Consider the following 71,893-nt stretch of genomic DNA (forward strand, 5'->3'; position numbering starts at 1 on the left):
ATCCTTTGTGTACCTCGGCAGTTGTCGTACTCTTAATTCCTTAACGTATTTTCTGCATGTAGCGTCATCTAGCGGCTGCCACAGCAATTAACATAAAACATTCAGGTTAGCCCGAAAATATGGCGCTACACATACTCATCAAGTAAAGTCACTTGATAATTAAGGGGCTTTAGCACCAACATTTGCTTTGGGGAATCATTTCTAGAGAAGAAAATAAATCAGTCTCGGAACTTTACGGACAAAAGTTGTATAAGTGGACCATCGTAGCGACCGACTAACTGACCCGCTACGCCGAGGCAAAAGCGCTACCGAACGGAGTAGCAGCAGAAGTCGCCAAATTTTTGTGGAATGCATCCTTCGACACGGCGTCCCCGTAGTGCTCAGCACAGACGTCGGAATTCACAGCGGGGCAGTCCCAGACCATCCTGCGCTACAGTCAAACAAGCCATCGGAGGACAACTGTGTACCATCCGCAGGCTAACGACCGTATACAGAGAGCTAGAACAAGACCATAACAGAAATGGTTGTCTTGTATGTGGAGGCCGAATAGAACACTTGGGGCGTCATTCTGCCTTATGTCGTCTTCTCCTTCACCACCGCAGTGCAAAAGACCACCCAGATGACGCCTTCGCGGGACTCGTCCGCGGGAAGGAGGTCATGATCATGCTCAGCGCCATGCTGCCCAATGTTACTGAACAAGGTAACCTCGATCGACGCCACCGTCTACATACGCAGTGCACAGAAGCATGACGCCTAACGTGGCTGCGCAATAAAGATTGACATCGCATCGTCGCCCGACGCTACAACCTACGCCGACGCCACGCGGAATGCAAACCGTGAATGGTGCGGACACCCATTCGCCGCCGCGGTCTGAATGAAAAGATTTTGCGCCATTATTTCGGCCCGTGCAAGATCGTTCGTCGACTTGAACAGCTTGACTGTGCAGTGGCCCCTGTGCCCTCGCAGCGGAGCCACGCGCACCTAGAAGTTGTACATGTTCTGCGCCTAAAACCTTATGCACGCTAATAGACACTGTGTACGCATTCTCAGCGTTTATTTTTGTCCTCCTTACCTTAAAGCATCGGATTGGTGCTTCTTTAAGAGCGGGGCAATGCCGCAAAACTTTGTAACGTAATTCGTTTAGCGTAATGCCACAGCCACGCGGCTTTATCACTTTGCGACGCGAGATGCGACCAGATTTATCTCGAATGATTACACCCATGCGCTACCGATTGTAAGCTGTTCGAGACTGCTGTCATTGCCTTGCACGCTGTATCTTTAAAGTTCTTTGTCCGCTTTATATTGAACACGACTGAGAGCGGCGGGCATTCCTCTTCGAAGATCATTGAGCACGCTTGTTGATATCGCCGCCGCCAATTAAATTCGCTGTGGGCGTGAGTCATTCCCATAAAGATTTTTTTGGGAGCCTTTTCGCTGTCTTCCTGACTGCCGAAGTATACCGTCACCACTGCGCCACAATATCTTTTGAACATCACCCGAGCATACACTTGATCTAATTCAGCACGATTCACACCTCAGAATTAGATAGGTCCGAGCCTGCCACTACTGGGTAGCGTCGACGTCAATGTTCTTTGCAACAGAAACAACGGCCAGGTGGTGGTGGCGAAACTTTATTACCAGCGGATACAGAGGAGTGACCCGAAGCCTCGCCCCACTTATACGACGGCCGCTATTCATCGGGCAACGACGGCGTTTTCAGCCAGCTGGAGGAGCTCGATCTGTGTCCCCGGGTCGGGGCTGAGCATTTCTAGAGCCTCCCAATGATCAGAGTCTGTAATGAAGTGACTCGCGGGTAGGAACTGCGGGCAGTTCTAAATCATATACGATTTAGATCGGCTTTGCTATCACAGTTTTTGCATTTTTCTGGGTACAGTCCTTCCGAGTAGAAGCTACACAACTGGGGATTTGGATAGGCGTTAGTTTGAAGTTTACGCCAGGCTTTGGCCTGTCGTCCGGAGAGCGTTTTATCTGCTGGGAGAAATCTGAGCCTTGAAAGCCTGTCCTCGCCGGAGTATAGGATGGGCGGGCTGCACGACCCAGCTTAGCTGGACAGTTATCGAGTTAGGTTAACAGCCGCCTCATTACTAGCAAGGGAGGCATGAACAGGCAACCAGATTAGGCGAATGCGCCATGTGGGCGGAGAATTTTGAAGAATCCTTGCTGTTTGTGGGAAGATTCTCCCCAACGTGTAGTTACGCATAGCCAATTTTGAGTCGCGACGATGGTTTCTGTCGAGGATCCCGAAATGGATAGAGCAATGGCTGTTTCTTCTCCAACATGTGTGTGCTGAGTGCGTATAGTGGCCCCCATGTATGAGTGTAAAATGTTCTGTCGCGACCGCAGCCATCATCTTGTCAGCCAAGGAGTTTGCTGCATCTGCATATCGTACAGAGGTATCATTAAGAAAACGTTTGCCCAATGATTTGGCTCTCTCTGCACGACGTTCTGCGTGGAAATCTGGGTGCATGTTACGAGGTATGGGTGGGATGACCATAAGCTTTCGTATATGTTTGGGAAGGTCAGTTGTTGGTCCGCCTTGTCATTTTTATGTTATACCTAGTGTGGACAGAATGTGTTAACGGCCAGGTTCCACTTTCAATCGTTAAAGGCAGTCTGTTGGGAAGAAGTAGCTTTTAAGCCCTGAGCAGCACGGTTTGCGGCGTTCACCTGACCGTAACCGTGACGACCGTAGGACAGCTTCAAGAAAAGTACGTAATTTACGAGAGTCTTAATAATAATAATTGGTTTTGGGGGAAAGGAAATGGCGCAGTATCTGTCTCATATATCTTTCGACACCTGAACCGCGCCGTAAGGGAAGGGATAAAGGAGGGAGTGAAAGAAGAAAGGAAGAAGAGGTACCGTAGTGGAGGGCTCCGGAATAATTTCGACCACCTGGGGATCTTTAACGTGCACTGACATCGCACAGCACACGGGCGCCTTAGCGTTTTTCCTCCATAAAAACGCAGCCGCCGCGGTCGGGTTCGAACCCGGGAACTCCGGATCAGTAGTCGAGCGCCCTAACCACTGAGCCACCGCGGCGGGTCACGAGAGTCTTCTTGGAAGACATTCAAAGGTACAACGGGCCTCCCGCCGGCCTGAAGCTGCTGGACGATGACAGCTCCAAGTTCTTCAAGGCAAGGCCGGTGCCTTCGCTCTGCGATCTGTAGTGGCAGCAGAATTTGACAAATTGGAAGACTAGAACACCATCGATCCAACGCAGCATTTCGACTGGGGGACACTCTTCGTCGTTGCTGGCAAGAAAAATTGCACCTTACAACTCCACATTTTACTACAGGAGCACCGTAAGCTTGTTCACCAAGATATCCTGTCCGCTACCGAGGAGGTCTTGAGCAGGCTTCGCGGAGGGGGAACATCTCGCCATTTTGACACCCCTAAATGGGGTCACAATTTCATATGCGGGGGTCCACGCAGAGTGAGAAGAAAAGAGACAGGCGGCGACAACATTAAGACAAGTTTAATTAATGAATTAATTAGTTAGACTGCTGGTGCCGGTGCGGCTCACCCAATAGTGCTGGAGTTCTGACGGTGCCCAGCTGCCGTGACCCCTACAAGAAAGGAGGCAGTTACCGGACTGCGCTCTCCCCCTCTTCCTACCAACTTCCCCTCACCATTTCCCTCGGGTGATGATTCCCACACCGGAAGCTGAGATGTACCACTGCAGTAATGGCCGATGAAGAGTATGAATCACTTGCTCGGTGGAGCGGGCAGGTTGGCCAGTCTTCGTACGGGTCTCGATCGTACTCGGCTTCGCGGTGTAAGGTTGTTCGACTGCTCTCGGATCTCTCCTACGGCGAGTCTTTCCTTCACTTCGAAGCGGTCCCGTGCCCGCTTCGAAGCGGGAAGCGGGCACGGGACTCATGCTTGCTCCTTTTTATCCCCTCGTCGTCGTCCTTCTAGCTCTCTCCACCACCGGCCAGCGTGGATCTGGCAAGCTAACCTCATTCTCCTATTTTCTTTTCACTCATAAGAAAAACAACAAACGAACGGTATTTTTTTAGATTCCGAAGTACTGTACTGCGCCACTCGCAAGGACGCTGACTGAAAACTGAAAATTGGTTTCTGGGGAAAGGAAATGGCGCAATATCTGTCTTGTCGGCGGACACTTGAACAGCGCCGTAAGGGAAGGGGTAAAGGATGGAGTAAGAGAAGAAAGGAAGAAAGAGGTTCCGTAGTGAAGGGCTCCAGAATAATTTCGACCACATGGGAATCTTTAACGTGCACTGACATCGCACAGAAGGAATGCCTTCCGATGTGGTCAGTTGGGCAAAGCCCTGAACTCGCACCTCGGCATTTCTACTGCCGAGAACATTCTGAACATCGTCCCCGCCTGGAAGCAGAATCTGCTCGTTGTGGGCGCACGGAATCCGCACCTCGCCGATCGCCTGCTCGGCGAATTCAAATTGTCCACAAGCAAAGGCACCCTGCCCGTACACGGGCATTTGAAACAAGCCGGGGACGTGTGCCGCGGCGTCATCGGAAGCATCGCCGACGAGGAAACCAGCGCAACGCTCACCGCCCAAATTGCCGGGCGAGGCAACCAGATTGCCAGCATTCGCCGCCTCGGAAAATCATCCATCGCGGTGATCACCTTTGTGGGAGAAGTTGGCCCGCGGTACGTCCACTACAACGGGGAACTCACACCCGTCCGGGAATACGAACGAACCGTGCCGGCCTGTGTGAAGTGTGGTACTGTGGGACACCGCGCGGACACTTGCCCCACGCCGAACTCGCCGAAGTGTGGCCTCTGCGGGCAAACTGTGAGTGTGACGCAGGACGGCCGTGCGCCACACGAGTGCAACCCAACCTGTGCAAACTGTGGACTAGCCCACCCCACGGGCTCGAAAGAGTGCACGGCAAAATTCCGCCGACTTCATTTTGCCGGAGCCAAGCCCTCCCAACACGGAGTATCCGAGAAGCCAGCGCCTAGAAACAGGCAAGGTCCCCCTGCCGATGGAGCCAATGGCGGCGCGGTGCGCGGTCATCACGCCACCGGCTCGCGCGAGGGAGACGTCAACCTGGCCTCCTCATCTTCCGGACTAAAGTCAATGGGAGAGAAGCGAAAGAAGAAAAACAAGAATAAGCAGACGACGCCAAACACTTCCCCGCCCTTAAATCAAGTGGCGCTGCCGGATCCCGGCGTAGCAACAACACACTCAGGCGAGCAGCTGGGCAGGAGTCGCCTCCTCCCCTCCCTCCTCCTCACCCACTTCCCCCACCTCGGCTTACGGCGTAGATGTCGAAAGCCGCAGACAAAATGAGCAGCTTAGAGCCCAGATCGAGCAGTTGCTCACCAAAATTCAAAATTTAGAAGAAAAGCTAGCTGCTGGGACGGCCAGGTATCCCGAGTTCCGATGCCATGGAGAGTGAGCCCGAATTCCCGACCGCGTTCGCGTCGACAATGGCCGCGATGGAGGCGCGTCTCACCTCCATCTCCAGAAAATGGCAGAAGCGGCAATGAACTGCTTGGAGACCAAATGCTCGGCATCGGTCCCTGCAGTTATCAGCCGATGCATGAAATCGAAAACCACTCGAACGAGCCGGCGGTTCGAGGAGATCCGAGCCTTCAACAGGCACAAGAAAATTATCGGCAATCCCAGAGACGCGGAATCGGAAGACTCCAACACCGCACCCCACCCGGTGCTGGCTCTGGGCCGGAGTTCCATCAGCCACCATCTCTCACCTCCAATTCTAATGATGGCAGGACGGCCTAACAAGCGTTCCCCTCCTCCGAAAACACACAAACTGGTAACCGTAACGCAATAGAATTGTAGATCGAGGCTTCAAGGCTCGGCAGAAACGCGCGAACCTGCGCCTCTACCTAGAAACTTTCGAGGCTTTGCCCGCCGTGGTCGCCCTCCAGGAGCCAGGAGCAGCGGCCAAGTTGACTAACTACGCGACGTTCCAGCGAGACCCCTCGTCGTGTTTCCTCGTACACAAGTCGTACACAGCCACCGAAATTGACCTCGATCTCAATATACCGTACTCGTACGCCATGGTAAGGATCCTTCCCCTTCGCCAATCGGATCCTCCCCTGCACGTACTGAACGTATACTGCTCCCCGAAACTGAAGCGAGTGACCTTCGCGGACCTCTTTAGCCGTGCACTTAAAAAGGAGGGTCGCGACCCCCTGCTGATTGTGGGCGACTTCAACGCCCCTAGCCAGCTATGGGGCTATCGTAAGGAGGAATTACGCGGACGCATGCTGGCGGAGTTGGCGTCCACACTGGGGCTCACCCTCCACACCGACCCGGCATTTCCTACCCGTGCAGGCAACTCGGTGAGCCGTGACACATGCCCGGACCTCACCTTCACTCGCAACAAAAGAAACGCAGACTGCATCAAAACCGAGGATACCCTCGGCAGCGACCACTGCATCCTCAACACCACTGTTTATACACGCTCCCTAAAGCGCCCCACCACACAAGCACGCATCCCCAATTGGACCACCTTTCACCAAAATTTCCCATCCGACGCCAACACATACATCACAGAGCAGGGCTACAAGAACTGGTCCCGGTCAGTCATATCGCACCTTCGCTCCCACGAGAAGCAGATACAGCTCACAGAGGTGATCACGGAAGTGGACAACCAACTCCTCCACCTCTGGAAGCGCGCCGCGGCCTTACGCGCCGCTGGAAGCGCCAGAAACACAAGAAGCTCAAATCGCGCAATGCGGACCTCACCCGGCAGGCAGCAGAGTACGCGGCCCAACTCGCTGACTCCAACTGGGTGGACCGCTGCAACACGGCGGCAAGGCAGATGTCGAGCCGCCACACGTGGAGGCTCTTCCTAGCCCTCATCAACCCAACACAGACCCGCACAGAAACGCAGAAGCAACTACACAAAGCCATGCACTCATTCAAAGGAAATACAACGCAGTTGGCACAGGCGCTCCGGGATCGCTATGTGATGACCCCCATAATGCGCAGGCCCACACGGGACGGAGAGGCAAAGAGACACCGTATGGCTCAGTTTAAACAAACAGGTATATTCAATAATTACACATGATTAAGGTTATACATCAGAGGCTGGGGCGTCCGAGCTTACGTGCCGACGACTTCATGGGGGCGATGGAGTGGCTCCGGAGTTGGGCTCGAGCGGTTGCTGGCAGAAGCTGCACGCCGTCGGGCTTCGGCGCTGAAGGCCCTCTTGGCGAACGATGTCGTCCTCAGCTCAGACTGGACTGCATCCGTTTACATGTGCTTTTAAGCACTTGATTAACAAAGGACTAAGGGCGGTCATTTCCAGTGGCCCGCCCAAAGCATCAATTCTCCAATCCAAAATAACATGCGAGATGGGGACAACCCCTTGGGTTGGGCTTAGCCTCGAACCCAGAGTCTGTTAACAATACAAACTAAATAAACAACAAAAACGCCACCACTCTCTCTCAAGTGAGAGTATACACAGGCTCTCTCTTCGGAGCTAATTCACTAGCGCCTGTCTTTCCACATTCTTGGCGAGTACTGCCTGTCCGCCATGACAGGTGTCCGTCACGGCCCTTCTGGGAATGCGCTTTTGTTCACGAGGCACGGCGGGAAGCTGTGGGTGCCTTCCCGGCGATAGCCCACGTCGAAAGGGGAAGGAGGGAAAGAATGTTGTCTTCGCGGTAGCGCATAGCGTCGGCTGTGGTACGGCGCGCTCTGGCCCGCTGACAGCTCCCTTGTCCTGGAATGTGCCCGGGAGGGCCGCACCTGGAACGGCCACGCAAATTGGGGAGGATAAAGCCTGTTTCCCCGCGGCGGCGGCGGCGGGTCCGGTTGTTCTGGTCGTCACTCAAAGAGCATGGCTGGGTAATTGATGATGCCGCTGTCACGGCGGCGGGTCCCTTCGTTCTGGTCGTCACTCAAAGTGCATGGCTGGGTAATTGATGATGCCGCTGTCATCTGGGTCTCCGTCTACGCCGCGCCGTGGAACGCGGAACCTCGCAGCACAGAAGGAATGTCACACTCGCTCACCCTCCAGAAGAATGTTCTCCGAACATTTGAGTCCCTGCAGCTCCCCTTGTCTTTCTGAATCGCCTCGCACAGTGCGTCCGACAAAACACTTTTCGCTGCACTCAACACCACTGCACAACACCAATGCCTCCGCTGTCATAACTGGCGTCTCCAGGGGCAGCACTGATCTTCTTTTACAGATAAACATGAAACTCAGCACCCAAGCCTCTCCTTTCTAGTCCAAACTGGACGAAATAAATTTACCACAGTTACAAAGGAGCTCCCACTTCTAGCACGATCACGGCACCAACTGCGAACTTTGACGCATCTGTGGCCATAACGAAGGGCAAACTAAAATCCGGGCGGCGCAACAGCGGTGCACTCATTAGCTTCCTTTTCAGGGCCCCAAAAGCATTCTCCGCGTTTTCGTCCCAGCGAAAGGCGACATTTTTGGCTGTTAAGCCGGTGAGCGGCTTAGCGAGCTTGGCGAACTCCTCTATGTGCCTTCGGTAGTAACCGATCAGGCCGAGAAACTGCCGGACCTGGCGGACGCTAGTCGGGGATGGAAAATCCGAGACACACCTTAGTTTCTCAGGGTCCGGTCGCACGCCGTCAGCTGAAACAACGTGCCCGAGGTATTTCACCTCGTTTTTGAGGAATTGGCACTTAGAGGGCTTCAGCTTGAGACCCGCTGCTCTTAGTCGCACCAAAACCTGCTCAATATCGCGCAAATGGTTATCAAAACTGTCACTGTATATGATAATGTCATCCATATACACGAAGCACAGCCTCCCCAGAAGACCTGCCAGGATAACATCAGCGGTTCTCTGCCAGACAGCAGGGCTGTTGGCCAGACCCATCGGCATTCTTTTCCATTCATAGTGCCCTGAGGGCGTGTTGAATGCCGTTTTCTCGGCATCTGCCGGATCCATTGCTATCTGCCAGAATCCCGCCGCCATGTCCACTACCGTGAAGTACCTGGCAGAGCCCAGCTGAGAAAGCGTCTCCTGTATATTGGGGATGGGGTATGGATCGATGCGAGTTACGGCATTTAGTTTGCGGTAGTCCACTACCAATCGATACGAGCCATCTGGCTTTTCCACCAATAGTGCTGGTGCTCCCCAGGGTGACTTTGAGTGTTCGACAATGCCGCGATCAATCAGGTCCTGCACCTGCCGCTCCATCTCCTCACGTTGGGAGTAAGGAATCCTGTACGCACGCTGGTAAACGGGCGATGAAGTGCCGGTTTCTATCCTGTGCTTTATAACGCCACAGCAGCCCAAATCCAGGTTGGACGCGGCGAATACCTCCGAGTAGTCGTTCAGCAAACCAGCCAGAGCCTCCCTCTCCCTGGTTTTTACGTGAGAAAGATCGAACGACACCTTTGGAGCAGCCGAAGGACTAGCATGCTCTACAGTTGCGAGTACCGTATCGGTGGGCTCACGTTGCTCTATCGCAGAGGTGAAGAAAGCCAATGTTTTGTTCTTGGGAAGGCTCAGTGGCTGCTGGCTACAGTTAACCACCCGTAGGGGCACTCTGTGGGCGTCATTAACTGTCACGAGGCACGCGGCTGCCTTCAGGCCATTGCTGAGAGAGTCGACCGGCTCAAGCACTCCCACGGCGCCGCTCTCTACATCTGAAGGCACAAACGCGTACAAAATGTGCTCCGACCAAGGAAGGACGACCGCCTCCTCGACCAGCCGGACGGCAACCCGCGAATATACCTTCTCCAATGATCCCACTGTTTGACGGGTGTCAATATCGGTAATGCGAATCTCAGCCCCTCTCCTGTTCAAAAACGGAACTTTTGAGCCGCCCGCATTAACCTCTTCCTCAGAGAATGAGACTACTACCTTCCCTTTTCTCAAAAAATCCTGCCCTAATATACCTGACACTCCGTTTGGAAGAGACACCGTGTCCGGGCATACGTAGCAGGGGTGCTCCAATGCAATTCCGCCGAGAGAGAAGTGTAACCGGTAGAGTCCACTTATGCCAAGAGGATCCCCCGTTATGCCTACAAATTTGGTTGCCATACCACCAGACGCTTCCAACACCTCGCGGTCCCCCTTCCTTCGAAGCGTGTTAAAACTGCTCTCCTTAAGCAATGTCACCTTTGACCCCGTATCTATCAACAATTCCATGCAACAACCATTTAACTTGCAACGCACAACAGGGCATGCCTCGTCGGCCACACAAACTACCACCACCTCATCATCCACTGCTCCCTCCCCACGCTCCTCAGGCTGGGGAGGACTAACTAGTTTTTTGTCTCGGTATCTGGAGCCCCGCTGTAGGCTTGCTTAGGGCGTGTCTCGCCTGCTTCTCTTTGTGGCTCCCCACGGCGCACGTTTTGGCAGAACCTGGCGATGTGTCCGCGACCCTGGCAAGCGAAGCATACGATTTCTTCAAAATCTCGCATACCGCGCCTGTAGCTTTGTGGCGGTCTCCGGTTTCCAGCGAATGAGCGCTGTTGAGCGCGCGCTTCAACCTGGCGTTCTACCTGCTGAGATAGCAGCTGTTCTAAGCGATCTAATCGCTCTGTCAAGAGAGCAACCTCAGGGTTGAGCACCGCTCTCTCTATGACGCGCACTCTCGCTGCGGCTGTCGTTAACGCCTCATTTCGTTCCTCATCCAATGCGGCCTCCACGGCTTGGTCGAAATTGCTCGGCTTGCGCGAGAGCACGAACCGGCGCACGGGGTCTTGCAGACCAGCCACGAACAAAGCGGTCATTTCCTCTTTAAGTATATCCTCCGCGTATTTCTTCTTAAGCTGGTCTCCTTCCTCCTCCCTGCTTAACGTATCGCGCGCTAAGCGCTGAAGCCGCGACGCAAACGTTCGCACGTCCTCCCCTACCATCTGTCCGGCGTCACGGAACCTCTGTACTCGCACGTGACGTGGTTCAGTGTCAAAATGCTCAAACGCGAGCTTCTTAAATTCCGCAAATGATTTTGTGGATTTTACTTTTTCGTCTCGCCATGCAAAATCATGAGCAGCTCCTGCCATCTTACACCTCGCCATTCCCAGCATTTGAGCATCGGACCATCCCCCCATTTTCCCAATCTCTTCTAGCATGGAAAAGAAATCGCAGATTGGAACCCCTGTCTTATCTCCCGTAAACGTCGGAATGACGCTTCCTAATGCCAGCATGCTTGCTCCGAGCGACGGCTGTGGAGTGGGAGCTCCCTCAGATAAAGACATTTTTTTTTTCAAGCCCTCCGGTGCCTCAAGCCTCTCAAATGGGGGTAAAAGTCCCACAATCAGTCCCGTGATTCCCTTTTGATTACAATTTTGAAGTCATGAATGTCGCAGCATTCAGAGGACATTTGCTTTTGAGACCCCACTTCTGACACCAGTGTGATGACCCCCATAATGCGCAGGCCCACACGGGACGGAGAGGCAAAGAGACACCGTATGGCTCAGTTTAAACAAACAGGTATATTCAATAATTACACATGATTAAGGTTATACATCAGAGGCTGGGGCGTCCGAGCTTACGTGCCGACGACTTCATGGGGGCGATGGAGTGGCTCCGGAGTTGGGCTCGAGCGGTTGCTGGCAGAAGCTGCACGCCGTCGGGCTTCGGCGCTGAAGGCCCTCTTGGCGAACGATGTCGTCCTCAGCTCAGACTGGACTGCATCCGTTTACATGTGCTTTTAAGCACTTGATTAACAAAGGACTAAGGGCGGTCATTTCCAGTGGCCCGCCCAAAGCATCAATTCTCCAATCCAAAATAACATGCGAGATGGGGACAACCCCTTGGGTTGGGCTTAGCCTCGAACCCAGAGTCTGTTAACAATACAAACTAAATAAACAACAAAAACGCCACCACTCTCTCTCAAGTGAGAGTATACACAGGCTCTCTCTTCGGAGCTAATTCACTAGCGCCTGTCTTTCCACATTCTTGGCGAGTACTGCCTGTCCGCCATGACAGGTGTCCGTCACGGCCCTTCTGGGAATGCGCTTTTGTTCACGAGGCACGGCGGGAAGCTGTGGGTGCCTTCCCGGCGATAGCCCACGTCGAAAGGGGAAGGAGGGAAAGAATGTTGTCTTCGCGGTAGCGCATAGCGTCGGCTGTGGTACGGCGCGCTCTGGCCCGCTGACAGCTCCCTTGTCCTGGAATGTGCCCGGGAGGGCCGCACCTGGAACGGCCACGCAAATTGGGGAGGATAAAGCCTGTTTCCCCGCGGCGGCGGCGGCGGGTCCGGTTGTTCTGGTCGTCACTCAAAGAGCATGGCTGGGTAATTGATGATGCCGCTGTCACGGCGGCGGGTCCCTTCGTTCTGGTCGTCACTCAAAGTGCATGGCTGGGTAATTGATGATGCCGCTGTCATCTGGGTCTCCGTCTACGCCGCGCCGTGGAACGCGGAACCTCGCAGCACACAAGGAATGTCACAGCTACCTGTGCACAACTCAGGACGCCAGCAGATCGGCCTACTCCTACGCAGGCAGGGATAACTCGGAGTTGTACAAGCCTTTCCAGCTTCACGATCTGCGGGCTATTCTGGCCAAAATGGAGAGGGGCACCGCGCCGGGCCAAGGTCACCGTCAAACTTTTGACGAGCCTTCCTGATTCAGCGTACCAGTGCCTTCTAGATTACATCAATGTGATCTGGACGGGGGAAACCCCCTCCCCATTGACTAGAAGACGGCCCTTGTCACCTTCATCCCGAAGGCCGGGAAACCGATCGACACGGACAACATCCGTCCCATCTCTCTCATATTGTGTGGGGGCAAATTGATGGAGACGATGGTGCGGATCGGCTGACCGAATACCGTGGATCGGCGCGGATCAGCTGTGTTCGAATACCTCGAACAACACAACACCTTCGCGGACACCATGTTCGGATTTCGCCCACACAGATCCGCACAGGATGTCCTGTTCCAACTCGACCGTGAAATCTTGAACCCCATCACACACCCCCAAAACGACAAAATCGCCCTCGCGCTCGACCTGAAGGGAGCGTTCGACAACGTAACCCACGAGGTGATACTCTCACACTTGATCCAAACTCACTGCGGCGCCAATACCTTCAATTACGTGAAATAATTTCTCATGGACAGACACCTACATCTGAATACAGGACCAAGAGCATGGAACTTTGCTGCTCGGAACGACGGGGACTCCACAAGGCGCGGTGCTGTCCCCTCTGCTATTAAACATAGCCATGATGCGCCTACCTGCCCTGCTGGGTGCGGTCGAAGGGGTCCAGCACGCGTTTTACACCGACGACATCACCCTCTGGGCTACGCAAGGACGCCTAGGGGACATGGAGACCAGCCTGCAAACGGCCGCCAGCATAGTGGGCCGCTATGCCCGAGACCGTGGTCTGCAATGCTCCCCGCAGAAATCGGAATTCGTGCATCTGCGTCCCTCGCGCACATGCTCAACACCAATCCATCTCTCCTTGCAAAGCGGCCCCATTCATGAATCCAAGGAAATCAGAGTCCTCGGATTTTTCATACACAACCAGCGACGCTGTGACACAACACTCGCCAAGCTCCGGCAGGTGGGGGACCAGGTGGGCCGCATGATCCGCCGGGTTTCCAACAAGCGCGGTGGGTTACGATGCAAAGACGCCTTGCGGCTGGCGAACGCATTCGTTACCAGTCGAATCCTGTATTCGACTCCCTACCTCCACCTGCGGAAACAGGAAGAGGATGCCCTTGAGGTCATCCTCCGCAAAATCATGAAACGAGCGTTGGACCTCCCGGTCTCTACGTCTACCAGCCACCTCATGGCACTGGGATGGTGAGCACTTTCAGGGAGCTTCAGGAGGTTCACCTCAACAACCAATACACTCGTCTCACAAAGACAGGGTCGTGTCGCCGCCTTCTAGCCCGTCTTCACATCCAGCACACCCACTTCACAAAGAAGAGATGCCTCCTTCTCGTACACTGGAGACGCGCCCTCCACGTGCGGCCTCTCCCCACCAACATGTCCAAAGAGGACCATAATGTCAGGCGCCTGGCGCGGCCGGAAGCCTTGCACCGCCATTTTGGGCGCAAACCAGGAGTCTTCTACGTGGACGCCTCCGGCCCGGACCACAGGGGATGGTACACGGCCGCGGTCGTCCACGAGGGCAAAAAAGTAAACGGCCTTACTTTCAAGGCCCTGTCAGCAATTCACGCAGAAGAGGTTGCCATCGCCCTGGCAGCCTCCGACTCCTCCTCCAAATACATAACTCGTGAGGGGCTTGTCGAAACGTCCAGCAAGGGTGGACTACTCCCCTGGGTTATCGCATATACCAAAATTTTAGCCCAGACTCGGATCCTACGCACCGATCTCTCGTTTGGGCTCCAGGTCACCAAGGCCTCCGCGGAAACGAAGCAGCCGACGCCGCCGCCCACGCGCTCTCTCTCCGGACATTTCCCACGGGACCCGACGCTGACCAGGACTCCGATTTCAACCCGGCTTACACTTTTAAGGAAATATGCGATTATTACAAATCCACGCACCAAACTCTTCCCACCCCGTGCAAAGGGCTGGGGAAGGCGAACGAGCGGGTACTCCTGCGACTGCTGACTAACACGATGCTGTGCCTGGCAACTGTAAAGCATTTCGATCCTCAATTCGACGGGCGGTGCTCGCACTGTGGGGAGGTGTCTGACACCTACCACATGGTGTGGGCCTTCCAACAGAACCCCTCTCTACCCTCTATCCCAAACCCCACCCGAGAGGACTGGGAGACGACCCTGTCCGGCTGCTGCACCCTGGAGGCCCAAAGGGCCTTAACGCAGCTCGCCCGGGCTGTGGCAACCGCCAGTAGGGTGCCCTCAGCACCTGTCTTTATGATTAATGAATGTTTTCAGCACCACCACCACCACTCACGGGCGCCTTTGCGTATCGCCTCCATCGAAACGCGACCACCGCGGTCGGGTTCGAACCTAGGTACTCCGGATCAGCAGCCAAGCGCCCTATCCGCTGAGCCACCGCGACGGGTAGGGTCAAATTCAGCAAATCTCATTTCAAGGGCAAATTTAGGTTGGTCCATGCCATATTTGAGCATGTACCACGTCGGGAACGTGCCATAGTACCTCTTAGAAATCCACCATTCAATTTTTATCGAGTTCAGCCAAGGTCACTTTAAGGTCAAATTTCTGGTGGCCCTTGCCATATTGGGAATGGACCATGTCAGTGTATGCCATAATCACATCCCCAACCTTCACGGCCATTGCTTAATCTCTTCAGAGCTGTTTTTGAAGTCGCTGAAAATTGAGTCACGTTACACGCCAGGGCTATATATTCACTGATCCCACGGATTTCGCCGAGAATGCAGTTTTCCTTCTTCCGTGACCTGCTCGGTTTAAGCTTACTACGAATACATGAGCCTAGTAAACCGAAGGATTGCTATATATATTCTACACCGTCATGTTTGCTGCCAGGAAAGATTTGTTGGTCCGTTTTAGCCCGGTTGAACGTGGCAACCTTCAAATCGCGCTAGACTGTGCGGCTAGAGGAGTAGATGGCACAGAAAATGCGGCCGTGCCGGGCACATCTCGCAAAGTTAGCAGTGTCAGTGGGCCGGCCTTTCGCAAAATATAAGATGCGCTACGGCCATAGATTCCTACCCATGATTTTGCGACTGCTATGACCACAAGATTACGCTTGTCGCCTGTAGCCAAAAGGTAGACTGTTAATGTAGACGCTATCAGAAGAAAGTGTGTGTCAAAACGAATGTCTTAATTGTACTTGCTTTCTCGTCGCGTTTTAGCGCTGTTTCCAAGAGCGTTCTTTATTTGGTATCCGCCTGGTTACGCAGTTGCTTAAATCACAAATCTCTACGTTTACGAATCGCAAGAAAATTTCTGAAACCGCTAAGAAAAAAATTTAGTACGCACATTTTCTTCCAGCTGTCAAATATAGGAACGAAACTGAAACGGCTCTAGCCGTTTGCCAGAATAGGTAAAGGCAACACTGTGTGAGCGTATTCCCGCGGAAACACGGTGCGCTGAACGCTGAAATTGGAAGTAAAATGCTGAAAGCTTGAGCAGGTTTGAGTCTACTGGCGAGGTTGGAGTCCGCAGAGTCTATTGCCATTTTCTTGTTTATTATCCCAGCACCTTGTTACTGCTGGGACGTGCTCCTGGTTGCATTTTCTGGATAGTAATTGCACCCTTCAACCTTCAGTGATGGCTCCTCAGCGCAACGGCGACGTATCTTTGTGCGAAGGTTCCAAGGAGCCGCTTAGAGTTTTCGTGCTGCCAGGTGCGTTGACATGGGTTGCGCTTTCATACTGTCTATTACTGGTTGTGCTTACGAACCAAAATAAAGTCCGTTGGCTACGCTTACGTAGCCTAGAATAAACATAGAGCGGTTGCGATGCTTGCTTCTGCGTCATGATGTTGTGCCGTTGTCGTAGCGTGGGCAGAGTTCTTAAAACAAATAAACACATCAATAACTCTTAAATGCACTTCGCTTCATAAATGCAACAATGTTTACTTCAAAGTTAGGCGTTCTTCTGTCATAGTCTGAGCAAGACCTTGTTCAAGTGGCCTGTTGTGAAATTGTTATGTGGTTTCCACTGATCGCCATTGGGACCAACTGTAAGTTCCTTGACAAACAGTTCTATACTATTTCATCTGGAAACTAACGTGTTTATTTTTTCGCCTTCGGTGTCAAGCGGAAGTAGCAAATACACAAAATTTGCCTTGACATTTCCGTTTAGTATGCATGCTGTGTAACTTTTCAAAGCAAGCAGCGAAGTTTGCTTGAGGTGTCGCGTCCAAATGTTTGCTGGCAATGTATTGCTGTTACTGTTCGATTGTCGCTTCAGAGGCGGATTCAGAAAAAAAAACGGGGGGGGGGGGGGGGGGGGGGATCGTCCCCATCAATAACGAATTTTATTGGAACACTAGTGAAAAAAAAAAAAAAAGGATCAGCCTGGTGTTCCCATCAAATTTCTTGCTTTGTGCTGGGGGTGTTCAAATGCATGGTTCAAATGGGGCTGGCCCCTCCAATGGTGACCCATAGATCCGCTCCTGCAGTGCAATTTGCCTTTAATTAAGGCTGCAATTTGGGCAAGCTGGTTTAACAATGAATCAATTGGCCTTCTTCTGTTGAGGAGCAGAAGGAAGGTTGTTCTTGAAACGTTTGATAAGAGATACAAGAGAGGCCTCGGTCATTAGCGGACTGATCTTCCCTCCGCACCCATGTTGAAGTGATTACCTTGTAGAGTTAGCGAATAGATTGTCACCATTTGCGCTACAGTTATGTTAAAACGGTCCTTTTGGCTTCTTTTAATTTTTCAGATAAACTTGCTACAACGGATGGACAAGTGCACAGTTTTGTCCGGCTGCCACATCCAAAAACTGGTGACGTTTTTTCATTTGGCAGTAGTGTGCATGCTTTGTTATGCCATAGGTGTATATTTTCAGTTTGCAAAAAATCAGGCCACTTTATCACGTAAATTAATCATTACAGTGTGCTGCATTTGTAATGGTTAATTTGCCTGCACACTTGATCTCTTAATATTTCTGGATTCCGTTGTTTCTTTTTCAGGACCTTTGAACTTCCTTTCATATAATTGTCACTATTACTCTCATGCTTTCCCTTTGTCTTGAAAGCTTCCTTTATGTATGCGTGGCATTTTTTTTCTTCCTTATCTAATCAAGCTCACTTTGGTAATTACATAAACAGGGCCTGTTAGTTCCTTACAAAGTTAGAAGGGATGATTTCTTACATCTTCCACTTATCTGGAATGCAATTTTAGACGCCTCATCACTGTACATCAAGGCTGACTCTGGCGAATACCTGGAGCTGGTCAAATTCAAGGAGAAATATGGATCCTGGATTGTCAACAACTTTGTGGAACCAGGTAGTCACAAACTGCTTGCTGCTGGACCTGTACACATCCAACTTTTGCACAGTGCTTTTTTTTTAATGCAGAAATGCATTTTAGGCATCCACTTTGTATATTTTCAGTTTGCAAAAAATCAGGCCATTTTATCTTGAGCTGTTGATTGGTGTGATAAACACTGCCTCTGGTTAATAACAGAATGTGTCGTAAATCAAATGACATGAAAGGTTCCTAATAAGTTCTAAAATAGTGCGGATACTGAATTTCGGTAATGCATCCTTTCTGTGTAACTGTGTGCAAAAAAATGACAAACATGCATCGCCGTGTGGAACCCACTTACGCCTGGTAAATAATCTTCACCTAAGTTACTTCGGTCCGGGTGTTTCAATTTCATTTCTATTGACCGAACAGTGGCTAAGACATCAAAGTCCAGTTAAGTTGGGAGACGTACACAAACTGTGGTATAATAACTGCTTCTTCATTCATTGTCATTCTAACCCTTGGGGCAGAAATGACCCTTGAGGCCAGTGTGTTGTGTATTTGTCTGCAAATTTATTTCCATTTTCTTTTATTGTGGTGTGAACAAAGTGCTGACAAGTAGTTACAAACTGTACTTTCATCTTTAGTTTTTACTGACTAACATTGCAGCCATGAGAAACTTAATGGTGCCCCAAAACACCTTTCATTGAAATTGAAAACCTTATTGCCTTCAAAGGGGCACCACTTTTGGAATTACATGCAACAAAAATTTTTCAACAGATGCACACATGAAGTTATCAGCAATCAAGAATTGCTTCTCAGCACCTGTGGGTTCTTCCCTATCCTCTTGTCATTCCTATTGTTCTAGAGACTGTATTGGCAAATGCACTGCCCCATGATTGCACTTGGTAATTTTTCTCTTAGCATGTAAACTAATTACTCTCAATTTAGGTCAGGCATCTAGTGCACTTGCCTAACATATGCTTGTGCTGCTGCTCTGCTCCCATTGATACCTGCCATTGGTGACTATGATGGTGTCTGGCTAACAGCTGTATTTGCCTGCTGTGACGTAATAGATGCAGAAAAGACTTCATAAGCATACAAATTAGGAGAAGCATAGCCTTAATACAGGTGCAGGAAATGGAATGTAGTTTTTTGAAACAGGACGGTAGGCTGCCCACCGGACATGGCCTATTTGTACAACCGGCGGCAAAATAAGTCGGGGCATACGACAGGTGGCCAGAATCAGATAAAATTGCACCGCCGCGCCATCTGACATTGCAGTTCTGGTGCCGTGACATCGCAGTGTGCGTGTGTTTCCTTTCATGCTCGCAGCCATATCTTTTCTTGCCCGCAGCAGACTAGTTGATTGCAAGCAGCATTTGGCGGTAGGAGTTGCTTTCTTTGTTTACTAAGCCGCGCTCGCACCTCAGTGGGCACCCGCCAAACTGCGAGCGTCACGCTCTGAATGAAGAAAGCAACGCCTTACGCCAAAATGTGGGTGTAATCAGCTAGTCCATTGCAGACGAACAAAAAAGCAGGGCTGCTAGCATGAACGGAAACGCACGCGCACTGCGATGTCTCGACACCAGAACTGAAACGTCAGACGGCGCGGTGGTGCAATTTTATCTGATTCTGGCCACCTGTCACATGCCCTGGCTTATTTTGCCGCCAGTTGTACATTTCACTGATATGTACAGTGGCGGACAAAAGTTTATGGGATGCAGTTGTGCAGAAAAAGTAAGTACTGCATCCTCTCACTACCCAGTCAGCTGGTGTTCATTGTAGATGATTGAGCCTGCCTGTCCTCATGTATCAACGCATGGGAAATTTCTTTCTCTAGAAATCAGCATCTCGTTTACTTTTGTCCATGTCACTACATTAGCACATGACCTAACGATTGGGTGGCTTTATTTTCTCTCTTTAAAAAAAACTGTTTTTCAGAGAAGCACTATTGGATTTGCTTCATGTGTTGAGCTTGTTTGTGGCAGCTGCTCCATTTTTCATTGCGTATCAGACCCACAGAACTCAATTTTAATGGTAGCTTTTACCAGTTGGTACCATGCTTCTGAGGACAAGCTTTGACCAGTTGAAAGTACTGTTCGGTGATGTCAGCAGGACGGCCGGGCAGATGCTGCGAGTGACAAGCACTCTGTGCGCATGCTCGTAATCTCGGCTGTTTTGTCACTGTGGTCTTTCATTGAATGCTCCCAATAACTGGTGGGCTGTGCATTTTACCAGACTGAGAAGACTGCCTCTGCAGTTGTGTAACATCTTTGAGACAGCACCTTGCTGTTATGTCTTAGTGGTTTAAGCACAAACCAAAGTAGGCGTGCATGGTGTATGCGTTTCGATTTTTCCAGCCTTTATTGGAAAAATCTATCAATTGATATTTCTAGTTTCTATTCATTTCATTTTGCAGTGTAAGGCAGTCTTTTGCGGATTTGTGTGGCATTTTACTCCCATGTGGCATTAAATTCGGTTTGCTCATCACACTTGATTTGACTTCAAGTCTAATGCGTATTGGACGCATGTTGTTTCCTTCTGTGAACAGATGGGTCACTCTGCGTTGCCACTCCGATGGATCCAATGTTCTTCGCTTTGGCCCTGCTCCACAAGGTACTACAGTCCCATTCTAGGCATTGGTTTCGCAACAGCTTTCTGCTAGCTTCATGTTATCGGCTGCTGACTAACTCGCAGACTCATCTAGCTTATGAATGAGAAAAGAAATTATCTGCATGCAACATATGATACATGGAAACACCATGTTTTCTGTGTAGATGTTGGAGGAGGTAGCGATGTTGTAAGCCAGTGTTCGGTGTATGCGCTATCCTCCTCGTTAATAATGCGCAGCAAATCACCCATGAAATTATCAAAGCTGAGAACATTGTCAAATTAGGGGATGATTGCGTCAGCATTCGGTTCATTGCTTTAACGAAATGTGAATTGAAATATCTGACTAACAAGTGAATGAAGTGATATGAGGCATTTACCTTTCTTATTCTTTCTGTCCTTAATCACTTTTAACCATCGAATATTCATGCTTTGTTTTTGGATGCTTCTTACTTTTATTGCATTTTAAGTCCTTGCCCCATTTGGCCTTGTATATGTTTTACTGCTTTTATCTTCTGTTTTTCTTGTTTTAATTTATTCTTGTTTTTATCTTCTGTTTTTCTTGTTTTCATTTATTCTTGTCATTGTTCATCGCATCAGCTGCACCTTTTGTGTTTGCCCTCTTGTCTTATTAACCCCTTAACAGACACTTTCTTTTTTCTTTTTTTGAAAATGGTACCAATATAGTTATTTAGTACTCGTACTGCCAGCTGTTGCATAGCCAGAACATGCTTTGGACGCGGTCAACATGCCTTAAAGGGTAAAGAGACTATGCAATAAATTAATTGAGGTTGCGTAAAACAGACGAGAGATAGGCATTCGATCACTCGTCACCCCAGTGCAAGAATTTTTGAGCTAGCATCAATAACAGCGAAGATATAGACTATTAAAAATTACGCTCCTCCTCTCCCCCCTCAACTCGTGCACGAGGAGCACCAGAAAAAAATAAAGAGAACAGCTCTGGGACTGGGCACCGCCCATGAATACGTCATCCGCTGACGTTTATGTTGAAACTTCCGGTTGTCGCTCCTAGCACCCCAGCAGCAGCGTCGGCGGCGTGGCGGCATCTCTCCGGTTTCTTCTCCTTCCTGGATTGCGGCGCGCGTCGGGTTTCTTTGCTTGTCATCTGTGGTAATTAGCAGTAATAAACCTGGACCTCGAGGTGCGACTTCTCGCTTTTACGGCCGTGATGGGCATCGAGCCCTATGCGTGCCCACGAAGAGCTGTGCTAGTGGCTCTGGAACTCCCGACAGAAGGAGGGGGCAGAGGAAAATTGATACCATATGCGCGAAGGCAATGCCCTGGCTCGCGCTTGCCCGAGAGGGTCGCGCGGCGGCACGAGCAGACGATTTTCACGGCTACTGGAAGTGTGCCCGTGACGTCGTGGCTGCCGTGGCTCCAGCGAATGACAGCTTGTGGTGGCCTGGCGACGTCATGGTACAGTGACGTCTTTGTTCCACGATTTTAGTTCCAAAATCGGTCACAACGAGTACACGAATCGGCCCGTGAATTTTGAAAAACACGGTTTTTAAAAGTTCATAATAAATTGCCGGCTCAGTTCTGAAGACTCATACTTGGTGTGAATGCTTCTTAGCATCATTTCTAAGCATTGAAAACATTTACAAGTGACTTTTTATTCGTTGCATAGTCCCTTTAAAGGGGCTCTGAAATGCCTTCCAAGGAGAGCAGATTAACTCATTTAATCACTGCACTGTGTTGCCATGAAAACCAGAGCCAAATAATACTCTTCTATACGCAGCAGACCGACCCACAATCATTCGTCAAAGTTGACGAGCCCTTCCCGGCGACTTTTTCATGCTCGCACCCTCCTCCGTCCCCCGCATCTGCGTAGACAAGGTGAGAGGTGGCCATTGGTTGGATTCTTTCAGTCGTCAGGCGGCCAATAAGCCCGGGAAGCTCCGCTCCCAGAGGGGGGTCGGCGAAGGAAAAAGGGGCGAGCATGAAAAAAGTGACGAAAGGAGAGGGAAAGGCTTGAAGATGCTGATATTCACAATTTAACTACAGATAACTCAGCTTCTACAAAGCGCATTTAAAAAATCCTTGCTGGACACTATTCGTGAAGCGGGGTGCTTCAATATCCCAAGCATGCCACAACTTTATTAGAGCCCCCTTCACAGCCCCTTTAAGGAAAGGCACCAGTCTTGAAATGCTCAAAAATGAAAAAAAAAAAAGTTTTTTGAGGAAAGGGTATGGAGCAATTATTGTCTCACATCTGGGTGGTCACTGGGGTGCTGTAAAGGAAAGGGAGGAAGGTGGGAGTGAAAGAAGAAGAGGTGCCATAGTGGAGGCCTCTGGAATGATTTCAACAACCTGGGGATCTTTAACTAACATTCATCGCTGAGCGCACTTGTGCTTTTTGGGTTTTGTTTGCCTCCATTGAAATGCTGCCACCGTGGTCGGAATGGCAATTTTGGAGGGAAATGCAGCAGGACTTCAGGCTCCTCACTTTCCAGGACTGCGTCCTCAATGGCTGCCATGTTGGTTTTTTTCGACAGCTGGGCCCCTTCCCCACTACCTGGTATTACAGCTGTAAAATATTTTTGGAATGTCCGCATTCCGCTGCTTTTTGAGGCCTCTACAGTGACCTCCGAACGGCTGGTGTGTGCATTTCAAGTGTGATTTTCTCAGCTTCGTGTTTTTTGCCAACATGTCTAGCCTTACGGAAGTTTTTGTTATGTTACTATGGTGCAATTTGAGTTAATCTTATGCTGTTCAATTCAGAAAGAACCAAACTGTGGAGCTATGCTGTTTTCGTTCTGACTGAGTGAGACATTTTAAATTTTGTGAACCATAATGTCACCTAACTACACTTCATAATTATGGTGCTTGGACAAAAGTTAACATTTTTACATGATGATGTACTTCAACAATATAATTAGTAGCTTAGCTCTGGACAGCGTGTCTTTGGCTACAGCCCCACTTCAGTCCAAACCAAAAAAATGTGGTAAGAAAGCGTCCTAATGATCCATAAAAATTTAAATAATTAGGCTTGTTATTTTTTATATTATGGAAACTAATTAAGATAAAGTGAAACTGATTATATTTTTAAATACAGGATGAAGAAACGTATATGCACACCTAATTTCGTTACAATGTCTTTAATAATAAAAACCCACGTCTCCCCTTTGAGGACCGTTGACACCAAATTTTTGCTCGCGCATTTTCTTATTTCAAATGATGCATTGGACATTAATTTCACCATGTGATATTCACCTACGGCCACTTAATAATTTGTCATTGAATTTCTTCTTGATGCTGTTTCAGTTTCCGTTTCATCAACTGAACAATGGCTGTGAGCAAGGAAAAAAACGGCATATAACTGCTGATACGTCATTTGTTGTCATTTCGAGTCTTAGAGCAGTCTGGTTTAAGTGTTGTAGCAAATTAAAACTAGATATTTTTGTGCCTCACAAACCTAAAGGTAAACTGCATGTCACAGGTCATAGCCATTGTTCAGTTGATGAAACCGAAACATCATGAGAGAAAAAATTCAATTATAAATTATTTAGCAGTCCTAGGCAAATATGATGCGGTGATCCATGTATTCTATTGTCTAACGGCCATCATTTGAATAAAGAAAACACAACTAAAATTAGATATATGAAATCCATTAAACCAAGTACAGGGGGCCAGAAAACACGCAACAAGCTGGAACTTGTTATGAGCCCAGAAATTACAGTTTGCTTATGACAAGCGTGGCCTGTCCAAGTTCTCCAGGAGGTTAAGCAAATGCAGCCTCCCGTTTCATTTTTCCTTTTTCTTACATGATAGCGTTAAGGGTCCCGTTCAGCAGGAAACATGGCAGCAGCATTCTAATTACAGAAGTAGTAATTAAGCAAGTAGCAAATTGCATTTTGGCATTTCGTATCTTCCTTGTTTTCCACATCTGATAGTGGTGCCGGCTAGCGGCGGCCACTTGAAAACCGCTCGATCTGATGTACGCCGCTCCCCTAACAGATGGCATGCGAACAGTGAAAAGTCTGCGAAGTGATATGCAAAGAGGACCACAGGCGCAGGAAGGGACCTATTAACGCATTATTTTATGCCCTTATGCCCATGCCCTTAATTTTTGTTCAGGCCCTCTCTGCTGCCTCCTCAGAATAAAATGATCATCTGAAGTCAGTGCAGTGTTGTTGGTCTCTTGTGTGTCCCTGTCTTGTTGAACTGTTTTTATGGTTTTGTTTTTATGCTTTTATGGTTTTGTATTCACTGTCAGACATGTTTTGCATTGACAGAGTGACGCAAAGTTCAGGCCACTCGACGATTTTGTGGAGGACAACTCGTTTCCACATCTGATCGCTGTCGTCCGCTCGTGCAGTAGCCGTGTGCAGCACATTGCAGATGTCAAAGGTATATCTTTCTCTTGTCACTCTGGCTCACTGCGTTGCATCCTGCAGGGAAGTGCATTGGCTGTTAGTGTGAGATCATGCACGGCCATGCTTTGGGCTTGCCCGGTCTTTGACAGTGAAACCTTGAATTAGAATCATGTGACAGGCCTACGACTGGTTTGTTGTTTATGCTGGCACGGCAATGTCTTACATAATCAGATTGCTAAGTTTGCTGTCTTCACTGTATTCAGAGTACACTTTGGCTTGCAGATATCTTGACTGAAATTTTGTGCAAGTATTCCTTTAAGATCGGTGCATGTTTGCGCACTGCTTTAATTCTTGGCAGTTTTCCGTGATCATCACGTAGAGAGAACAAAACGGTTGCCGTAATTTATTAATTACAGTCACAAGGAGGGTAGGCTTAGGAGCTGTGCACCGTTCCTGTTCGTAAAGAACACTGAGGAAGTTGTCCTGTATTAACAGATTACCACATCCTAATGACAAAGATGCTACTTTTACTGAAAATTCAGCCTTTATAACCTAGAAATGACCAAGAAGTTATGTACAGGTTTCACCACTAGCAGCTGTTTTCTCAAGCAAACTGCGATGACGTCAGTGATTTTTCTTTGTTGCGGTTTCTGAGACTAGGGAACAGTGCCCTTCACTTCATAGGTGATCATGGCCGTTTTCATCATTGATTTCACTTCAATAGGATACAACTGTAAAAAAAACAGCAGGTGATAACACTCTCTGCTGTCCACGCCGTCCTGTGTTATTTCGCTAGCCAATCGCTACAGTAAACGTAATCAGCTTTGTAATGTTTGACTTTGAACAAGCCAGATATCAAAATTTTAGAGCTTATAATTTTTTTCTTGTGAATTTCTGGTTTTGGCAATAACGGACTACTTTTTTGTTGTGGAGGAGTTCTTTGCATTGGTCCTGAATGTAAGCGAAGCTTCACTGCAGGTTTAAGTTGTATTCGATGTTTGAAACGAGTGGTGGAAAAACAAATGCTCCATTTTTAAATACAATTTAGTTAGCAATAAACGTGCCTTCTGCTGCTGACACAGAAGGCCAGTTAGTCAGCTTTTACTAAGAACAAAATTGGATTGAGTTGCCCTCAGTGTCATTTTAAACCTGTTTTACTTGTTCAGAGCTTGGTGAGGATCGAGTGTACCGCTACAACGAGTCCAAGTGCCTCGAGTGGCTCACCAAGAAAGTGAAAATCGGGGCAGCTGCGCTGGAGTCGGCCAACATTCAGGTGGCTGCTGCATGCATGAGTGCTGCCCTGGTGAGAAGCAAGCACGACAGCCAGCCCACAAATGGTGAGGCTCTCATTTCTTACTTCCTCTCTCTCCTTTACTGCTATGAAGCCCTTATCGGGGAGAACTCCGCCGTTTTGCTGGACAGAGCTGTATGCGTTTGAATGCAGCACTTGTCTGTTAGCTGCAGAGAGCTTCACAGCTGCATGAATCTGTGAATAACACGAAGGGCCCTTGCTTTTAAAAAACAGCGCATAGCAAGCCACAGATATACTGTGCAAACAGTTAAAGAGGAAATAAATGATTTATGGCATTGCTATAGCCTGTTGTGATAATTCTTGGGATTCACTTCTGAATTCTGCACCTCTGTAATCTCATTGGCTGAAATCTCTTCCATTATGTCGATGCTCAACCCTCAAGGCATCGATCTTCAAAAAGATGAAAATTGACTTGTGTGCGCTTGCATCATAGCATACGAGTGGGCAAATGTACTCCGCTAACCACGATTGTTGGTCCATATGACACTGGAATGTGCCGGGTAGCTTGTTGCTTGGAAACATAGTCATAGAAGCCGGATTTTGGAACAGTGACTCCTTAGTGCAGAGTGCCTGCTAAATGTTGCTTGTGCCATGCAGACACTGTGTTCAGCAGATAGTGCTGTGGTCAATGCACTGCTACATGTACATGCATAGAAGCCACACTACTCTGGCTTTCACTTTCGTGATGCAGTTGGATGTCACTAATACTAGGCATGTGTGAATGTCCGATAATTTCGAATATTCAGTCGAATAGTAAAGTACTTGATTTGATTCAGATGTTTGGTATTCGTGACTTTGAAGTATTCTTCTCGAGCGAGTAATGTTCTGGAACTTTTGCTGCATGTGGTTTCGGTTTGGAAAACCTCCTCTGGAATGACACTACAGCATGTGCACAACCGAAGCCCCGACTCCGCGCCGCGTGCCTGTGCTCGCAGGCTTATGCCAGGGCAGGTCTGCGCATGCTCGCAGCACCGGATGCGTGCTGGCGGAATCTGGCGGCCGGATCTGTACCTGCCAAGTATCTGCAGTCGCACTGCCAGTGGGGCACTTGCACCGTAACCGGCACAGCGGTGTGCATTGATAGAGATTTAGAATAGCGCGATCCGCTTCCGCATGCCGCCAGTGTCCACGCGTAGATCGGTCCCGAAGAGGCAGGCGTATAAACAGCTAGCCGGTGCGTGGCACCACCTTGTGGCGTCCTCAAGGCAATCTGTGCATGCACAGTGGCTTCCCATGGAAGCAGATTGTGCTATGCTAAAGCTCTCTAATCGGAGGACACACGGCTCCCTTGACTTCCACGGAACGAGTCTGAGCTGACCGCGAGTGCCGCAGATGCTCTTCTTTGCATGAAATTTTCTAAACTAGTGCAACAGTGCAAGCACCAAGTGTAGCAAGCATGAGACACATGGAAATGAGGGCCCTTTTCAGACGCCTGCCGCGAGGTGGCACTGGACTAGCGGTGCGTACACATAGCATGGAGTCACTGCTTAAAAGTAGCAGCTGCACGATGATGAAATCGCAATTAAGAGCAGCCCCACATATAGGTCCTACACCCCACAGATACGTCGGCACTGCATGTATAGCTCAGCTCCGCCAATTTTTGATGGCCAATCTTGAAGAAAGTTGGCAAAGCTTCACGAGTGTGACAAAGCTTTTCAATGCATTCTTTTTTTTTTTTTTTTTCAAGTAATGGCCTTATGTGTTCGAAAAGCGCGATTTTGAAAATGCCTATTTTGCCGTTCAACCTTTTTTGTGTGCCATAAGTATTCGAAATATTTGCTTCGAACCAGAAATCCACTAGTATTCTCATATGCTTAACTAATAGATCTTGCAGGGTCACGAAAATAATGGTGTCATCCAAAATTGGGGTCATCAAATACAAACCGAAAACCCTAATGCTGGAATATGGGAAGTGCATTCACACAAATTAGGGGTGTGTGACTATTGAAATTCTCAAATACGAATTGAATACGAATTTGAAGAAAAAATGGCTTTGAAAAGCAAATCGAGTATCTGTTCAGTACAAAAAAAAATTTCAGAAAATGGTGAACAAGTAAATGTTTTTGTTGTTATTCTTTTTTTTTTTTTTTTTCGAAATAGTGTATGGTCTTTGCAGCTGAAATGAACAAAACTAGACTGATTTAGCACTGTATAAAAAAACTACCGGCGAATGCACGGGCCTACAGCTGCCTTCACCACGGGCGAGCGGTGAAGTTCCAAACCGAAACTGCGCATCCAGGCTATCTTTTGGCCTAGTGATAAGGGCCTTTCGATCGTTGTCACGCCGGCCATTAGGCCCACTTAAGAGGTTCGCGGGTTACAATGCACTATGCAATAGGCAGGATTTTTACACAATCATTAGCCTGCTGTGGCACTTCGACTCGCCCCTTCGGGAGCCACATGTTAAGTTCCACAAGTGGGTTTTCCCGCATACCAAAATGAGTTGGCAGACCTCACGCTAAGAGAGTTAGGAATGCGACAGGACCGATGCCATGGGTGTGGGCATTACGTATGTAACATATTACGGAAGGATTTAAAAAAAATATCCTGCTTTTGCATTGCAATCGTTAGAAGCGATTTATTGTCCATCTTGTTCGCGGCACGTACGACATGTGGGAAAGCCCACTTGCGGAATTTCGCCCGAGGTCAAGCCAAGCGAGTTGGAATGCAATTGGTCCATGAGATATACGATGGAGAAGAAAGGGAGTAGGAGCTTTGTATTATTTTCCTGTAAATTTAAACTCGATCGTCGGATAATTTGACCAGATATTGTGGTTTTTCCACAGTCTAATTTATGAAACTCAGCGCGGTTTATGATCGCTGGTGAGTATTCGGGAATTTTCGATTATTTGCAAATTCTCGAATATCAATTTCTCGAATGCGAATACAAATCACGTATCAAACTTATTTGGTTCGTACTACAAATTTCGAATATTCACACACCCCTAACACAAATCTTCTTTTATAGCTCATGGGATTTATTTCCAGCCACTGCTCACGGTGTGTACTGTGTGACCATCGAAGGCAGCATTGGTGATGTCAGAACTGTGCTTAGTGCCTGCGGGTGCGGTCGGTGTTCCTGCATTCGCATCATCTGTGGTGGCACGGGAGTGCATTTGGAACACCCCAAGTTTGTCACTTTGTGCACAGTGCACTTCAGCTAGGAAATTGAACAATTTTGTGTCAGGCTTGATGTTGTCGTTGAGATTCTATTGAATTGAAACCATTGTCTCGCATCCTGCTGTTGCGATATGAGTGGGGAATTCTGTTTATTCTCTGCTGAGCAAGTTCTTAGTTTTGATCTTTTTGCATAGTCCTGGCATTGAGAATTGCACAGAGGATGAATGGTTGTAGTAGTTGTTGATTAGTGATTACTGGCAGTGTACATTGTGTATACATCGTTTTTTTTTTTAAGTGCTGAGTCAGTGCAGTTCGGTTTACTTTAGTTCCAAAGACTGTGCACTGTTTTGAAAAATAAAAGTTATGGCAACATTTGTCTGTTTAGTAACTTTTTCTTAATTTTTTTGCATGCTGAAGAATTTTTTATTTGTGTTAGGAAATGTCAGTATATTTGCTCACTCCTAGTTTACAGTAATCAGTAGTACTGCACCATGACATCTTGTTGTAACAGCTGGTACATGGATTAGCATCCGTTTCACTCTGTGCTTTGTTAGTGCTCTGATGTTTCTCCTTGCTATGTCCATTTCAGAGGAATACATGCTGACAGCATATTCCATTATTGCTGACTATGTGCCACCTGCATTGAGCTTGCTGCTGAAGTCATCACTCGGGTATGTAGCCCCCAGCAGCAAGAGCCAAAACGTTTTGACATTACAACTCATCAGCGTTCCTCCAGAGACCTCCAAACGCATTTTCAGGGGCAGCTTTCAAATATGAGCTCCTGGGAGTTTTGTTATCAGTGACGTGTGCCTATAGCGTGTTTACGTAGACGGCCCATCAGAACTAGGAGCCAAAAATGAAAAGACTGGCAAGTAACATTAAGAGTTTTGTCTGACAATGTCCAGTGGGTGCACCTTCTCCCGTCCAGGCAGCTCTTCAAATGTGCAGTGCTATGCACCAGAGAGGTTTATTTGTTATGATTGCAGTGACAAATGGTAAAGCAGCAAGTGCTTGTAACTGTCACAAATGTAAAGGGGTACAAACTGCAAACTTTGGTTGTTTGTTCTTTCTTTATAATAATGTGCAAGACATTATTAAACATCGCCATATGGAAAGTGTCTAAATCCAGGAAGTAGCTTAAAATTTAATGTTTTTTCGCCCATGTTTCAGCTTCGACAGCTGAGTGGTGGCCATGACATCAAATTGGACTTCAGGTCATGTGAGGCATAAAAAAAAATAATGTAACTGCTTGTTTTATTTGTTATCATTCTGGCTCTGGGAACAAGCTTGGGTAAGAGTCAGACAGAATTTAAACAATGAAGCAGTGATGATATAGCAGTTTTTTTTATGCCTCATATCACCTGAAGTACAATCTGATGTCATATCCACCTTCCAGCTGTCGAAACCGAAACAGCGTGAGGTAAAAAATTCACCTTTTATTTATTTTCTGGGCATGACTGAATTTGACGTGGTAATCCATGTGTACTATTGTGTTGTGCACCATTCCAAAAAACGCAGCATGCAGACAAAAACTTCGCGTGTGTGTAAATTTGCTAAAATTAGTGTTTGGGATTTCAAAGGGAATTAAGTTTACAGTCGAACGTCGCTTCAACGAAATATTTCCAATTCCCCGTCAGCTCGCCGTAGAAAGTAATGGAACAAATTTCTCATTGCAACAAATCATTTTTTGGGGCGCGTTTCTGCTTCAACGAAATTTTTGCTATGCGAAGCTGGGTTTAAAAATATATCTTACAATAAAACAAGCATATCGCCGCCCATCTGTGTACTTTCCTTAGGTCCACGCTGCTTTGTTTCACTGAACTTTCACTGGAACCAATTGATCCACTGATTCAAACGTACATGAAGACTGCCATTGCTTGGCGGGGATGACAATTGGGCTGGGGCCCTGCGACAAGGCCCGAGCGCAAGCTCCCGTTTTCTTCCAAGCCAGAGGCACAACCAATCCATCGCCAAAAAACGCAGTAGCCTGGAAACAGTAGGAGCGCATTTGCCCTAGTTTTTTTTTCACTCGTGCTTGTGCGCTGCAATCGACACGAGCATGGCGACTTTGTCTAGGAAGCGGAAGTTCCTTTTTCTTGAAGAGAAGGCACGAATTATCAGTGCGGCATCGAGCGGCAAGAGAAAGGGAGATGTTGTAGCAGACTTCGGCATCTCACAGAACATGCTGTCAATGATCCTGATGATGTTTTGGGACTATGTTGTCCAACCTGACAGTGTTTATGGGCTTATTTCGGCACAATGAAATTTCTTCAACAAAATTTATCACGCACTCCGTGAATTTCGTTGTAGCGGGGTTCGACTCTAGTGTGAGTTTGCACCACTGATATCCAAGTGAGCCAAGTGGCAGAACAAGCAGTTTGTGTAAAGCAGGTTGATCAGCACCCTGATTCTAGCAGAGAACTTTCTTTATTTCTGCTTTCCCACCAAGCTTGGAACGACTTCTAGCTTCTGCTTTAAAACAGCAAGATATATGTTGCCTCTTCTGTTAACTGATACTTAAGCAAATGTACACCTGGAAAAAACTAGCTGCTGTGCTGGGTATAACAGAAGCACAAACCAGATAAAATTCGTCACTATGCATGATCATGCTACAAAGACAAAAAGCACACTGAAATTTGCTTTCATGTGTTTGTCACACTGACAGGCACGTGTACCGAGTTTGGTGCATGCATCCCCCATTGCAAAAGTCCAGGCATCACTTGTGTGTCAGCAAAGGGATTCGGGGCACATCTCAAAGTTAAACTTTTTTTTTGTCTAGGGTGTATTGCTGCCAGACTGTACTTTAGAAACTTTATAATCTCTGGCAGTGATCTACTGCTACTAAAGACACCACTACCGTTAAACCTGGATGTAATGAACCTCCATATAGCGAATTCCTCGATATTACGAAGTTTCTGAATTCCCAGTGCCGTCCCCATTGAAGCGCGTGTATTTTAGACGTAACGAAGGTGTTGTGGCGGTTGACCTTGACGTAACAAACTGGTTACGCCATTTATCTGTTAGCTAGTGCTGAGCCACTCAAAATTTAGCAGAACCACCCGAAAGTTACATGACAGTAAAGCACGAACTGACATAAGAGGAACAGTGATCGCAACGAGCAGCTGCAGTTGACACAACGCGCCTGCTCCAGCGCCGTCAGAGCATCTCCAGCACTTTCTGTTTTGGAACGTCTTACCACATGGCATTCAATAGTTCATGCTCAAAAGTAGCGAAAAATACTAGGGCATAGCAAAAAAATAAACACGAGCAGTGCGCGACCATCACTGCCGTGTGTTTGCTTGTATGATTCTGGCGCCAATAGCTCTCGCGCATCAGGAGCGGGATGGCGGAGAGCGCCGGCGACGCCAGGTGAGGAGTCCGTTTTCTGTGGTGGCAACAGCAAGGGGAAGACCAAGAGAGGGAACATGCGAAGAGAAGCACATGCCTCCGCGATTGGTGTATGGTGGCGGCGCGCATTCCACTCTAGCTCGGTCGCGATGCCCCTACCTTCCCAACCCCACTCGTAGCTGCGGCGGAGGTGGCTGCTGCTGCAGTCGCATTATCAGTGCGATTTCGAAATGTTTCTCTGCATTTTTTACTTCGAGTAACGCTGTTTTCTATATGAATATTTTCAAGGTGGTTTCACCTACATTTGTATCTTATATTGGTTTCCGTTCTGCAGTGTCCCTTCGACTCTTCTCATGAAAACTGCTTGTAATGAAACCCTGGATGTAATGAAAAATCTGACTTTATTAAATTTCATTATGGCCAGGTTTAACTGTAAAACCACCACTACTAAAAACAAGATATCAGATACGTGGGATTTTATGGGAGCTTCCAAGGGGAATGGCTATTTTTCCGTTATATCCATTATTTCGTTATACAGTCGATCCCGGATATATCGAACTCGAAGGGGATCATGAGAAAGTTCGATATATCAGTAATCTGAAATATAAAATACGCCTATTAGATGCCTAATTCAAAATTGTGCACATCTAGGACTATTTCCCCAGGATCGTGACAAGTGGGACCTTACCGATTTGCTCCTCCAAAGTCCACAAAAAACAAAAGCACAGCTCCATGACCACCGCACTTTATTTCGCAAGAAAAGAGTTTGTGAGTTTCGCTTGCCTCTTCTGCAACCATAAAGTTCATTAAGCTATCCTCAAGCTTGTTGATGGTATCCAAATGAGAAAGTCCAATGCCTTTCATTGTACCACAACAGCGACGAATGATGCTGAATGAGGATGCAAGTTCAGCCACAGTGAATGGCAGCTGGTTCTCTACCTGAATCTTCGCCACTGCTCGGGTCCGCTTCCTCGGTGTTTGTGATGTCAGCCAAAATCTCAGCATGAGCATGATCCGCAATGGCTTCCACGTCGTCATCAGCACTAACAAAATCTTGTGCTGGTATGCTGTCTGGGATGGCACCTGTGAATGCTGAGAACTCATGAAACTTGCTATCCAGGCATCTAGCGCCATCGTCTTTTGTGTCTAGACAGCTGTCATCTGAAGCCACCACCAACCCTGCTTTGCAAAACGAGTTCACGATTGTGTTTTGCTTCACGTCATTCCAGGTACCAGCCAGCATCTGTATGGCTCCGAGGAGCTCCACCTTGAGTTTGATTCTCAACCGAACGTTGACTATTAGCCTTTGCACCAGTTGCCGTCTGTAACCAATCTTAAACGCTTTCACTATGCCCTGATCGAGAGGTTGAAGCTTCGCTGTTGTATTTGGTGGCAGGAATTTGATGGTGATCTGCATCAACTGGCAGATGACATGATGGACAGAACAGTTGTTGAGAAGAAGACAAACCTTGCGGCCTGACTTCTTCAGTTCAGAATCCCACGTTCGGAGCCACTCGGTGAAAAGTTTGTGTGTCATCAGAGCCTTCTTATTAAATGCGTATCGAACCGGGAGGCCTTTCGTGTTTTCGAAACAGTGTGGCGGCCTGCTTTTGTTGATAACTAGTCGCCACAGTTTGCTTGACCCATCCATGTTTGCAGCGAGCAAAATCGAGACACGCACTTTGCTGTTCTTTCCACCATGGCATGCACTGCCCTTCATGTGCAGTGTTATTTGGCAGCATTTGCCAAAGCAATGCTGTCTCGTCTGTGTTTAATATTTGCGACGGCGAAAAGCTATCGCAAATCTCTGGCCACTCTTCGGACAGCTACTTCTCCATGTCAATGTTGCTGGTCGCCTTGCTTTCACCCAATAGGGTCTTTCCAACGATGCTGTAGCAACTCTTAAAACGCTGCAGCCTACCAGTGCCACCAGTGAAGCTCTCTTGTCCGAAGGCTACAGCAAACCATTTCGCTTTCTCCATGAGCGTCGGGCTGTCGACAGGTATGTTTCTGGCACATGTCTCTAAAGTCCAAGCGTACAAAGCTTTCTCGAGCTTGTCATAGGTCGGAGCATGCATACGACACGCTCCGGGGTGGCTGGATTGCGCTGCCTTCAGTTCCACATCGACTTTGTTCTTCAGGATTGTACTCATTGTGTTGCAAGGAATTCTGAATGCATCGGCAATTAACGACTTTTTCTTGCCGGCCTCCACCTGTTGAATGATGTTCGCCTTGGTTGCCAAGTCCAAATTCTTGCATTTTTTCATGTTCATGGCTCCCGAACATGCAACCAAAGCGAAAAGAAAATGCACAGGGGCAGCAGCAAAGCACGGAGTTCAATAGTCAAATATGGGGTGCAAGGAAGTTCAATAAACGCAAATAAATTTGCTCTACTTTTGCATGAGATTCCCAAGAAGATTATACAACTGTTCAATATAGGCAATAATTCGATACATCCAGGTTCGATATATCCGAGATTGACTGTAAACCATTTCGTTATAACGAGGTTTGACTGTACTGCCCTATTTAAAATCTTACTCCATTTTGGGGGAGTTAGTTAAGGACATTAAACTAACACCTTTCCTATATCGATTTGTCCTGGCCCTGCCATCTGCTAGCTGCCTTGGTTTAGTTGGTAGAGGGACTACCCCAGACAGGCTGTGGTACTGGGTTTGAATCCTGGACCAAGACAAATTCTTCCTTACTACAAAGTTTCTGTGAAAGCTGTGTAGCACTTCTTTGTAGCTGTATGGCTGTGCTTGGATGGATCCTGATTAGTAATTCTTCCTTATTTCACGGATTCTTTCTTAGTGTCTTTGTCACCATCTGGTTCGTCATGTACAGCTGCTGTGCCACCTGTAGGAGCTGGAGTGAGCAGACGAACTCTGGCTTAATTTTCATTTGTGGTATCAGTTTGTTGAAACTCATTATATTTAATAAGTCGCATTCATACACAACTTGAGTACCAGATTCGCACAGTAGCTGCTGGAGGATCATGACTTCATGCAAAAGTCCCTCAAAACTCAACATGTTTCCATAAGATGTACCAGGGGGTATGCGTTAATGGATGCAAAGAAAGAAAGAAAGGTGCAGTATACTGGAGCTCATCAGACGTTTGCAGTTCTTGCCGTTTGTAACGCACTTGCTTGCAACTGCAACTCCGCTTTTTTTTTTTTTTTTTTCTACAGAGCAATTACAGTAGAATCTCAATCATAAGGACCTGATGAGGTGGCAAGGTGGCAGAAAATGTTCATACTATGTACGAAATTCATATCCAGAACGAATGAAATATTTATGCAGAAGCAAAGGCAATGCATTCACATAGGCCTGCATATGGCTGACAACATTCATTTACAGCCGCGTGCCACCTCTCGCTTCTCGCGGTGCGTACTGCGTGAGTGGCAGTCATGGCTTTGGCAATGTATACGCAGCGCTCTTAGTAGCACGGGTGAGTGTTTGGAGCAAAATTCGGCACATTGTATGCAGTGTACATCAGCCAGGAAGTTTTATGAATTCATGTGATCCTGGAATTCGTATCAGCCTTGATGATAGTATTGAAGCGGGGAGACTGAGTGAGTGAACGGGTGGACGAAGACGACAACGAAGTTCTGACTGTGTTCTGAGTGCCGCTCGTAGCTGTTCCTTCGCTGGTGTACATCGCTGTAAATATATTCTTTCCCACAACATATTTGGTGGAGGTACGCCTTTCCCCTACGTCTACCAACGACGGAGCTCCGCAGCGGCCGACAGCTGCCTTCGCTCATCATGACCCAGGACGCCTGCCAGCAGACATCACCATCAGCCATGCCATCACTCGTTCTTTCTGCTCCTCATGACCATGGGACATTTTCTGGCACCGACAACGTTGACGTGGACGACTGGATCCAGATGTATGAACGCGTGAGTACATACAACCGCTGGGATCCAACCCTTATGCTTGCCAATGTCATTTTCTACCTAAAAGACACCGCCCGAGTCTGGTACGAGACTCACGAAGCAGAAACTGCGCGACCTGTTTGGACGGCTGCTCGGCCGAACACTCGCCGCTAAGAGGGAGCTTGCATCCCGAGCTCAAACTTCTACGGAATCCTATGTTTCGTACATTCAGGACGTGTTAGCCCTCTGCAGCAAAGTTGACAATAACATGCCCGAATCTGACAAAGTGGGTCACGTATTGAAGGGGATCGCCGACGATGCCTTCAACCTGCTCTTCTGCAAGAATTGCACTACAGTTGATGACATTATTAAGGAATGTCGCCGCTTCGAGGAAGCTAAAAGCAGGCGTATTTGCCAGCCGTACACACGCCTCCCCAACACGGCTGCCACTTCCTCATGTGAAGACCTGCTGCACCGGCAAACTCCTGCGCCTCCAGAAAATGTGACCTGCATCATTCGACGCGAACTCGAAGCCTTGTTCCCTGCCTCCCTGCACCTATGTGATGGCGACAACCACTTGCCCACTATCTCTATGGTACAAGCCGTTGTCCGTCAAGAGCTTGCAAATCTTGGCCTCCAGCCCGTCAGCCCCATACGTCCTTCATCCCCACCTGACATCACTGCGATTGCTCCTGACCAACCTCCCTACTTCGCTTCACGTCGACGTAACCCTAACGACTGGCGGACACCCAACGACAGGCCCATTTGTTTCCTCTGCCACCGTATTGGCCACATCTCCCGTCACTGTCGCAATTATTGGTCCCGTCGTAGCGCATATAGTCCTCTCAGCTCTCACCGCAACGACAAACAGCCCAGCCACTTCACACCCCCTCCAGCCCGGCAGACTGCTGCAGTCAACGGCCAGTTTTCCTGCCCCAGCCGCTCCCCGTCCTCCTTGCGTTGGCAGTCTCGTTCACCCCTACGCCGTCGCTCCTCTCCTGGCCCCTACGTACGTTCGCAAGCGGAAAACTAGACACTGCAGTGTCTGGAGGTGATGCTGCAGTACAGCCCCAGTCCCAAAATCCTCGCTTAGCCCTCCGCGCACACCAAAATTTGCTCGCTATTCATGTCGATGGACTTCCTGTGAGAGGCCTGGTCTATACGGGCGCGCACGTGTCCGTCATGAGTTCAACCCTCCGACGCCGCCTCAGAAAAGTACTGACCCCTGCACCCACAGCCGTTCTCCGTGTTGCCGACGGTGGAACGTCTACTGTGGTTGGACTATGCACAGCCCGTGTGACCATTTCCGGCCACCATTCATCCGTTCTATTCTCTGTTCTGGACCAGTGCCCTCATGACGTCATTCTTGGCCTCGACTTCCTGTCTGAGCATTGAGCCCTCATCAAGTGCGCCACCAGTGTTGTCCAGCTTGACCTTCCCCTTTCTGCTTAGTCACTGTCCCCAGTTGTACCTCGCCTTTGTGCGGTCGACTTTGTCCGTCTAACGCCTAAAGCCGCCACTTACATTTCTTTCTCTGTTCCTCCTGTCCCTGATGGTCCCTACGTAGTCACTCTGGACTTTGACGTCGCCCTCTCGCGAAGTATTGCGCTTGCGCACACTGTCTGTACAATGTCGACCAACCGAGCGTACCTTCCGGTTCTGAACTTTGGCTCGTCTATCCAACCGCTCCCGCAAGGCATCTCACTCGCCACGCTCTGCCCGGTTGCCGAATGTGTCATATCAGTCGTGGACACCTGCTTACCTTCTACTCATCAAAGCCTGTTGCCTGCGGCCACATCAACCGAGAAACCAACGGACGACTACACCGACATGATCTCTTCTGACCTACCGCCGATGCAAGCTCACGATCTTAGGTGTCTTTTATCATCTTTTCGCCACATCTTCGACTTTGATGGCCGTGTTTTGGCTCGTACCTTTGTAGTGACGCATCGCATAAACACTGGTGATGCCGCTCCTATCCACAGACGTCCGTACCGCGTGTCCAGCGCTGAACCCACCGTCATCAATCAAGAGATGGACAAGATGCTCGCAAAAGACATCATCGAGCCCTCGTCAAGCCCTTGTGCTTCACCAGTTGTCCTGGTAAAAAAGAAGGACGGCAGCTGGTGCTTCTGCGTTGATTACCGGCACCTAAACCGCATCACAAAAAAGACGTATATCCTCTCCTGAGGATCGATGATGCATTAGATTGCCTCCACGGTGCCAAATATTTCTCTTCCATTGATCTTCGATCGGGGTACTGGCAAATTGCCGTTGATGAAAAGGACCGCGAAAAGACCGCCTTCGTGACGCCTGATGGCTTATACCAACTTAAAGTCATGCCATTCGGACTCTGTAACGCGCCGGCTACCTTTAAACGAATGATGGACTCCCTTCTTCGCGGCTTTAAGTGGTCGACCTGCCTCTGCTCCCTTGACGATGTTGTGGTTTTCTCGCCTACTTTTGCCACGCACCTCGAACGCCTCTCCAGTATTCTGACAGTGTTCCGTAACGCCGGACTCCAGCTGACCTCATCGAAATGCAAATTCAGTCGCCGCCAACTCACTATTCTCGGACACCTGGTTGATGCTTCTGGTGTCCGCCCAGATCCAGTCAAAATTCAAGCCGTCAAGGACTTTCCTCTTCCTAGGTCGTCGAAAGATGTGCGCAGCTTTGTCGGCTTGTGCTCGTATTTTCGCTGTTTTATCAAAGATTTCGCCGGCATCGCTCGCCCCCTCACCGACCTTCTTAAGAACGACACCCCCTTTAACTGGGGCCCTGCTCAAGAGCACTCATTTTCCTCCCTCGTTCAATTGCTAACCTCTCCGCCCATCTTAGCCCATTTTGACCCGTCGTCTCCCACAGAGGTTCGCACCAACGCCTCCGGATATGGGATCGGTGCCGTGCTAGCCCAACGTCAACAGGGACAAGATCGCGTCATCGCTTATGACAGCCGCCTACTTTCCGCCGCAGAGCAAAATTACTCCATTACTGAGCGCGAGTGTCTCGCCCTTGTCTGGGCTGTAGCTAAATTCCGCCCGTACCTGTTTGGCCGCTCATTCGCTGTTGTCACTGATCACCACGCTCTCTGCTGGCTGTCTTCACTAAAAGATCCCACCGGTCGCCTTGGTCGCTGGGCTTTGCGCCTCCAAGAATATTCATACTCTGTAGTGTACAAGTCCGGTTATCGCCACCAGGACGCTGACTGTTTATCCCGGTACCCTGTGGAGCCACCTGACCTAGAAGACGCTGATACCCTGCCCTGCCTCTTAGCTATCACTGCTCTCACCGATATCGCCAACGAACAGCGCCACAACTCATCTTTACGCCCTATCTTTGCTGGCCTCCGCTGTGCAAACCGATCTCCGTCTCTGCAACTCTATGTGCTCCAGAATGGCATTTTATATCGCCGCAATCTACTACGCTCCGATGGTCCTTTATTGCTGCTCGTCATACCCGAACATCTACGCTCTTCTATCCTTGAAGAATTGCACGATCTGCCGACAGCCGGCCACCTTGGCGTGTCCCACACGTACGCTCGAGTGCGGCACCGCTTCTTTTGACCTGGCCTGTATCGTTCCGTCAAGCGTTACGTTGCCGCTTGCGACCTGTGTCAACATCGGAAAAGGCCCTCCACTTTGCCTGCCGGTCTCCTACAACCCATCGATGTACCTCCAGAACCTTTTCACCATGTTGGCCTCGACCTTCTTGGCCCTTTTCCCACGTCCCTCTCCGGCAACAAGTGGATCACTGTCGCAACTGATTATACGACTCGGTACGCCATCACGCGTGCTTTGCCTACCAGCTGCGCTACCGATGTCGCCGATTTTCTTCTCCAAAACGTCATTCTTCACCATGGAGCCCCTCGTCAACTGCTCACCAACCGTGGTCGTTACTTTCTGTCCCGAGTGATTAATGACATTCTTCGTTCGTGTGCCATGCAGCACCAGCTCGCAACAGCTTACCATCCACAAACCAACGGGCTTACGGAACGGTTCAACCGCACGCTCACCGGCATGTTAGCAATGTACGTCTCGCCAGACCACCGAGATTGGGATGTTGCCTTGCCTTATGTGACTTTTGCGTATAACTCTTCACAGCATGACACAACCGGCTATTCCCCTTTCTACCTTTTATTTGGTCGGCACCCCACCTTGCCTTTGGGCACACTCATGCCATCTTCTTCCATCGCCACCACTGCTTACGCTCGGGACGCCATCGCCCAGGCCTCGCTGGCGCGCCAAATAGCCCGTAGTCGGCTCCGTGCCTCACAAGCTTCCCAGAAGTCCGCCTACGACCGCCATCACCGGGCGGTCGAATATGACCCCGGATCACTCGTCCTTCTCTGAAAGCCGTCACGCAGCGTCGGTCTCTCCGAGAAGCTTTCTCTCTACCGGGGCCCTTACCGTGGGGTGCGCTGTGTCACCGACGTGAACTATGAAATTGCACCCCTTGCGTGCTCGCCATCGTCTTCCTGCCCCTCCACCGACGTCGTCCATGTCTCCTGCCTAAAACCTTATCACGCCGTTCATACGTCGCTACTCTAACGCCGAGACGGCGTCTCATCAGCCGGGGGTCCTGAAGCGGGTAGACGATGACGAGACTGAGCGAGTGAACGGGTGGACGAAGACGAAGACGACAACAAAGTTCTGACTGTGTTCTGAGTGCCGCTCGTAGCTGTTCCTTCGCTGGTGTACATAGCTGTGAATATATTCTTTCCCGCAACAGTATCATCGAGATTCCTCTGCATGCCAGCATTTTCTTGCAAGCACAACAACACTATCACCGATGCCTCGGCGTTTGTTTCGCTATGCCACACTGCGCAGTAACATTCAGACACATATTTTTACCACCATAGGGTAAAGGGCTTCTTATTGCTCTCTCTGCAAACAGAGTACGTTGGTTTATGAGGAACATGCTATGCAAACACATGCATTAACAATGTAGGATCATTCAGGCACCATGTCATGTTTCCCAGTTCTGCAGCATTGACGCTGTCAGCTTAAAACCACTCAACACTGATTTTTCAGCACTCGCTGATGCCACGCATGACGTCACTGCAACGTGCCATGGCAGCGCTCTGCGCTGAATGCTCCATACACTGTCTTCTCAAGCGATAGCACACTGAAAATGTGACTCACAGCGACGCTGCCAGTGGAGAAGACAAATATAATAATGAATAAAATTATTATATAGCTGCCACTGCAAACCACTGTCACTGAATCTCTCATTACACAGTGATAGCCACCCTGTGAGTTCTTTTTGTTTTCATTTTATGCGTAGCTCTGGAAACCATTCTGTTCATCATGGCCGCAGTGATCAACATCCCACAAGTTCAATTCAAACTGCGAGTAAAGTTCCTGTGTCAAAGGGGTTGCACCATGTGCATTAGATGAGCACATTGTTCATATGGCTGTCACCAGTCTTTTCTACTCCTGCATAACTACTAAAGGAGCTGTGCTGCAGTTTCTTAGGGTGCTGCAGACTGTCGTCACTGCTATATATGTTCATGCTTTGCCCTGTCATCTGGTAAATGCACTGACAAGCTGCACTAAGCTGTACTCTGGACATACTATGGCAGGCTCGTTAATTACCTACCCCACCTTCAGGATTTCCCTGGACGCATTTAAAAAACTGTGCTGGAGATTCCTTGTGCAGGTGTCACTGGAGTAGAGTTACCTACGTAGCCCTTTTCCTTTTTTCTTATCTGCTCTGCTTGAGCTTTATTACAGCATTAAGAACTAGGTCTGCAGCTGTGAGCAACTTGAGGTCTCGGTGGGCAATGCCTGTCCCAATGTAAAGTGCTTGAAATACGTGTCTGCCACTTGCAGCCTGGACACGAACCCAGCAGCTGAAGAGAAGCCGAAGGAGCCGGGCTCACCTCCGCCGAAGGTATGATCATGAGTGTATGAGTGGATCATACTATGCGAAAAATGCAAAATCTCTAATCGGAGGATGCGCAGCTCCCATGACTTCTGCGGAACGAGTATGAGCTGACTCCAGCTGCCATAGCCACTCTTCTCCGCATGATATTCACCAAACAAGCTCGATGGCACGAGCACGAAAGGGAGCTTTAGCATGAGACACAAGTAGATGGGTGCCCTTTTCTGATGCCTGATGCGGGGTGGCGGAGGGCGTGAGAACGTGCGTCTAGCAGGTGTCATGGAGTCACCGCTTGAAAGCAATAGCTGCGCAGCAGTGCAGTCGTAATTAAGAGTAGCAGTTGGAGGCCCTATAAATAGGTTTCTCACTCCACAGATACGTTGGCACCACATGTAGGTCAGCTCCCCCAATTTCAGAGGGTCATTTTGCAGAAAGTCGACGCAGCTTCAATGAATGGGACAAAGCTTTAATGCATTGCCTCTTTTCTTCATGTACTGGCCTTGCGTGTTTGAAAATATGTGATTTTGAAAATGCCTGTTGTGCCATTCAACCTTTTCTGTGTACCCGAAGCATTCGAAATATTCGCTTTTAAACTATTTGAAGAAAATTAGTATTCGCTTCAAACTTACTTCAAGCCTACTAATTACAGCAGCCAAATCGTGTCGTATAAAGGCACAGTCTAATCAGCAGCCTTCGTGGCATGCAGCCAGTAATCCAAACTGCAAGAAGGAAGCAAAACACTGGGTAGTCTCTAATTGAAAAAGCAAATATAGTCTTTTATTAGACTGCCCCTTAATTCTATATGATTTGCCTGGCATAAATTGGCCCTGTCTGGTTTTGAAATAAAATTGGGAGCCTGTACCAGTCCAGTTTGTGCCCGTCTGCAATTGTTTTCTCCCAATCAAAATTTGTTCCAAAAATTATTATGTAAGAATGAAAGTGAAATAAAAAAGAATGAGGTGGGGTTTTTTGTTTTTTTTTTCAGAAACAAAAGACTGAGCCGGTCGAGCCACTGGAAGACTACACCAAAGGGGCATCACAGGATGCCATGCTGAAGACAGCCAAGGTAACCTCAGTTCAGTGCAAGCTTGCAAAGCAGATTGAATGGAAGCAACTTCCCGAAGTTGTATTTGTTGCTTGCATCCTTGGCAAGAATGCTCTTTACTGTCATTTCTGATGTAGGAGTGAACCTGTACTGTCTGGAGGCCTCTGCATCTTGGGCTTCATGGCACTTGTTTCATGTGCTGCATTTTGGCATATGTGCATGATGGGCACCTGTCTAGTCATGTCTGTTGAGATGCATAGAGTGTCTGCTCATCCTTTGCTTTGATGTATGTCGCCATAGAGAGAATGCTGGCGGTTGAGCTTCGACTGGGTTTGCCCTGATCCCCTTTTTGTTTTATATGTGCTGAGCCACAATGACACGCAGTTACCATATAAACCTATTGTATAATAGGAAGTTTTTTTTTTTTTCTGGATTTCAGCATGTCAAATTTTCGCCTCGCATTATATGCGGGTCCAGACAATTTTCGACCAAAATCCGCAGTTCCAGTTTCGTTATTGTCGAGCGTCGTTACCAACACACTTCGACCGAGAGGAGGCGCCATCTAGCGGTGGCATATGTCAGTAGTTTCTATTTCGACAGCAGCTCCTACGCTGACCTGATCTTGCGATGCCCAGCACGATCGCACCTTCCATGGTATCAAGAAAGAAGTCCTTGACTGCTTTTAAAAGGGAAGTGATCGTAGCTGCCGAAAGCTTCGGTACTGCATCAAGCGCTGCTACACTGTCTGGATGAGGTAGGGAGAGCCTGCAGTTACTGCCGCCGGACACGAACCTTTCCAGCCACGCTGTGCAGTTGGATGGCGAACACTTGGGCTAGCATTCCTGAGGAATTCATTGGTTGTATTTTCAAGAAATGCGGGATATCAGACACGCTCGACAGTACTGAAGAGATCTTTCAGTGAAAAGATATCTCTGACAAGAACTCTTCGGAAGACAGTACACCCGACGACGACGATCACTAAAGCAGCAACTACGGACACTTCCGAAGCATGCGTGCCTGCGTGCACGCCCATATGCCAGGGCCGGTCAGCACATGCCCGCGGCGAAGGACACGAGTAGGGGCAAGCGCAGCGCCCGATCTGTATCTGCCAGATACCTTATTAACGCGTGTAAGGGGCCACACTTTTTTTTACAGATTTGAGGGCCAATTTTCGGGGTGCGGCCCATACACGCAATGAGCGAAAAAAAAATTTACGTAAAAACACCAATCAGAGAATGAGCAGCATTTATTCTGCGTTTAGTCGTCACTCGTGGAGTGTTCCAACTCCGAGCTAGTGCTGTTCTGTGGTGCACGCTCATCCCACAAGAAGTTGCATAGCATGTCTGCTGTCAACGCTTCACCGTTGTTCCTTGCTTCCATCACTTAGCAGAGCAGCTCTTCTAGTTCGAGAAACTTGCATTGGCTTGCCTCAGAAAACGCGCTTTTGGCAGCTTTTGTTCCTCAATGCATCCTTTTGGTTGCACCATCGTTGGACGCATTTCCTGCCCGTTGCATGCTTGCCATATTCGACAGCAAACTCCCAGCCATGTAGCTACAGTCGACGACCAAAAATTCGGACGCCTGATTTTTCGGTGCTGCATCAAGCAGTACTTTTTCGCGGCACCGCGACATGGCCCATAGAGCTATTGTAGAAGAGCGCCTGAAATTTCAGACGCACCACAATTGACTGCTCAATTTTTCAGACCTTGTTCGCACTCGCCGCCGTATAATGTGTACAGTGGAACCTCATTACTTTAAACTGCAGGAGAGATCGAAAACTTGATCAAATAAAACGAAATTCAAGCTTAAAGGGGGCCTCTTGCGATACTAAAATTATGCACGAGTTGGCACATTGTGCCGCGTGTTTTCGAATTCGTACGGTTCTTCAACATCTTCCCCCACACGAACTTTTTGAAAAGCAGTCAGAGTTCGCGGAACTCATCTATGCCGAGTCTTTCGTTTCGAATACGGAAAGAGGTAGCAGCAAAGCGCGTGGGAGGCATATGGCTTCACGGAGACGGCGAGCGCAGGAGGAAATGGCGGTGCATTTTAAAGCGAGGTCAGCGTACCCGCGGCAAAACGCACCACAACCCTAACTTTTCTATTGTAAAACCGTAAATAATTGGCGTTTCGATGACAGGCAAGACATTCCTCAATATACGCAAGCCACCACAGAGTGCATATCGCCGAATACGATGCAGATTTTGGCTCTAGTCGCTAGGCCTAACGACGGAGGCTAATGCCGACGGAGCGCTTGCTTTGGCCGTTTGTTGGTTCTTATTGTTTCGCCATCTTCGAGTTCTCGTTCTGGACCTATCGTACTGCGGGCGCAATGCAGCTCCTGCAGTGGCATGTTCGCTTTCCTGTTTAGACTTTGTCCCAACCCGTGCGTTCATCGGCGACATGCCGAGGGCAGCACAGCCAGGCCGAGCTCATGAAAGCGGTCTGTACCCGCCGTCTGTGCATGTGTCGCGCGGTGAAATTGAGTCATTAGGAGCTTTAAAATGTGTGCAACACAACTGACCCCTTCCTCCAGCATAATAGCAATAAGTTCGTGATTTTTTTTTGGTGAAATTTGATTTTTCGGACTGCCTGATTTTTCGGTCGTTTAAGCGGTCCCTAGATGGTCCGAAAAATCGGTCGTCGACTGTATTAAGGTGTTTGCCCATCGTGCTAAAACTGCAACACTCGGCAGCAGTAAGCAAAAGCCACAACTATGGTGAACTAACATGCTACCACAACTATCGTGCCTTTGACAGCCACAAAAGGCTGGAGCTGGTGATACTGATGCCGATATGGATAGCGGGAGCTCGCGGTGGCAAGAAAAGTTGACAATGGTGATGATGAGCCGTAGTGTTCCTGTATATGCTCCCGCAGGGACCAGAGTTGCCCGTCTGTTTTCCCTCGCCGCTCTGAACGCCATTCGCCGAGAGGCGGTCACATGATTTTCGTGACGTCAGGTGTTCAATTTTTCGCAGGGAAGCTGACTTCACAGGTGGAGTGCCGAGCGACCCTTCGTCAACTCGGCGCCTCACATGAGCCCACGCTGTCGGCTACATTACACACATTTCCCGTGCACACCTGTGGCGTTAGGTTTGGGGTTCTGCTGTGGCAGTGAGCCACGCAGTTGTCAGTTACGACTGCGTGCAGTGCGCCAAACTGCAGCAATCGCACTGGAAACGGCAAAGCGTTTTACGAACTGCCATTCGAAAGTTCGGCAGCTGTAGCGCGTCGGAGATTAAAGTGGGTTTTGAGAATGGGCCGCGTTAAGTGCGACGAAATAAAACTTAATAACACAGATGAAAAGATAATGCCTTTTGATAAAAATTAGGTAAGCTAATAATATGAACGAGAAAGAGTACTTTCAAGTTCCTTTAAAGATTCGTTATTTCACGGCATTTAGCAACGGGGTCCATTTTGTAAAATGTTTTAGGCAAGCAATTGAGTTTGAAATTATTTCATTAGGTCAGACTCGCCTGTTCAACGCATTGGTGTTGCTTTAGTCTGCTTGCCTGTAACAAGCTGCAAAATGATTGTAATTTTAGGGAGATGCGAATTCATATTTTCCATGCATAACTCGCACAGAACACGCGGCGGTGCTAGTTGTGAAAAAAGTAATTCATCACAATACTTTTTTTTCTTAAAACGCGCACAGAGGAAGACAGGACGGGACAAACGCTGTCCCATCGGGAACGGGACTGCTTGCTCATCTGAAACTACCTGTTCCGGGGAAAAAAAAAAAAAAACTCGCAGGCCGTTTATTATTTATTTTGTTTACAGATACCTTACATGCCTCCGGAGAGGAATTGTGTGAGGGGGGTCAAATGCAGAAGTTTGTGCAAAATAGGTTAGAAATAAAAAAGACAGTAAAGTACAGGAAAACACAAAAAACAGGTGAGTTCAGATATGATATCGCAATTCACAAAAAGTGATATTTTGTATTTTTCGTCAATTTGTCATAACTACAATTTGCTGTTAACCTTTGGCGGAATTTTTTTTTGTTGTTGCTGTATGCACACCCTCGGCAAATCATAGATTATTTTTTGGCGTTAAATTGTGATCGAGTGCAATTTGTACGTAAATAAAAAAACAAGCCCGACCGATCTACTCAGCGAGCCCATGAATGCAGCCCCTCTACGCACGAGCGGTGGCTTTCCCTCACAGCTTGGAACATGATGGTGGACCTTCGCGCAACTCTACTCCCTGCGGGAGCATATACAGGAACACTAATGAGCCGCAGCCTCAGGCGCCATCTGTGGCCGGCACCAGGAAGCTCCTGTGTGCATGCATCGCCTCCGCGATCAAGCGCACCGTTGCTCACAACCAGAGCTGATTGCGAACGCCACGGCGCGTGCATTTCGAAGGCTATTCCCGCATGGGTCGTGGAAAGTTTGGGTGCAGCCCTTGCACAGATATTATTTTTTAAAATATTTCCTTGGGGAAAACAGGGTGCGGCCCTTACGCGCGTTTATACGGTACTTGGCACCCGCGCTACACGTGTCATATCCGGCACACCAGCGTACACAAATAATCGGAGGATGTTCTCCTTTCGAGACTTCCAGAACGTCTTCAAGCTGACTTCCTTACTCGCATTATACGCGAATGAAAACTTCTTATTCGTTCTTGATATCCTCAAATTGCATCTCATTATATGCGTGTTCATATTATACACAGGTTTTTTTGGTACTTTTGCTGTAAGGCTGATGCCAAAAGCTCTGCAATGTGGGTAATGAAAGATTATGCATTGATTTTCGTTTCTCGCTGATGTGACATGTCATGTCATGTAATGATGACCATTGGTGTCCCAAACTCCTATTAGAACTCTCATGATTAGTAGCCAATGTTTCAGCAGTTCAGAGCATTCCCGCAGCAATTTGCAAGATCCGTAATGAGTGCAACCTTTTCTCTCTTGGATGAACTTTGCTTTGCCATGGGATCCACAGGCAGCTTGGCCAGAAGAGTAGCCATGACCTTGCATTGTGCTTGTGTAACTGGAGGCTTCTTTGATGCACGTACTGTATGGTTCAACATCAAAGGGCCTAGTTTGTATCAACATTTGCATTGAACATTATGGTGCGGAAGCAGGCTTGTCCTCCATGGGAAAAACAACTCTCTAGGCATTAGTCAAGAGGTTTCAAACTGGTATGCAAGGAGGACTGTTATTGATTTACTGGTTGGGCCTTCTCACTGGACTACATGGTACATGTCCTGCTTACATCAAAAATACCTAACACTACCGCCATTGCATAGAGCAGCTGTGCACCTTTTAAGTGGCATCTTGTGGTCTCATTGTGCAGTTTTCAACATAAGTAAACTAAGTTGAAATTCTTTTGTTGCGAGCTGGGCACACTTTACAACCAAAAAAAGTTTCACACACAAGTGCCACTGGGCAGACTTACAGTAGGGTGAAAGTTATGCTACAAGCTGTTCGTGATATCTGTGCGCCTCCATGGTGAAAGCATCTTACAGTAGTACTTGTAAGCTCCTGCCTACCACAGCACTTACCCACTTCTTTATTCGTGTCATGCAAATGCTTTGCATAGCCATAGAAGTGTTGGGCTGGCTCACTAGTCATATGCCACAAAACTTCTCAGGTCTTACTTGCTTGTTAAGGGCTGACAATATGAGCAACAATTAATACAGAAAATTGTTGAGCAAGTGGTGATGGCATCCATCATCGTGCTTCTTTCTATCTGTTTTCTCCCACCATGGCACTGTTCATCAGGAGCAACATTTAGTACCTAAAATGAGTTCCTCTGATTGTGCTTTTCCATTTTGTCTCATCTCTCTTACACTCTTTTATTAGCGCATGTTTTCTGTTGGTTATTGTGCATCATTGATGGTTTTTGGTCAATGTGAAGACAGATTGGCTGAAGGAAGCACTCGGTGTTCAGAGTAAAGTTTATTAAATAGAGGATTTATAGAAAAGTAATGTACAAGCTGACCTCTTGCGCCCTATCCCCTTGCACATTCTACTGTTTTGAACGAGCACTGAGTTTTCATTGACATTCATCGCAGCTCATGTCCCGTGGTTATCCTTGCAGGAACCAAAGCTCACGGCCAGCCAGAAGAAACTGCAGAAGGCGGACAAGACAGGCATAAAGAGTATTTCAAGTTTCTTCACTAAAAAGTGAAGAACGACATTACGTTTGGTGCTTAGATTAGCACGTGTCCTTACATCATCTACCTGCGGCCCACACAGTAGTCTGTGCTGTGATCTGTGAACCCCATACGCTTGCAGGTCAGCCTTGGGGAACTGCACTGGAACTTTGATGGGCCTGCACTAGCCTGCTGGCATTCAGGTCCTATTTGTTTCTGGCTGCAATTCTTTACCACAAAAGCCAGTGTGCTGCAAGCAGTCCTTTTTGTTAATTGTCACTGCTGTTGTCAGTTTTGTGACCATACATTAAAGGTGCTCTGTCTCATCAGTGCGAAGTGCCAGAAGTTGCTCAAGAAGTGATGTTTTGCTCCCGGTGATGTTGGTTGTCGCTGGATTTTTTCACAACCAGGCGAGTGTTCCACAGCATGCCATGTTTCTTCCCCAGAAACCTTGATTTAATCGTTATTGACCTTGAACGAGACCTTTCAGGTAGTTTTGCTGGGGGAACTTGGTAGTGTGAAAGCACTATTCCGATAGGTAAACCCCGTACAAGATCTTGCAATGTTTGTGGGTTTGTGCCAAGTGAAATAAATAAATAAAAATAAATATCGGCGGCTGGAGTTCAAACCCACGGCCGTGCAAACCGATCAGCTTCGCTGGCCACTGCACGAGAGCATCACTGCAGCCAAGCATGCCTCTTGTTAGACGGCAACACTCTCTTGCGCTGTGCTTCCCGTTCTGGTTTGAGTGAGTCTGTCTAGTTGCGCACTACGTTCTGCTTCTCGTAATTCGTCGAAGCTGTTCGATACTCCCAGTGTCATTAGCTTTTCGGTTGGTGTTGACATTGGAAGTTTGAGCGCCGTTTTGTACGCTTTGCGTAGTATGGTGTCGATTTGTAGAGTCTCTTGCTTGTTTAGTTCGTGATAGGGGAGACTGTACGTTACTCTGCTCATGACGAGACTGTCTATGAGCCTCTCCTCTTCTCTCATTCCCTTCTTTTTACTGCTGACTCTCCGCACGATTCTGGCGACTTGCTTTGTTGCACTTAAGAGAGGCAATGGTTTTGCTACATCCTCCTGTGTTTTGCAGCCACATTCCAAGCACTCTGACTTCTGGTGACTTGCTTTGTTGCACTTAAGAGAGGCAATGGTTTTGCTACATTCTCCTGTGTTTTGCAGCCACATTCCAAGCACTCTGACTTCCGCTTTCTCAGGTATTGTCTCGTTTCCGAGTTTCAAGGTGATTTGGGAGTCGTATTTCCGTGTACCGTTTTTTATTCTTACGTATTCTGATTTCTCTGCTCAGCAAGATATTCCTCTGGCCCTGGCGTATTGTTCAGTATGGCCAATCGCTCTTTGTAGCGGCTCTTCTTTTGCTGCTAGGGAGCCTGTGGCTATCTATATTGCATTGCATCCGCCGTTTGGTATGACGTCATACCGCTTCCCTCGTGGTTGCGCTCGCCTCCACTCGCTTCGCCAGCTGTGTCGCATGCCTGATAACATGTCGGAGGATTGAAATGGAGTGCTCGCTTGCGCCGCAACCACAGTTGACGCGGCAGTATTGACGGTGACAAGTCTGCTAAGCAGAAGGAGGCTTGGAATCGACATCGGAATGAGATGAGGAGGAAACGAATTGCCCACGAAACTGAGGAACAGCGCGCTGAACGCCTGGCTAAACGCCGTGAATATGCCGCCGCGAGACGGGCACGTTATGTGTCGTCTCTAATGCAACAACATAGCTAGACAACCAGACTATTATACCCCTGTCACACGGCATTCCTTGAAGTCCTTTACTGCAATGGCACCTTTTTTCACCAAAGGAGCGAAAGCTTAAAGGAGCAGCAACACAGCTACACGGTGCAGCCCAAAGGTGAAACAGTCTTTGAGGCTTAGCACCCGCTGCTGTGCTCGAGCCGGCTCTAGTGAGTGTTTTAAAATTAAAGTGGCAAATTCTGTTCATTTGTTGAGCTCAGACATTTTTTTGTATTCTGATGGCTTCCTTAAAAGAACTGCAACAGCTACTCTCATCAGCAGCAGCACGTATTGTGCATTGCCTTGGTCACCAGGGGCACTCGGTGTTACTGCGACACTTTTTACTGTCTTGAAATCTGGGAATAAAATATAAGCACCCGTACAAAAAGCAAAGCCAGACACACCTTCCGTATGTTTAAAGTATGTTTTCAAACATTGTCGGCTACATCTATTTGTTTATTGCTTTTACTTTTTGACGTTGGATGGCACTGCCATCGCAGGTTCTCAGGTGGGTGGGACCCAGAGCTCTGAGGGAACCAGTGTAGAGAAGGAAGAACCAAGATCAAAGGGACGATAGAACTATAGGAGAAGAAATAAACAAGCGCCAGGGCCAAGTTAATTCAGATATAGGTTTCATTAACATGCAAGGTGGCAGGAATAGACTGAAATGGAAGGAAATAGAACAGTTAAATCAGGAGGAATTAATGGTATATGGTTTATTGGAAACGCATCTTACAGACATGGAACAACCACACTGTAACCCAGACTACGCATAGGAATATTGCAATAGAACAGAGGGCAGCAGAAAGGGAGGTGGAATTGGGGCATTCATTCATAAAAGTATGAATTTTCAAAGGGTTAAACTGGGATGCAAGGAACATTTATGGCTAAAAGGAAAAGTGGCAGGGGAGCAAACACTCCTTGGCTTTGTATGCCTGTGTACTGGAGCTAATGCCAAAGAGGGAAACAGGAAAATGTTAGAATGTATTGCAAGCGACATTGATGAGCTAGGAGGACAGGACGAGATAATTATATTAGGCGACATGAACGCACATATAGAAGACCTGGATGGGTACACACATTCGACAGGAAGCATGCTGCAGGACGTGTGACAGGCATGATTTAGTTCTATGCAATAGTACCGAGAAGTGTGAAGGGCTCGTAACATGGGAGGCAGGGAGTCTGCACTCGACGATAGATTATGCTCTAATGTAACAGAGGATGTATAATAGATTAGCGGTAATGAGCATACGTGAACATGGTTCCAGAAGTCTAGGTAGTGACCACAAGCGTATCAAGTTGAGTTTCAGAAGAGAATCCAATGTAGGACTGAAGCGAGATGGACATTCAGAGGGGAATTTTTACTCAGAAAACCAATTGGAAGCAGCAGCCAAACAAATTGAGAAAGTAATTTTTGAGGATAATGAAACAGCATGGACTTATACCAAATTAACTCGATTACTATAGCTAGAGCTAGCTAAGGTGCGAGTAAAGTTAAAAGAGTTGGTGGGTCAGGAGATCAAGAGGGCGATAGAGGAATGTCTGGAAGCGTCCAGGGAAAACAGATATTCCAAGGAGAGGGGGGAACCAGAAGTTGAAGTAGGCAGAAAATGGGATACCTTCATGAAGTGTAGAAAGGAAGCATCCTATTTGATTAATGAGAAAATTAGACGAAAGGGTGCCCAATGGATGTCAAAAGTAAATAAATAGGATAGAAAAGCAGCTCAAACATTCTGGAAGCATCTAAATGCAATGAGTAATAAGACTAGGCTAGAGCAAAGGTTTATTGTTACAGACCAGGGTATTCGACTAGAAGGGGATGAAGCAATAAAACACATAGGAACAAGGATGACAGAAAAATTTAAAGAAAGAAATGTTGCACATAATTTATCGAAGGAGGATAGACCGGTTACTGCAATAGCTTCACTTGAGCAAAGAGAGTGGGAAAGGGCAGACAAGAAGGTTCCTAGTGGCACATCAACAGGACCAGATGGTATTCCGATTATGTTAATAAAGAAGTTAGGACCAAAATCCAAGCAAACATTAATACAGGTAGTGAATAAAATGATAGTGGATGGGAAAGTCCCCGATGAATAGCGATTAAGTAGAATGAACATGATATATAAGGGAAAGGGGGGCACCGCATTACAAAGCAACAAACACCGCGTTACATAAACACCGCATAACACTGCATTACATAGCAACAAACTGGCCGTAGTTGTTTACTTAGACACATCAAAAGCCTTTGACACGGATGACCATTCGATATTACTACAGAAAATAGAGACTTATGGTTTAAGGGGGAAGATTTATGATTTAATCAAAAGTTCCTTTTCTTGTTACCAGAAACTATATCTTCGCTCCTCAAAAAATCGCGCTTGGCGTACCGCAGGGCTCTGTACTCGGGCCCCTCCTTTTTTCTTTATACATCAATGACTTTCCATTGTTTCTGAATTATTCTGAAGCTGTTATATACGCGGATGACACTGCGCTATTTTTTACAGGAGATACATTAGAGGATCTGGAGAGCAAAATTAACGAGGAACTTAGTAAAATTTTTCAGTAGTTAGTAAACAATCTGCTCACACTTAACACCGAGAAAACAAAGTATACTTTATTTCACTCAAGGAAAAAGAATATTAGCTGTGATAACTTATTCCTAACCTTAAACGGTACGTATTTGCTTAATGTCTCCCACACCAAATACTTGGGTGTAGTCTTTGAATTGGACATGCATTGGAAGCAGCAAATTAAAAATGTTTGCTCTAAATTAGCTTATGGCTGTCATACTTTATTAAGGGCGAGGGAATGTTTTCGTGCACCGATTTTACGCATATTGTACTTCGCGTTTGTCCATAGTCACTTATGTTACTGCCTAGAGACATGGGGCGGTACCTATAAAACGTATTTAGAATATATCTTACGCCTGCAGAAGCGTGCTGTTCGTACCATAACCTTCGCAAAGACAATCGACCCTAGCCGACCACTCTTTCAAGAACTGCGAATATTACCGGTATCAGTTGCATACAAAGTAAAGATAGCTCAAATAATAAACAGTAATAAGAACTAATGATCCAATTCCTCTTAGACTGTTTAGATTGCCGCTGAGACAAACAAGAGCCGCCACTAATAATAGATTTGACCTATCGCCTTGTCATAACACTTACGGTCAAAGGCTATTAGAGTACAATGGTGCCCAGATATGGAATGAGATTCCCGATGACATCAAACTGAAACATAATTTTTCGGCTTTATTGAAAAACATTTTTCTTGTTTGCCCAGAACTGTGGGACTGAATGCGTTTGTGCTTGGTTTTGTACATTCATAAACCTATTTTTTGTTGTTTTTCAGAATATGTATGTGCTTAACATATTTGCAATGCCGCTATTGTAGCATCTCGCGTCTTTTTGTACATGTATTTTGAATGACTGCCATTCATTAGTGAATATCATGTATTTGGACCTTTCAGTAGCCGAGCTGGCTAATGGTCCAATCAAGTTTTGATTATTGGTTTTATAAAATAAAATGATGATTAAAAAAAAGCTGACGTAAGTAACTACCATCTCAACAGTGACATCTGTGGTTTACAGGGTGGTGATGCAGATTATAAAGGACAGATTGCAGGCTTGGGTGGAGAACAAGGGGGTGCTAGGAGAGCTACAAAATGGGTTCCGGAAACAAAGGGGGTTGGAGGACAATCTATTTTCATTGATGCAGTGTATAGAGATTGCTGAAAAGGAACACAGGCCCCTAATATCCCCTAATGTCTCCTAATATCCAGATTTCTGGATATTAGGGGAGCCTACGACAACGTTATTCAAGAGTATTTGTGGGACATACTGGGCACATTGGATGTAGAAGATGGAGTAATTAATCTTTCAAAAGATATATATAAAGGTACCAGAGTGCTTATAAAATCACAGTGCTTATAAAATGGGGAAAAAAATGTATTGGGGCCTGTAGAGATACAGCGGGTGCTTAGGCAAGGATGTCCTCTGTCTCCTTTGTTGTTCATGTTGTACCTACAAGGGTTAAAGACCAAGCTAAAGAGGAGCGGACTAGGCTTCAACCTTTCTTTTTTCAGGCAAGGAGAATGGATTAAACAGTCATTACCGGAACTAATATACGCGGATGATATAGTGCTAATGGCTGACAACAAGGAAGATTTACAGAAGTTGATAGACATGTGGTACAGAGGGAGATAGATTAGGCTTCAAGTTTAGTAAGGAAAAATCTGCAGTCATGACATTTAGCGATGAGGGCGGCAAGCATAGAATACAAGAGTTCACGCTAGAAGTAGCGGATGAGTACTAGATTCTTGGGGTGTAGATAAATAATGGTGCTGAGTATCTGACAGAGCATGAAAAATATGTAATGAATAAAACTAGAAGGAATGCAGCTGTCATGGAAAATAGGGCACTGTGGAATTACAATAAGTATGAAGTGGTAAGAGGGATCTGGAAAGGGGTAATGGTTCCTAGCCTGAGTTTCGGTAATGCTGTCCTGTGCATGAGACCAGATGTTGAAGCAAGGTTACAAATTAATATGGTGTAGGAAGGCTAACTCTGGGAGCACATGGCAGTACACCAAATCAGGGGTACAGGGTGATATGGGATGGGCACTGTTCGAGAGCAGAGAAGCTAGCAGCAAGATAGCATTTGAGGAGCGATTGAGAAAAATGGGGGAAAAGCAGTGGGCTAGGAAAGTTCTCAGATACTTGTATATAAGGAATGCTGACATGAAATGGAGAAAGCGAACTAGAGATTTGACAAGCAAATATCTGGACAGCAGTAGGAGGGCTAATCAGCAATTATCGGTTAAGAAAAAGGTTAAAGAAACAGAGAGCTCTGTGGAAAACACGGATGCTGATGAAATCGGCACTGGGAACATACAGGATCTTTAAGCAGGAAATTGCCAAAGAAAATATGATAATTGTAGGGGAAGCTCTTCATTGTTTGAGGCCAGGACGGGAGTTTTGCGGACTAAGACATATAGAGCCAGGCGCCACGAGATAGACGCGTTGTGCGTTGCGTGCGGAGAGGGGGAAACAGCTGAACACTTGATCTTTTCTGTAAAAGGGTTCACCCTGCAGTGGAAAGCAGTGGGGCTGATTTATTCAAGGCCTTGGGGATTTAAGGACAGTAAAGGGAAAGTAGATTTTAAGCGGGTAGAAGTAACCAAGGGAAGGTTATCTGATTGGTGGCTGAAATCAAGACGAGTAAAATTTCATAAGTGATGGCTAGGTGGCTTGTGCCACCGCCCGATTTAAAGGGTTCAGCCGTATCCATCCATCCTAGAAGGCCGCGCCTTTGGGCTCCAAAGGTCTCTGACGGACGCCTTCGCCTCCAAGACCCTTAGCGGAAAAGGCGCAACATTTGTGCCGTGTAGCTGCACTCCTTACGCCTTTGGATATAAGGACCTGATTCTCAAAGGCCTTTGCGGTGCCCGTGTGACAGGGGCATAACTTCAATCAGGATTAACCAAGGGTAAGCAAGATATATGCCTTATAGTAGAATACAACTAAAAAAAACAGCAGTTAACACACCCGCCGCGGTGGCTCAGTGGTTAGGGCGCTCGACTACTGATCCGGAGTTCCGGGTTCGACCCCGACCGCGGCGGCTGCGTTTTTATGGAGGAAAAACGCTAAGGCGCCCGCGTGCTGTGCGATGTCAGTGCACGTTAAAGATCCCCAGGTAATCGAAATTATTCCGGAGCCCTCCACTACGGCACCTCCTTTCTTCTTTCACTCCCTTCCTTATCCCTTCCCTTACGGCGCGGTTCAGGTGTCCAACGATATATGAGACAAATACTGCGCCATTTCCTTTCCCCAAAAAAAATTATTATTAGATACTGCGCCGTTTCCTTCCCCCAAAAACCAATTATTATTATTGTTAACACTGGGCCACGATCCGCTGCGTTCTATATTACTCCGCTAGCGAGCCACAAAAGTAAACAAAACCAACTTTTTAATGTTTGATTTTATTAAACAAGATACGTATAAAAATTTTAGACCTTATATATTTTTTCTCGTGATTAGCTTCTTTCTTAGGTGACAAGAGAAGTTTTAATAACGAACTACTTTTTTGTCGTGGAGGAAATCTGTGCGCCGGTCCTAAATGTGGGCGGAGTTTCACTCCAGAAGGGCCACGACAGCAAATTTGCAGGCCCACACTGTTAATGGCATATTGTTGCTTGTGTATTCCGCAGCAGCTGTACAAAATCTGAGCGCATTTCATGCGATATATAATTATATAGTAAATGATTTTTTTTTTAATAGGAAAGCGAGCGGCTTTTGCTCGAGCAACACTGGCGAGCGGTGATCGCGTGACGTCACAGGGACAGAGTGCGCGGTTGCTGGGCCTTCTCCGTAGAGGTTCTACTTGTAAGCTTCTAGCATTTGGTCATTGCTCTTGACATTGCCTAGAGAGCGAAAAAAAAAAGGAAACCTTCTAGCACTGCTACGTGCAGAATGCCACCCCACCGCCCGTGCGTCGCTGTTGGATGCCGGAGCGAGAAAAGTGCGTCCAGCGCTGTGTCCTTCTTCAGATTCCCGAGGGAGCCGTTGAAAAGGAAAGCGTGGGAACAGTGTGTGGGCCGGAAAGATTGGGCTGCGTCGAACGGGTCGCTGTTGTGTTCGGAGCACTTCACGGCTGACTGTTATGAGGCCGAAGTACACCTTATGAGCCAGTTTGGCATTCCCAAAAGGCGGCGACTGCGTGCAGACGCAACTCCAACAGTGTTTGCTCATCGGTCGATACTTCAAGCGAAACGGCGCGGCGCCTTCGAGAAACGTCAGAGAAAAGAGGCAAGTGCAGTACATTTGCTTGCCTGCGATGTACGGGTTATCGATGGCTCTGAGAAGATTTCCTCGTCTTTTAAAACGAAAAATCGAGGGCACGGTGGCATGATTCTTGACGCGCGTGCAGAAGGGTTTAGTGCACGCTTTCTTCTTTTGATCCGTGTCGGATCTTTTAATTTAAGACGATCGAAGACGCGTGCAGCACGGATCAAGTAATTGTGTTTCTTTAGCTTTATTCCTGCCAACGTGAAACGGGTTTAGGTGATGGCGAAAGAACAGGCTGCTTATGCGCAGCGCTGAATTAAGGGGGGGGGGGGGGGCTGCAGCCCAGAGCGTCATCACGGACAGTAGGAGAAAGGGGCCCATTTATTCTAACCTGTTTAGTGTATGGAACCATATGGACAACGGAACTTCGAGCGACATGTATGAAGCGAGAAAACCAGAACGAGCAGACGGGGTCCCCTGCCTAATATGTAACAGCATGCGTTTAGCCTGATCATTCGGTGAGAGCTTGTCGAGCTGCAAAAACAGGAATCCCCCGCCACCCCGGCGGGGCCCTCTTTCTTATGAAGTGAGGTGCATTTGCTTTGAAGAGTTTTCGTGGATTCCTGTCAGTCCATCTGTCCAGTGCTGTCTGGAGAGGAGGGGTAAGGGTGAAACACCTAAAACATGTAATGTGGGATGAGGACCTAAATCTCCCTTGCCCCTCGTCACCACCATGCCACCCTCCACCTCTCAAATAGTTCTGCCGCTGTCCTTCTCATAGAAAGGATGTGCTGAAGTACCCAACAGTGCCTCCAATTCGACTTGATTGATTGATTGAAAGCTTTGTTTCCACCAATATAGGAGGCTCCTCTACTCAGGTACGCAGGCCCGAGCAGGGGGCCGGGATTCCGCAACTAAAAGCGCGTGAGAATACATTGATTCTTCGCGGCCTCAGCCGCCAGGCGGATGGCTTCTTTTTGGTCTTCAGGGTTTGCGCTTTGAAGGAGGGACTCCCAAGTTTCTATGTCTAGGGTTGGCCATAGCCCCAGGTGAAAAGGGGCATTCCCTTATGATGTGGTCTAGTGTGCCTCTCTGTCCACAATGTTTACATTTATCGTGGTTGGGGTTGGGGTAGTTTCCAGCCTGCAGCCTTCGAAGGCTTTTGGCCTCTCCGTTGTTTAGTTGTTTGTGTGGTGTTGGGAATATTTTCCTGCTGAGCTTGTGATATTCGCAAATGTCCCTGTATGTGTTTAGCGTCTCCTCGTGTTCTGGGTTGTCGAGCCTTTCTACGCTCGTCCGGTAGTAGATATCTCGGGCGAGCGCATGAGCGGCTTTGTTTCCAGATACCGATTCATGGCCTGGGATCCATTTGATTGTGATCTTACGTGTGATCTCTCTTGATTCGAGGATTTTCTTCGCCTTGACAGAGACTCTTCCTATCGCTAGGTTCCATATAGCCATTTTGCTGTCACTAATTATTACATTTGCCTTCGTGCCGACGCAGGCTAGTGCGATCGCCACTTCCTCAGCGACGTCTGCATCTCTTGTCTTTACTGATGCCGTGATCAAGGGTGTACCACTGCCGTTTACCACTGCCGCGACTGCAGGTCCTGACTTGCCAGTGGCTGCATCTGTGTGTGCTACAGTGTTTGGCTCTAGTCCATTCATTTCTCTTTCGATGGCCTTGGCCCTGTCTTTTTTTCTTCCTTCGTTGTGGGTGGGACTCATATTTCTTGGCATGGGTGAGATGTGCAAGTTGGCTCTGCAACCTTGGCTTAAGCTGGTTTTTGGATTTGGCCCTCTGTCGTGCTGGAGTCCGACCCATTCTAGGATTTGTCGCTCTGTTTCGGACTGGCTGAGTCTTTCTACTTGTGCGACTCGCGTGGCTTCTGCCACTTCGTCCCACGTGTTGTGTACTCCCATCCCCATTAATCTGGCTGTAGATATACTGTTGGGAAGGCTGAGCGCGCTTTTTATGCTTTTTATTATTACGGTATCGATTTGTTCTCTTTCTCTTGCTGTTAAGTTCAGGTAGGGTGTTGCATAGCAAACTCTGCTGATTATGTATGCCTGTACTAGCCTTAGAGTTAATTTCGATGATGATGGGTGACTGATCGATCGATGTTGGTGACCGACAGATCGATGGTGTTGATCTTGAAGTCTTCTGATGGTTCGGTGATCCGGCGACACGTTGCGGAACAGACTGGACAACTTCTTCGGGACACCAGCTCTTTATTGTACGGGTGCTCACAGGCGACCTGCCCTCCGATCTCCCATCCCCCCGTTCGCGCCAAAAACTCGCCCTGAAATCCCTTCGCCCAGCATTCTGGGGACCCTTTTTGTAACCAATAGGAAATGCGCTTCTCGGAGCCAATCAGGAGAATTTCGTTCAAACTGAAGGAGCCAATAGCACGCCGGTGCTCACGTTGTTGTTGTCGCGCGGGCACCGCGCGAATTCCACGAAGACGTTGCGCATTTCTGCTTGGTTACAGCACAGAGACACAAAATCACTAAAAACGCCAGCGGAAGCTCAGGGAAACCGAACACCCAGTCCGAACCACGCACACTGCCCTGGTCGCGCTCCCCAATTCTGCTGCCTGCTCCGAGGCGTCCGGCCCGTCCCGCGGCCGGTTCGCCGTTGAAAGCAATAAATTTACACGCGACCCCCTCTCGAAACCCCAGGGGTCTGCGCGTCGGCCGCGTCTTGCGGCCGATTGCGACTTTACAAGGACGGGCCTCCTATTACTGCCGGTTAACCGTCGTTGCCGCCATCTGCCGCGTTTGTCTCAAAACAAACCCATTTCGGCGGCGCCTGGATGGCGGCTTCTCGAGGAGCCCCAAAAACAGCTAACACACATCAACCAAGAGGGCCAAGCCACCGGCTTCGGGTGCGCGCGCGATCGGTCCCTGAGCAACAGCTCGACAACTTAACTCCTCCTTACCGAGAATGTTGTGCGTACACTCGCTGTACGCACAACACAAAGCGCGTTACAACAATGAAAAAGTGCGAAGGGACGTACGAACCAAATAAACGGAAAAGCACATCGATAATACACACAACTACCACATCTAACAAAAGCAACTTAAGTCTTAACAATGGTCCCGATAGTTTTCGTACAAACATATACACGCAAATTGCAAGACACACTTTCGAGGCATTCGTACAGTGCGATGAAGAAATATGTCAAGGCATTGAATCGCGGTCCCAACATACCCCGTTTAACTTGAAGCATACCAATGCAGCGAATTACACCGACATGCCACACTACACGAGGAATAATGAATCAAAGTCAATCACGCGCACACACACATCAAGGCAGGGCCCTGTCCTGCAAGCACTCAGTCCGCCATGTCGGTCGCTACCACACATGAGTTAGCTCTTGCACTTGAGTACCATGTTGCAACAGGGGCACCCCATTCCCTTTCTTTCAGCTTCCAATGTCGCTATCCAGCCTCGAAAGAGCATCTGAACTGGAGGACATAACTGTCCAGCCGCTTTCTCTCTTTAACCTTAGCTGAGCCCATCCATTTGGGTTGCGTGTTACTGTGCTGGCCTGTATCCAGGACTACTTCCCCATTGGTGAACTCTCGTACGGACGCGGCTTTTTCGCTGTCCTCGTGAAGCGCGGTTTCACTCTCTGCCCTTATCGTTCTATTAGCCAACTCAAAAGCGTCCTTCTGCACTCTGCTCAGCCCCTCGAAAACATCGGGGGTCAGTAAAGCGTCTACTCCCTCAGCCAGCTCATCTGTAACGGCACAGAGTTTGAAAGTTTGCGGGTTCGAGCTGCCGTCTCTCGTGACCAAACTTAGGGGAACATACATGAGATCAGCCGGGACCGTGTGGCCGAACGCGCCGCGCAGTCGCACCTTTCCCGCGCCTTGCGCTTTGACGTTATCGGAGACAACCTCCTTCTTCAGTACCGTTATGTCTGCACCTGAGTCCAGGCAAGCCTTGAACGGGCGCACACCAGAGATCATCTCCACCCAAGTTAGTCTGGAGTCCTGCGCTGGTTCACTTGCCCCGATCTCTGTCTCCGCCTCCAGCTCACATGCGGCCCTCGCTGTCAATATCGACGACAGCTGCGGCTCCCCGCCTGGCTCCTGACCAGCCACTCCCTTTGATCTAGTCTGCAGACAGTTCCGCTGCATATGACCGAAGTGCCAGCAGCCAAAGCATTTCACTGCAGGTCGGCGTTCGTTTCTTTGCTCGCCGCCCCATGTCTGGCTGCCTGCCTCTCGTGGCTGGCCATAAACTTCATTCGGCGCGTCCATCGTTCTCGGGCAGTGCACGACTCTGCTCTCCTCAAACTTTTCTGCAAGCTGAGCAATCTTTGTGGGCTTAAACCACTCTCCTGTTTCGTGTTGCAGAACATATGCGCGCAGCTCGTCTGACATCATCTGTTTGGCGCGGTCCGCGACCAACAGCTGGCTCAAATCCTCTAGCGTCGTGACATTTCGGCTACGCAGGTAATAATCCAACAAAATTTCCAGCTTAGTCACGAACTGACCCCAGCTTTCCTTGCCCTTACGGTATGCATAGAGCCTGCGCTTGTACTCCTCGGGGGTTAGTTTCAGCTCGGTGAGCACCAGCTCTCTGATCTCTGTATAAGGGAGCACCCGATCGTCCGACTTGTTGGCGACCAGAGTGCGGCTCTTCTCATTTAGAAAAGGAAGTATTACCTGGCCAGAAATGCTATCAGGGATTGAACAGCTCCGGAGCATACTTTCCGCTGTCTTAAACCATGCAGGCACAAGTTCATCAGATTCGGGCATCGGTGCAAGGACTGCCCTCAGATCATCCGCGTACTGCCCTAATTTTGTCCTACCGCCACGACCTGCACCCTCGATGGTTCTAGCTTCCATTTCGAGTCGCTTCAACTCGACCTCCAGTCTCAGCTTCTCTATCTCCAGCTCTCGTTCCCTGGCCCGCATGGCAGTGTCACTGCTGCCCGTGGCAGCTCTGCCCTGCCGCTCCTCAGGAGCGCGCTGCTCCTCCGAGTTAGATACGTTATGTGGGCTTCCAGTCCCTGATTCCAATCCCCCAGATTCATCTGCCCGTTGAGATTGCGACCGTGTGGTGACCGACATGATTGACCCGTAGCAAGCAGGAAGAGGGCCCACCTGAATTCCTCCGTCGCTGTCGTCCCGCGTCGACCCTGAAGGATGGTGCCCCACTTGGACCGCACAGGGCGCCGGTACGAACCGGCTCAGGAGTCACCTTGCGCTGTCACCTGGAAATGTTCTTATAGACGCGTCCCTTACTGTCTCGGACGCCTGCACCGAAGGGGTGTTGTCTCGCCGCAGCCGCAGACGCCGCCTCGTCCTTTCCAACGACTGCAGCACTCTCTTGCTCGGAGACCTCTCGTTGCCTCCTCGTTGCTTCGCAGATTTGCACCAGTCTTCGTCCAAGACTCTCCTCAACTGCCGTCCCCTCTTCGACTCCAACAGCTCCAGAGGCTTCGTACCAGGATGTCGCCTCTCTTCGCTCCCACCAGCCTCCGAAGCCCGTCACCAGGAGCTCGCTTGCTTCCTCCGCAACGGCGCCCACTTCTCGCGATGGTCAGCCGCAGTGGCGGGGCCTCTCACCAGGGTGTCGCCCTCCGCTGGTGTCTCATAGTGCCCATGTCCGTGTCAGCTCCGCAGAAAGCCGCCGGAATCATCCTGTCGACTGCGCCAGTTAATTTCGATGATGATGGGTGACTGATCGATCGATGTTGGTGACCGACAGATCGATGGTGTTGATCTTGAAGTCTTCTGATGGTTCGGTGATCCGGCGACACGTTGCGGAACAGACTGGACAACTTCTTCGGGACACCAGCTCTTTATTGTACGGGTGCTCACAGGCGACCTGCCCTCCGATCTCCCATCCCCCCGTTCGCGCCAAAAACTCGCCCTGAAATCCCTTCGCCCAGCATTCTGGGGACCCTTTTTGTAACCAATAGGAAATGCGCTTCTCGGAGCCAATCAGGAGAATTTCGTTCAAACTGAAGGAGCCAATAGCACGACGGTGCTCACGTTGTTGTTGTCGCGCGGGCACCGCGCGAATTCCACGAAGACGTTGCGCATTTCCGCTTGGTTACAGCACAGAGACACAAAATCACTAAAAACGCCAGCGGAAGCTCAGGGAAACCGAACACCCAGTCCGAACCACGCACACTGCCCTGGTCGCGCTCCCCAATTCTGCTGCCTGCTCCGAGGCGTCCGGCCCGTCCCGCGGCCGGTTCGCCGTTGAAAGCAATAAATTTACACGCGACCCCCTCTCGAAACCCCAGGGGTCCGCGCGTCGGCCGCGTCTTGCGGCCGAGTGCGACTTTACAAGGACGGGCCTCCTATTACTGCCGGTTAACCGTCGTTGCCGCCATCTGCCGCGTTTGTCTCAAAACAAACCCATTTCGGCGGCGCCTGGATGGCGGCTTCTCGAGGAGCCCCAAAAACAGCTAACACACATCAACCAAGGGGGCCAAGCCACCGGCTTCGGGTGCGCGCGCGATCGGTCCCTGAGGAACAGCTCGACAACTTAACTCTTAGTAAGCTCTTTTCTTTGAGTCCCTTGTTTTTGAGGGACACTCTTCTGATAAGGCCAGTTACTTGTGCAGCATATGCTTGTAGTTTGTGAATTAGGGAGCCGTTTTTGTCGGCTTGAATAATGAGGCCAAGGATCCTGATTTGGCTCACCATGGGTACTTTTTGGCTCTCTACTATGATGTCGAAACTTGGTTTTTTCTTCTTACTTGTGTAGACTAGTAGTTCCGATTTTTGTGGCGAGCACTTGAGTCCTATTTTGGCTGTGTACTCCGCAACTGTTTTGGCCGCGTGTTGTAGTTTCTCTTGCTTTTCGGCGTCTGAGCCTTCGTTTAGCCAGATGTTAATGTCGTCGGCGTAGAGGCTGAACTTGATGTCTGGGATTATTTTTAGCAGAGACAGAAGGTTGATCATTGCTGTGTTGAAAAGCAAGGGGGAGAGTACTGATCCTTGTGGTGTGCCTCTACCTTTTGTCTTGATGATTGGAGATTCAGCCTCTAGGAATTTCAGCTTGAGCCTTCTCTCTAAGAGCAAGCTACTTATGTAGGAAAAGGTTTTTGCGCCGACATTCATACCCTCAAGATTCTTGAGAATTGCATCATTTCTGACGTTCTCAAAGGCCTTTGTTAGGTTCAAGCCTAGTATGGCCTTTGTGTCCGTAGTCTTTCTTTTGTCTATGTGTCGTGTTTTAGTCTCAGCATGACATCCTGTGTGCTGAGGAGTCTTCTGAAGCCAACCATTTCATGGGGCCAGAGTCTCTCGGTCTCCATGTAGTTGGCGAGCCTTGTATGGATGACCTTTTCCATCAGTTTCCCTAGACACAAGGTGAGGGATATAGGTCCAAGGTTTTCTAGTTTCTGTGGTTTTCCAGGCTTGGGAATAAATATAACATCTGCTGATCTCCATTGTGGGGGAAGCTCTCCCCTTTCTCATACTTTCTGCATGTATTCGGTGAGGTTGGCGATGGAGTTGTCGTCTAGGTTTCTAATTATTCTATTAGTTATGCCATCCGGCCCAGGTGCAGAATTTCTTTTGAGGCTTAATCTCTGATCTGACTTCAGCTTAATTCCATTATGGGCTTGTCCAGCTCTGGATTTTCTAGTCCAGAGTATGTTGAAGGTGCTTGGATGATGCTTTCTCCAACGTAATTGTCTTTCAGTTTATTAAAGAAGTCTGCTTCTGAGCCCTCGAAAACGTGCTTTATCTTCCGTTGGTTTATGCCCGAGTGGGTTTTGGATTGCTCGAGGCATAATAGGTGTCGGAAGATGCTCCACGTCTTGGGGAGACCCATTTGCTTCTCCATGTCATCACATCAATTGAGCCAGTTTTGCTCGCATAATTTTTGAGCGAGCTTTTCTATTTCTTTGTTAAGTCTGTGGATCCTTCTCCTCAGGTTTCGGTTCCATCTCTGTTTCTTCAATCTCCTTTCCATGCTTCTTTTGGCCTCCCACATGTGTAGGAGGTGCGAATCCGTGATGATGGGTCATCTTCCTCTATAATTTGTGTGTTGTTTTTGACGTGCGTGCGGATTTGTTTGGTCCGTTTTTCGATGTCTACAATTGCCCCGGGCGATGAGGCTTGGGTTCTTTCTTCCCTGAATTTATCCCAGTCTGTGAGACGCTGTGAGCTTCCTCTTTTTTGCCCCAATTTCTTGCCGTGTGGGATCGTGTGCTTTAGGGTACAGTGGCCACTACCCAGGTAGTGAGTGGTGTTTTCCCATCTGAGGTCTGCCAGATTTTTGGTGAAGGTGAGATCTGGCGACGTGTCTGTTGAAACGCTGTTGCCGATTCTCGTAAGAGAGCTTGGGCCTGTGTGAAGGGCGAGTGCGAGTTCCTGTGCATCCTCCCACAGCTGTCTACCTTTCTGGTCTTGCCTATTGTATCCCCACTCTTGATGCTCAGCGTTGAAATCCCTTGTAAGAATCAGGGGGGCTTTGCCAGCTGCTTTGATGGCATTTTTGAAGAGAGATCTGAAGCGGATCTTCTTCTGCTTTGGTGTGCTGTATGTGTTGAGAATAAAGATGCTTGGATCATTCTTGTCACCCGTGATGATTTCTACTAGCACTGCTTCAATGTCCTTGCGGGTAGTTTCATGCTGGATGACCGTGATGTTCTTCTTGACGAGAACGGCTACACTGGATTTGTTGCCCCTGTCACTGATGTAGGCTTGATAGTTCATATGGTTTACGCAGTCTGTGCCTGTTTCTTGGAGTGTTATAGCTAAAGGGAAGGTTTCTTCTTGATCTGTGTATTGCTGTCTGTCACATCCTAGACCTGGGAACGACATAGGATACTTCATAGCAGACCACAATAGACAGTCACAACAACAAAAGTAAACTACCCTGCGCCAAGAGAAACACTGGAATCCCCACTATGATTCTCCAATTGAATTGTAGGGGTTACAAAACCAAGAAATCACCCATTCGACTTTTCTTTACTGTGATGATAATTTTGGCGGGGGAGGATGAGTCCGATAGCAGATAATGATGAGTCTGATGGCAGAGTCTAGGCAGGAAAGGAAAGAAGACGTCAGACATGCTTTCGTCCGCGTGCCGTGGAGCATGGAATGTTCGCTGTTCAGGCTAGGGTTGTGGAAGAGTGAAAGGGGAAGTTGGAGAGCTGGACAGAAAGGCCTGGCTCCAGGGCCCATTCCTGCCTAGTGGCTGTGCACCCTCGCACGCGCTCGACGGAAAAAGTAGGTCAGACTGGCCACCGAACTTTCCAGAAAGAAGTAGAAAAAGATGACTCAGAGGCGACGGAGGGCACGTAACTTCGCCCGCGCTAGGAGTCGCCCTCTTCCCCTTCATTCTCGCGCTCGGCGTCGACGGGGCGAAAGAAAAATCGAGAACCTCCCAGAACAGACGATTGCTCCTAGCCAATAGGAAGACTAGAGTTTGTACGGAGAAGGAGGGAATTTGTACAGAGAACTCTATGCGTATGTGAACGCCTGCTTTGGCGCTAGTAACAGACAGACGCGGCGCGCGTCTATGAAAGGAAGTTGATCGCAGGCTGCGATTCAGCCCCGAGCCGCTGGTTAACCTTGTATATGCCCGCCCGCTGAGGAGTTCCCGGGGGACGCACTACTCTCGGCCAGCCACGGACCATCCAGGCAGCGTGCGCGTCATCTGGACAGCCACCGTTGAACACCTGCGGTCACGTCTGACTGGCGAAGTGCCCGGTGCGGTCAACAATTAGCATCCATTCATGCAAAAATGCTAGGTTGGAAGCATCAAAGTGGTGCATCTAAACGAAAGGCGAAATTAGAAAGAGAAGAGCGTGAGAGGAAGCTACCAACGATGACAAAGTACGTACTGAGTGCAGCTTCCGCAGAACAGTATGATCACTCTACCCAGAGTTCGTGTCAAACTCCCATTAGTACCAACTGTGCTTCTGTGGAGGTCTTGCCAACTCCATCACCACGGTTTCCTGGCAAGAAGCAAGGTTTGACTCATCTTGGTTGTCTGGATCCTGTGAAAACGGTGCCAACCTCAGTCGTCCATATTTGTGAGCAACCGACGCTAACCGAGCCCTGTCCTGTTCCTGAGTCGGCAATGTCTATGCTACTCAGCCGGGCCCCTGCCACAGAGCTCCAGGTGTCCGGTCTGCCATGCCCGATATCTACTACTGCTGATCAACAGGTGCCAAACCTCCCCGATGAGGCTTCTTCTACTGACGAGCGCCAGAAAACAACACTCCAAGAACCGACTCACTTGTTTCCTGTTAGTTTGGCTTCATATAATCATGTTCCCACCCACAAAGTGTGCCTCGAGAGGACGAATGAGACGGCTTCTCGTTGCGGCAACAGAGAAGTACAGACACCCCCGCAGCAAGAGGTACGTTGCGAGATTCTTCGAAGTGACCCTGCTAAGTGGCCGGACGTTATTACTGACAGCTTTCGGAGTGTACGCCTTGAGAAAGGGCCATTGTATTTTCAAAATTGGGCAGAAAATTTTCCATCTTCCGAAAGGCAATGCAAAACTCAGAAACACTATATGTCACCTCATCTTTTCGTGCGAAAAGCTGTAAATGGGGAGGCGTACGAGCGGTACTGGTTAATGTACTCGGAGTCCAAAGGTTCCGTTTACTGTTTCATGTGCAAACTATTTTCGATTTCAAGCAATCTCTGTGCTTTCACCACGCACGGCTTTTCTGATTGGAAAAGAGCAGAAGAAAAGGTTTGCGCACATGAAAATAGCATCGAGCACCAGAACTGCGTGGCAGCATGGCTCGCCCGCTCTAACTCGAGCAGCACAATTGACAAGGAGCTGGTTAAGCATCTTGTCACTGAGACCGCTTACTGGACAGAGGTGTTGAAGCACATAGTCGTCGTAGTTAAGCTCCTAGCTGAGCGTAACCTAGCGTTTAGGGGCAGTGAGGAGATTTTTGGTTCACCGAGAAATGGCAGTTATATGGGAGTGCTTGAGGCCATTGCCAAGTTTGATCCCTTTCTAGAGGAGCACATCAAACGTTACGGGAACAAAGGAAAAAGTTACCCATCGTATTTGTCAAAAACCATTTGTGATTAATTGATAATATCGAGCTTATGGCAAAGGCTGTCAAGGAATGTCTCGTTGATGAAGTGAAACGGGCAAAATACTTCTCTTTAATTGTTGATTCGACTCCAGACCTTACTCAAGTTGATCAGCTGTCAGTTGTTTTACGATACTATTTAAATGGGAAAGTGTACAAACGCTTTCTTGGATTTGTTCCAATCGAATCGCATACCTGATTGTATCTTTTCGATACTGTGATGTCCCTCTTGACGACCAGTGGCATTTCAATTGATGATTTTAGGGGCAAACTTATGTTAATGCGAGTAATATGTCAGGAAAATACAAAGGATTGCAAACTCAAATCAAACACCTGAACGAATTGGCAGTCTACGTCCCATGTGCTGGTCATTCACTAAACTTAGTTGGCGGGTGTAGTGTTGACAGTTGCCTTGAGGCAGTCAAATTTTTCACGGTAATTCAGAGACTGTATGTGTTCTTTGCTGCCTCACCTAAGCGATGGAGGTATCTTTTGGACAGCATGGGCAGAACTGGCGAGCAGCTTGTTTTGAAAAGTCTGAGACCAGGTGGTCAAGACACGCTGAATCATGTAAGGCCATTCTGAAAAATTTCAATGCAGTCTTGTGTTGCCTTGAAGCTATATCAAAGAACGACGAAGGAAACGGTGACACTAGGAAAGAAGCACACTCTCTCCAAGAAAAAGACAAAACTAGAGACTGCATTCATGGCGATTTTCTGGAGTGAAATCTTGGAGCGCTTTGACAAAACAAGCGTAGCACTTCAGGAACCAGGTAGACATTTCAACTGCTGTAGACCTGCTGAGCTCTCTAGAAGGCTTTAATTTTTTGCGACCTCCCTTTGATACCTTCGAAGAGAGAGTACACACGCTAAGTACCAATCAGTGTTATCAGGATGAGGGCAAACGCATCGTTTTGAGTAAGCACCCGGATAAAAAAAAGCGATAGTGCGCTACAAGGTAGAAAAAAGTTTATCGTAGAGACCTAAAATGTTGTACTTGACAGTTTGGCTCTGCTTTGCGAGTGCGAAAGGCTGCCTACACTGAACTCTGCAAAAGGTTCGGATTCTTAAAATTGCTGACAGAAGTTGGGAGCGAGGCCTCTCTGGCATAGCAGGCTGAGAAGTTGGTGAAAACCTACAAAAATGATTTGGAGGCAGCATTTTCTGCTGAAATCGTTCAGTTTGCGAACCTTCTGCACACCTCTGTGTGCCAGGACACGAGTCCCCTGGGTCAGTATAGGGAAAGGGGGCCTTCATGCGCATTAGCTCAGGGCCCCCAATTTTCTTAATCCGGCCCTGCTTATGCGAGAGAAACCATTTTTTTTTCTCCCGCAGCTGATAGATAGCATATCGATATATAGCCACCCCGTCGCTTGTTTATTATTTTTCTTTGGTTGCTGCTGCTATGGTAGAATCTGAGAGCTAACTGGGGTGCAAAAGGTATACACTGTAAGTCCTCATATTTGCTTGATGTGCACAAATTATATCACCTTGAGGGTGCTGAAGCCAATGTGCCTTTTTTGCCACCATTAGCAATGGCAGGGGTTTATGTGAATGCTTTGGAAGGCCTGTGTTGTAGTTTACATATCTGGGGAGAGCGTGATTTGTGACAAAATACATGTGCTCACAAACTCGACCTTCAACATTCATTTCCTCCACAGATAATTGAGGCTCTGCTGAGAGATTCCAACACTGTTGACACTCAAGAAGAGGCATCTAGCAGCTCTTCACAACCACCTGAAAGTGACAGTGTAGAATTTTCAGACAAAAGCACTGCAGGAACACTTCCAGAGGAGTCGGGCATGGCTGAGTGCTCCAGTAATGTGCAATACAGCTTGCCAGTATCGGTGTCCTGCGACACTGGCAAGTCAGCGGTACAGCAGTGCAGTATATTTGTTCAAGTCGCCTTGAGAGCATCCTGCTGCAGCACTGGTATCCAGACAGCACCAAAAGCAGTGAGCTCAAGTAAGTGTTATGGAATCAGTTTATGGGAAAGCCTCTTATTTCATGAGGCTTCTGAATTTAATTTTTTAACAGTGATATCGTTTGATTAATTTCTTATAGAAGTAAAAACATGATGTAGGGGAGAAGTTTGAAATATGAATATATTTGACGGCATATGCTGCATTTGTTCTGGTGATAGTTGCATTAGCGAGGCCTCCGGGAATGTTGCATGTTTAAGAGAAACTGGCAAGGTGTAGCTGTCATTGTGAGTTGTCAGACCAATTGTGTTTCTGGGAAAATGGGCCAGCATGAGAGGCAAATAATTGCATCAAGTCAGGGCCCAAGGAGATGTTCATAACGTTTAACATTTCTATTTCAGGCACACAGACAGTTGGAACATTTTGTGATAAGAGGAACAGCTCCGTCCAAACTGAAGGTGAAGACTTGGATGAGAACTTCGTGTGGCACTCAATGGCAAAAAAAAAACAGTTTTTCAGATGTTGAGTACATCACATAAGGTGCAGACCACACCTATGAGCCGTCCGTAACTGACTCAAGTACAATGTAAGTGCATGTGACAGATTGCATGTTTTGGCTGATTTGCAACAGAGGCAGTAACTTCTTGACAGTAGCCTTACTGCACACATTTTACACCACAGTCTGGACTCTTTCCTTTCATGTCTCCTCCACTGTCTTCTGGCCACCTGTGGCCACCTTACTCTCTTTCATTGCAAGGTACTGGTTGTGACACAGGACCAAATTTTTTTTTTGTTGCTGTGATTAGCACTTGTGTTAACCACAATGCACTGATGTGGTGTACAGGTCCCCTAAAGCTGTCATCTTGCCTTGGAAGTTATTATGTTTAGTTAAGCAAAATACTTCTATGGTAAACTCCCTTTATTAGACGCTGATGCTACATTATACATGAATCTTTCTTCCAGGAGTCTTGACCCCGCCAGCTCACGGGACCTAAAAAA

General features: G+C 48.2%; 2 protein-coding genes across 2 annotated transcripts in view; both read left to right on the plus strand.

Annotated features, from left to right (window-relative positions):
- Nucleotides 1-15,888: 15,888 nt before the first annotated feature.
- LOC144124717 (ribonuclease H2 subunit B-like) lies at nt 15,889-49,762 on the plus strand. Its single transcript, XM_077657568.1, has 10 exons — nt 15,889-16,183; nt 17,227-17,289; nt 17,688-17,792; nt 20,308-20,372; nt 24,623-24,737; nt 25,870-26,040; nt 29,725-29,806; nt 42,191-42,251; nt 43,228-43,308; nt 49,332-49,762. The coding sequence occupies exons 1-10, from the start codon at nt 16,108-16,110 to the stop codon at nt 49,419-49,421; spliced, it is 909 nt and encodes a 302-aa protein (XP_077513694.1). The 5' UTR covers nt 15,889-16,107; the 3' UTR covers nt 49,422-49,762.
- Nucleotides 49,763-65,526: 15,764 nt separating this feature from the next.
- The window catches only part of LOC144124719 (uncharacterized), a 10,563-nt gene continuing 4,196 nt past the window's right edge, over nt 65,527-71,893 (plus strand). The window contains exons 1-4 of the mRNA XM_077657572.1: nt 65,527-68,276; nt 70,634-70,937; nt 71,296-71,480; nt 71,858-71,893. The exon at nt 71,858-71,893 is cut by the window's right edge and continues 323 nt beyond it. Of these exons, the coding sequence (XP_077513698.1) occupies nt 67,656-68,276; nt 70,634-70,937; nt 71,296-71,420 (1,050 nt within the window). The 5' untranslated portion in view covers nt 65,527-67,655 and the 3' untranslated portion in view covers nt 71,421-71,480; nt 71,858-71,893. The remainder of the gene's footprint in view (nt 68,277-70,633; nt 70,938-71,295; nt 71,481-71,857) is intronic.

This window comes from Amblyomma americanum, chromosome 3 (assembly GCF_052857255.1).
Source record: "Amblyomma americanum isolate KBUSLIRL-KWMA chromosome 3, ASM5285725v1, whole genome shotgun sequence".
Classification (NCBI taxonomy): Eukaryota; Metazoa; Arthropoda; class Arachnida; order Ixodida; family Ixodidae; genus Amblyomma; species Amblyomma americanum.

Coding starts and splice junctions, on each gene's coding strand:
- LOC144124717 (XM_077657568.1), top strand. CDS start 16,108: ATGGCTCCTCAGCGCAACGGCGACGTATCTTTGTGCGAAGGTTCCAAG. Junction 20,373..24,622: donor CTTTGGCCCTGCTCCACAAG/GTACTACAGTCC, acceptor TTGCATTGACAG/AGTGACGCAAAGTTCAGGCC. Junction 29,807..42,190: donor CTGCTGAAGTCATCACTCGG/GTATGTAGCCCC, acceptor TGCCACTTGCAG/CCTGGACACGAACCCAGCAG.